Source organism: Miscanthus floridulus, chromosome 2, assembly GCF_019320115.1.
Source record: "Miscanthus floridulus cultivar M001 chromosome 2, ASM1932011v1, whole genome shotgun sequence".
NCBI lineage: Eukaryota > Viridiplantae > Streptophyta > Magnoliopsida > Poales > Poaceae > Miscanthus > Miscanthus floridulus.
Window position 1 is genome coordinate 57,378,902 of NC_089581.1, and position 71,458 is coordinate 57,450,359.

The 71,458-nt window shown below is 45.0% G+C and overlaps 4 protein-coding genes and 1 pseudogene across 4 annotated transcripts; 4 read left to right on the forward strand and 1 right to left on the reverse strand.

The window, feature by feature from the left end:
- The first annotated feature begins 2,457 nt into the window (after positions 1-2,457).
- Positions 2,458-5,631, forward strand: LOC136538898 (E3 ubiquitin-protein ligase AIRP2-like). The gene is made up of 5 exons (XM_066530828.1): positions 2,458-2,949; positions 3,504-3,654; positions 3,740-3,806; positions 3,901-4,135; positions 5,136-5,631. The coding sequence occupies exons 1-5, from the start codon at positions 2,885-2,887 to the stop codon at positions 5,344-5,346; spliced, it is 729 nt and encodes a 242-aa protein (XP_066386925.1). The 5' UTR covers positions 2,458-2,884; the 3' UTR covers positions 5,347-5,631.
- A 3,643-nt stretch (positions 5,632-9,274) lies between these two features.
- LOC136538899 (uncharacterized) lies at positions 9,275-10,469 on the reverse strand. Its single transcript, XM_066530829.1, has 2 exons — positions 10,132-10,469; positions 9,275-10,038 (listed from the first exon to the last, which is right to left on the reverse strand). The coding sequence occupies exons 1-2, from the start codon at positions 10,397-10,399 to the stop codon at positions 9,818-9,820; spliced, it is 489 nt and encodes a 162-aa protein (XP_066386926.1). The 5' UTR covers positions 10,400-10,469; the 3' UTR covers positions 9,275-9,817.
- Positions 10,470-14,441: 3,972 nt separating this feature from the next.
- Positions 14,442-17,631, forward strand: LOC136524492 (uncharacterized). Its single transcript, XM_066517847.1, has 5 exons — positions 14,442-14,694; positions 15,009-15,445; positions 15,793-15,888; positions 16,669-16,728; positions 17,148-17,631. Exons 1-5 carry the CDS (start codon positions 14,580-14,582, stop codon positions 17,370-17,372), a joined length of 933 nt encoding a protein of 310 aa, XP_066373944.1. The 5' UTR covers positions 14,442-14,579; the 3' UTR covers positions 17,373-17,631.
- A 1,496-nt stretch (positions 17,632-19,127) lies between these two features.
- Positions 19,128-29,621, forward strand: LOC136524501 (uncharacterized). The gene is made up of 7 exons (XM_066517855.1): positions 19,128-19,973; positions 20,120-21,514; positions 21,691-21,918; positions 22,034-22,153; positions 24,530-24,679; positions 26,264-26,338; positions 28,098-29,621. The coding sequence occupies exons 2-7, from the start codon at positions 20,351-20,353 to the stop codon at positions 29,343-29,345; spliced, it is 2,985 nt and encodes a 994-aa protein (XP_066373952.1). The 5' UTR covers positions 19,128-19,973; positions 20,120-20,350; the 3' UTR covers positions 29,346-29,621.
- A 4,193-nt stretch (positions 29,622-33,814) lies between these two features.
- On the forward strand, positions 33,815-43,754 carry LOC136538900 (phenylacetaldehyde reductase-like; annotated as a pseudogene).
- The last annotated feature ends 27,704 nt before the right edge of the window (positions 43,755-71,458 follow it).

The following is a 71,458-nucleotide window of genomic DNA, read 5'->3' on the forward strand; positions in this document are numbered from 1 at the left end:
ATTTCAAATTATAACTCTTCTTTGACTTTTTGGTATATCTATTTTACTATGCATCTATATATAATAATATGTCTAGATACATAGCCAAATGGATGAAAAAATATAAAACTTATAATTTGAAATTGAGGGAATAATTTGAAATGGAAGAAGTAGTAGCTTATATAGGGTGGTAATTGCATTTATGTTTTTGGTGCCGTTCGAGACTCCACGAGTTTTAGAACTATCATTATTATATGAGTTTTTGGTAAATTACCACGTTCCAAAAAGAGACCTGACAATTTATTTCAAGCCCTGCACTCGGTGTACAACAGCAATATTCAGCCCTGTTTAGATTTACGAGGCTAAAGTTTAGCCCACCACTTTTAGCCACATTCTTTCGTAGACTAGTAGGAGGTCTAAAAGTTAGAACTAAACTTTATCTCACCATTTTTTCATTAGCCCCTCCAAAGAGGGCTAAAGATGGCTAAACGTGGTCCTGTGAGGCAAAAGACGTATATTACCCCTATCTATCCCTATTTATGGTTGTGCATAGATATTAATTAGAGAGACAAATGAGTCATGGTAGGATACATTACTAATCTTTAGCTCTTGAATCCAAACAGCTCCATATCTAATGTGGATCCAAACAAGGCCTCATATCGACTCTCCGGTCTCCGTTCCGCCTTAGCCTGCCGCTTTTGGTGACTTCCGACGTCCGTGGCCGGTGCACGGCTGCTTTTCACGGAATACTCCTTCCGTCCCTAAATAAATCAATTCATAGAATCTGTGTCAGTCAAACTTTTTTAAATTTGACTAACTTTATAGAAAAAAGTAACAATATTTATCAGCCTATTCGGTAGCCTGTATTTGGCTTGGCTTATCAGCCAGCCAACAGTGTTTTCTTCTCACACCAAATCAGCCAGCAGTACTTCAGCCATGGGCTTATAAGCCAATCTAGTCGAAACAAACAGGCTGTATGTCATAAAATGAGCACCTTATGAAAATATATCCTATAATAAATCTAATAATACTAATTTAATATTATAAATCTTAATGTTTTTCGAGAAATTCGATCAAAGTTTAAAATTTTTAACTTAAATAACTCTACGAATTGATTCTTAGGGGAATTTCTTATGTGCCATTAAAAAGATCGCAATGTCCTGTGTGTCTCTGAAAAAGTTCAGCGGTCTTCAGCGCCACTGCTTCAACTTTTTTATGTCCTCCATGCCACTGCCGTCAGTTTGGACTCTAACGCCGTCAAACTGCTGGTGTGAAAAGTCGAAAGTACCCTTAAGTCTAAATATGTCATTAATTTTTTTTAGCATCTTAACGCCTTCAAATGAAAAAACTCAAATCTAGAAAGTTGTAAATCTCGTCGAAATCTATAATTTTCATATAAAAATTATCTTCATTTAATTCCGCAAAAAAAGATATGATTTTTCTAAGATATATTAATCATATCAAATCATATTTTTTATGGAATGAAATGAAGATAATTTTTATATGAAAATTATAGATCTCAACAAGATCTACAACTTTCTAGTTTTGACTTTTTTCATTTGAAGTTGTTAAGATGCTCAACAAAAATTAATGACATATTTAGACTTAAAGGTATTTTTGACTTTTCACACCTATAGTTTAACGCCGTTCCAAACTAGTAGCAGTGGTACGGAGGATAAAAAAAAATTAAAACAGTATAATTTTTTTTTAATGGCAGACAAGGACCTTATTCTTTCGTCGACCGAGCGAGTACTAGTTTTACCACCACCGGACACCGGTAAAACGAGGAGACTTTTCCCTGTGTGCCCTTATAAAAGATCGCAATCCCCTCTGTGCCCTTGGAAAAATTCAGCGGTCTTCAGCGCCACTACTCTAACTTTTTTGGGTCCTCCATGCCACTTCCGTCAGTTCAGGCTCTAACGCCGTCAAACTGCTGGTGTGAAAAGACGAAAATGCCCTTAAGTTCAAATATGTTATTAATTTTTTTTGAGCATCTTAACGACTTCAAATGAAAAAACTCAAAACTAGAAAGTTGTAGATCTCATCGAGATCTATAATTTTCATATAAAAATTATTTTCATTTAATTTCGCAAAAAAACTATGATGATTTTTCTAAGATATATTAATCATATCAAATCATATTTTTTTTGCGGAATTAAATGAAAATAATTTTTATATGAAAATTATAGATCTCGACGAGATCTACAACTTTCTAGTTTTGAGTTTTTTCATTTGAAGTCGTTAAAATGCTCAAAAAAAATTAATAACATATTTGAACTTAAGGGCATTTTCGTCTTTTCACACCTGTAGTTTGACGGCGTTAGAGCCTGAACTGACGGAAGTGGCATGGAGGACCCGAAAAAGTTGAAGTAGTGGCGCTGAAGACCGCTGAATTTTTCCAGGAGCACAAAGGGGATTACGATCTTTTATAAGGGCACACATGAAAAAGTCTCTAAAACGAGAGTTGGGCCGGCAGACGGGCAGGAGCAGCAGGGGCAGGCGCCCAGACCCACGGGGATCTCACGCATCCCGAACGCGGCCACGCCCGCCGGCCGCCGCGGCACACGCGGTGCGCTCTGCTCCCCCCTGTCTGCCTGCGCGCCCGGCACGCACGCGCACGCTCGCGTTCGGCCCTGCCCTGCGCCCTCATCGTCTCCTCCCCTCAAAGCCCACCACACCACCGCTGCCCCCACGCCACCCACCCCACCCCACCCCTACCGCGCGGCGCCCGAGACCCGAGACCCCTCTCCTCACCTTCCTTCCCATCGCAATCGCAAGCCCCCGGCTCCGGCGCTCGGCGGTCGGCCAGGTTCGGGAGATTACTTCGTCGCGGCGAGGAGGGAGGGTGGTTTGCCGTGACCGCGCGGCACTTGGATGAGAAGGGCGGCCGCGGCGGCTGTGGAGGATGCGGAAGGCGTACAGTGACTCCATCAAGGTGCTCGAAGCTGACATCCAGCACGCGAACACCCTGTAAGCCCAGCTCTTGCCCGCCTCCCTCTTCTCTGCCCGCCCTGATTCCGGCGCCGCCTCACATCCCCTGTCGATTCTGCTCCAGTTCACTAGTACGGGCCCGTGTCCTCCTCGTTTCTCTGTTTGGCCTCTGTGATCGAGCGGGTGCTTGGGGGTTTCGGCGGGGCCTCGGCCTGCTGCCGGGGTTGCGCAATGCGGCGGCCAGGGAGGGTGATGGGTTGATCAATCGAGCGTCCGGTTCGCGCCCCCTCCGTTGGGATCCGTCGTGGTGGTTGGTCCGGTGCCTGTTGTTGATTGCGCTATCCGTGCGCGCACGAGCGGCGAAGCAGCAGTAGATCAGGAGGGAATCGCATGTGTTTAGGAAGTTACTCCGTAAAAAAAAAATTCTGCTTCCCATGTGTTTCAGCGTTCTAAATTATATATCCGTTTCTGCTTTTATAAGAGGAAAAAGGGGACGAGATGAGTGCACTAGTGTGGTCTTTAGGTGAGGCTTGCCTCATCTCGGAGTGCATGTGATCTGCCAAGTGATGCTAGTTGTTTATCTGGATGAGCAGGGCCTCCGAGTTTCCCCGGGACTATGATGGTGCGTGCCTGCAGATGCGGCTGTCGTACAGTCCCGCAGCTCATATATTCCTCTTCCTGGTGCAGTGGACAGACTGCAGCCTCGCCGGGGCGCTTGGTCTGCTGAGAATCCTCATATACAAGGTCTGTGGCATGCTCTGCTGCAGGTTTGTTGGTTCAGTGCTCACATTATCGATGTGCCCTCCTGAATTTGTAGCTCATTGTTCAGGTTTATGTGGATGGCACGACAACCATGTCGACTCATGAGAGGAAAGCCAGTATCAAAGAATTCTATGGTAAGAGTGTGTGATGTTCTTACATCTTTGCCTAACCATGTTATCTTTTGTGCTGCATTGCTGATCAGAGTTGTTATATGTTTGGCATGAGCAGCTGTGATATTTCCTTCTTTGCTGCAACTGCAAAGGGGGATCACTGATGTGGAGGACAAGAAGCAGAAGGCCGTGTGCATGGAGAGGTACAGAAAGAAAGATGAGGACGAACGGGGCTCCTTATCTGATATTGATGTTGAGAGGGAAGAGGAATGTGGGATTTGCATGGAGATGAACAGCAAAGTTGTGCTGCCTAACTGCACCCATGCTATGTGCCTCAGATGTTACCAGGACTGGTATGCGCGCAATCCAGTTTCTACCCCCGTGTTTTCTGTGACTGCATTGAGTGTTATATTCTCAAATTTCAATTGCCCTACTTTTACTGCTATGCAAGTGCAAACATCTTGGATGGGCTCTTGTTATCATTATCGATTACAAGCCTTCTAGCTAGATGATTCATCTATATCATTCCTCCACCTATCTGTATCATGTTAAGGTAGATCCTGCTAAACATGAACTGCTGAGAACAATGGCTATAGATAAGCTTAAACTTATCTTCCTTGTTCTTTCCACCAACTTATATGCTTGTAAACAAGATGGAACCCCTCCATGTATATGGGCTTATACTTCTTCTAATGAAACCTTTTGGTATGAATGGCCGGTAGCTCAGCAGAACATAGTGCTCTGTGAAACAGATCTGTATTCATTTATATGCTTTCCCATTGTCTACTTGAGTCTGAAAATGAAGTGATCATTGGAAGGTGGCATTGTGATATTCATGTGAACTACAGTAGGTAGGCTTATTGTGGTGATTCGCCACCTGATTTTTTTAACTATGTTCTGCCATTCCTTAGTGCAAAGAGGAACCTGAGTGTGGTGCCCTATCAAGTATTTATTTTTATTTTTACTGTGCTCTCTGTTTACAGCCCATTGGTTCTAGGCTATGAAGACAGTACTCATTTGTTCACTTCAGCTAACAATTTAGCTCATTAAACTACTTGTGGTCCCGCTGATCATAGTAGCTTTATATGTTAGCAAACTCTGATGGTGGGTGTTTGAGATTTATTGTTCCTGTGTATTAGGTGTTCCTATGATATTTGTGGTTTGTCTGTATTCTTTTGGCCAATGTAACTTTTTCAATCAGCATAACTTGGATTGAATCTCTGAATGTGCTGTTTCAGTGTTCATTGTATTATATATCACCATTAAGATTGAGTGTTGTTTTTTTGATGGAGAGATTGAGTGTTGTTTATGTTCCAGATACCATAGTTTGACAATAACATTGCCTTTTTATAGGAGTTCAAGATCGCAGTCCTGCCCATTCTGCCGTGACAACCTGAAGAAGACCTGTCCTGGTGACTTGTGGATCTACGTCGAGGACCAAGATGTGGTTGACATGGAGACAGTGTCAAGCGAGAACCTCAGACGGCTGTTCATGTACATAAGCAAGCTGCCTCTGATTGTCCCAGACGTCATCTTCAGTGTTTATGATTCCCACATAAAATGACTGCGACGCCTCCTCTCTGAAGACCTCCAGCCAGTTCTCAGTGCCCAGTTCCAGTTAATCTTATGCCCCATGCCCCCATGTTCTTCCATTTTCATGCTTTACTCAAGCTTTTGGAAGTGCCTGAACTGATTTGGAACCGCAAGCCTTCCGTTGGTGCTTTAGAAACTTATTTAGTGCCTGCATGCATCCTTGATCATATGCAGCCACTCTGTACATATCTGACTTGGCTCAGTTAATAGAGAACTCTGTGCTTGCCCCAAATGGAGGCAGGGCTGTTTGTGTCTATCTCATGTTTCCATTAGTGTTTAAGCAACGCATAGTTCTGGGCATTGGAAGGTTTCTGCTGCAAAGTTAGGATGCTAATTGGTAACTAGTTTAAGTAATAAATCTAGCCTAGTAGTACTTGGCTAGTACTTTATACTTGATTAACAAGGATCTATTAGTAATAAGGTATAAAAGGATCAGAATTATCCAAAAATGTCCAACAAGCTAAACTACTCGACTCGAGCTCCTTATACTCTTTTGTTATTAAGCCTGTCCTTGCAGGAGAAATTGTACGAGTCAAACTTAGAACTGACTTATTAACACATAATAAAGCATCTACCTAAGCAATTTAAGCTAATAGACATCTGGTAGGCAAGCTGCCCGAGTCGTCGTGTTGGAAAAGGGAGCGAGGTACGTTTTGTCGTCTGCGCCCCGCTCTTGTTTCTTTTTGATTGAGCATCTAAGCAGTGATGAGATGAAAATCTTGATCAGTTTTGGACTACCTGCCACAGAGGGTATGGACTATGGACATACTCGTACTTGTCGTCTTTTCCACGCTGTCCATATCATCAATTTATTATTATGTATTTCTCACCCTCTCCAATCTTATCCATATATACACATTGGATAATGATTAGCCTAACAGAAGAGCTTTGCTTTGAGCTAAACTATTACTCTATTAGTTTCTATTACTACTTTGCGCTAGGTGTGCTACTCTACATACATGGTGTGGCTAGATTTATGTAAAATTGACTAAAATTTATTCGAGGTGACTTAGTATGGCAGTAACCTACTTTATGCAAAGTAGTGTGGCTAGATTTACATGTAGGCACCTCAAAAGCTGGGGCCTAAAAACTTCGTATTCACACATTAGAATTTTAGCAAAATTGATTGGAATTAGTTAGAGATGACTTTTATAACATGTGACTAATTCGTGCAGATTAGAGTGGCTAGATGTATATGGGATCATATCAGAAGTTAGGACTTAGGATTAAAAATCTCGTGTTCATATCATAGCGAAATTAACTAAATGTGTTGTAGAGATGATTCAATATGGAAGTCGATACGTTGTGCAGATTAGTGTAGTCAGAGCAATAGTGAGTACCACATTAGAAACTTGAAGCTAAAATGGACTTCAGTGAGTCCCACATTAGAAACTTGAATCTAAAATGGACTTTACGTTATCTAGATCTACGTATTTCTAGTAATATGTGTGAATTGAGCTAAAGATTCACCCATGGATAATCCACTCCGGTATTCTATTCTACCCTATTCATTTCTAATTGATAGGAAAAAATATATCTATACCCTATCTAAATGAGGTGGATAAGAGTCCTTAAAAAAAAGAGAGGTGGATAAGAGTTTGAATATGGCCACTGGGTAATGGGTACCACCACCAACTGTATCTGTAGACTGTAGTCATCCAGTACTCTGATTTTCTTTAACTAGTGCAACAAGAGCCAACGGTGGATGGTATTTCTTCTTCCTTAGCCAAAGCCTCCTGCTCCGTTGAGGCGGCCTGACATTGGATCGAGATCCGGCCCCAACCCCACTCCAATTCTAAGGTGATTAAGCACTGCACCCAGTCCAATCCTAACACCTATTGATTTGTTTCAGCTCAATCCAATCCAATCCTACACGTAGCACCATCCTAATCCAACCCCAACCCTTTTTGAATCCTCGGGCCCGGATCCTAGAATGCAATCCGAGGGCTCTCACGAGCAAGCACATAGACAGTAAATGCAATGAGTTATGAGTACAAGGCCCTGATCAACCAAGTCACGAGCACGGACACCAGCACTGATATGTTGATTTAATTTAAGAAAATGAGAAATAAAAAAATAAATAACATGTAGCCGGATCCATGTTCCTCCATCCATCTGTTGCATCTGTCCGTACAAATTGACTTAATTCAAGAAAATAAGAAATAATCTCATGCAAATGTGTATTGTCCTTCTCTGAGTGACATAAGTTATAATTTCTCAGTAACAATGTTATTGTAAGACTGCCAGCTGCATCTTGCAGAAGTACTAGTTTCCTCCAAAACAATTTTATCCTTGTAACCTGCAAAACTGCAAGAAAATCTTATTTCAAAATCTAAACTGCAAGAAACGTGTAAAGCATGAACAGAAGTACTCATGCCTATCTTTGTACTGACACCACCCAGAATTCTGTAAACTTGTCAATGTATATGCAGTGATGTACCACTGACACCACTCAGAATCTAAGGACCACTCAGCAGCTGAAGTATTCAGTGGATGACTAATCAATCAATACAATCAAGCAGTAAAACAAACATCAGACTGACATAGTTCTAATACCTACTGCAGTAACAGTCAAGGATGAAGCAAAGAGAAGCAAACAGTCATGGACGAACACTAAGATAGTTCTTTGCAGTGAAATACATGTTAATCGGCCAATGAACACTAAGATAGTTCGGCTGGCAGAATTTTGGCTAAAAAACACTGCTCCGGCCGAATTGTTGTGAGAGAAAAACACTGTTCCCGCTGAAAAAAGAAGCCGAATAAGCCGAATATGAGGTAAGCCGAACAGGGCCAACTGGCTGCCATCCAATTTTAGTAACAGGTGAACAGTACACTTCATGTTACAAAGGAGGCTGCAGTAATATCCGTGGGAACAGAAGTTAGTGACCTTGATTTAAACATCATAGACCTATGTGCGCCCTGTTCGTTTGGGCTTGTTTGGCTTGTTTTCGGCCAACGAACAATATTTTTCTCTCACACCAAATCAGCCAACAGTACTTTCAGTCATGGCTTATAAGCCAAACACGCCAAACGAACAGGCGGGTGATCAAGTGTTGGCCCTTTCTGAGCAAGAGCCCAGCTGTATGACTATTTAGGAAGCAGGATGAGATGTAGCAGCTTAGCAGTTCAGCTTGTGAACAAAATTTTACCATTTTGAATATGTAAAAACTTGTGAAATACGTACAGAGTTGGAATTGAAACTGAAACAATACGTTTCTCAGTACTAGCATATTTGGATGACATGTTTTCACCTGAGAAAGGTATGGGAATATATAATTATTTAACCCTCTGATGGAACCTGATTCATCAAGACTAACTACAAACTAATTAACGCTGGGTGTTCTCCAAGACTCCAACCGTCCAACGCATCGGCCTTCCGTTGGGCCAGCCACTAGGGGGAATTGGTGAGTTTTCAGTTTTGCCAATTGCCATCACTGAGGCCATATCGGCCAGTTGGGCACTAGCTGAGCAACAAAGAGGTAGTGCATATGAGTTTATTTTATGATTTTGGTATAGTGACTATTCTCATACACTAATTATATACTTCCCCTATCCCAAATTGTAAGTCATTCCAAGAATCTTGGAGAGTCAAAGCATCTCAAGTTTGACCAAGTTTATATAATAAGATAATAACATTTATGATACCAACTAAGTACCAATAGATTCTTTGTTAATTATATTTTTATAGCATACCTATTTGATGTCATAAATCTTTGTAATTTTTTTTATAATTTTGGTCAAACTTGAGAAGCTTTGACTCTCCAAGATTCTTGGAATGACTTACAATTTGGGATGGAGGGAGTATTTGCTTGTAAGGGATGAGAGTCTGATGGATTTACCTATTATATTCTACAAATCAAGCAAAAAGTTAGAAGTCAGAAGATAAGTTGATCACTCTATTTCTCAAACAAACATCCATTTGATTACTTATAATGGTCGCATATCAACAGGTGCCCATTTACACTGTTGGTTTGCTCTCTTGTATTGTAAATCAGCTTTGCCTAAGGGGTACTTGAATGTTGAATCAAATTGGGCTTTCGCTTTTCTATGTGTGTCAGTGAGACTAGCCAGCTACTATTCAGTAAACATCTCTTATATAGTTACAAAGAAGGTCAAAATTATCCACGAATTTCTTGCTGAGTTATCTTGACCTTGGAGGAGAAACTGATATGACAGCATCTCTGAGTTATCTTGTCATACAGCCTGGGCGATATCCACAGTTGTAATTGTTGAAACCAAATGCTCATTTAATATGGTTATATGGCAGTAGTTTCAGAATCCTGCGGGAATTAACATGATCCTTGCTACAGTTTGGAATCATCGACAAAAACTCTCACAGAAGCAGTGTGCGTCAAGAGAATTTATCAATTTTGAGAAGCATTAGTGGCTCCACGCTAATGGAGTACTGGCCGATCAAGCACTGGTTCTCGTCCTCAACCATTCTACAGATCCAAGTACATCCGGTAGGCGTCCCTGTGCGGTGCGTAGTAGCCCTCGACGGTAGTGTCGACCTGGAACCCGGCCTTCCGGTACAGCGCCACAGCCGCCGTCCTCGTCGGGTCGACGTGGAGGGAGAGCCGCTGGATCTTCCTCCGCCGGCACCGCTCCACTGCGGCCGCCAGTAACGCCTCGCCGTGGCCCTGCCGCCTGCAATTCTCCTTCACTGCAACCAAAAGTTTACAGTTTTGGGCACACGATTCAGTCATTCAGCATAACCTTATCCCAGGGAGAGACGGGATCCCAACATATGTCTCACCGGCGAGCTTGGTGATGGTGGCGCAGAGGGAGGTGTTGCAGGTGTACATAGCATACCCGATGACCTCCTCGCCGTCGGCGCCGGACGTCGTGTAGATCAGGCCGGAGTTCCGCCGCTTGAGCTCGTCGTGCAGGGACCGCGCCAGCGACTCGTGCTTCGGGAAGATCCTCCGCTCTAGCCGCACGATGTCCTCGATAACGCGGCCGGCTCGATCGTGCGACGGGTCCAGCTCGAGTATCGGCGGCGGCGGCGCCGCCACCACCGCCATAGCAGACGAGGGTCTGGATTTAGTCCCTCGTCATCTTTGGTACTCGTCTTTTGTACCGGAAGACATCTGTAATAACGAGGAAAAAGTTGGCTCAACGAGGCTGCAGTTTTATTCTAGCTCCCTAGCTCGAAAATCAGACACGTATAGTTCCTTAACTCTCAAAACTAGTTAAAATTAATCATCGCGCCCATTTGACCGCGGTTTCCACACCGTAAACCTGCCACGACCCCGCCTGTCAGGCCTTTCCCTCTCACCGCCAGATTGGGACCACCTGTCATCTCCCTCCCTTTCTTCACGGCGGCGCTTAGCGTGTGAGAGAGCGAGAGCGGAGCAGGGAAACAGGCGAGGGCGCGGCGGATGGCATCTTCCGTCCTTCCCTGTTGTCCGCACACAGCAGCAGGGGAGAAAAGGGCAGGGCAGAGCTAAGGGAGAAAGGGATAGCAGAGCAGAGATGCGGAGCGGAGGAAGAAGGGGGAAGCAGGGGAGCAGCATGGTTCGGCTCATCGGAGGCAAAGGCGTGGCGGCCTTGACTGTGCCCGTCCATGGCGCGGGGAGCAGAGCAGAGAATAGAGGGGGATGAGGAAGCAGGAAGCAGGGCGGAGGATGGGGCGAGGTTGGCGAGCTCGGCAGCCATGGCCGGCTTTTATGGCAGGGCAGAGCAGAGGAGAGGAGAGGATGAGGAAGAAGAGGGAGCAAGGAGGCGGTGAAAGATCCTTATGTGGTTTTGGTAATTGAGTGATAATCTAGGTGGACTAATGGTATTTATGTGAGATACACAGGTGATTAGTCCACAGATACATGTGTGTGAGCAACATATGTCATGAAGGTGAAAATGGCTTAGAGATGTTGCAAAGCTCACACATGTGATGATAAAAGGAGCTCATTGCAAATGAGACAAGACATTGAGTCATATGATCAAGGTGGAGAAGATCAAAACATAACTTGGCTTGATGGACCGGTTGCAAGCGTGAAGGGCAAGTTGGAGGCTTTAGAGCAATAGACCACGTGGCGGTGAAGCTTAAGCAAGACTTGACGCCGATGGACGAAGGCAACGGTGAAAAGCAAGTGAAATCAAGATCGATGAACCAATATGATCACGTGATGATATGAAGTGGATCATATCATTGTTTATCATGTTGGTGCATGTGTTGCATCAACATTAGAGGAGATGGAATAGAATGCGCAAGACAAAGATATAACCTAGGGTATTTTATTTCACCGATCATAGATGTGTAGAGAAGTTTATGACCGGATTTAGGATAGATGGCAATATTATCAAGAGGGGAAAACTTGTTTGCATATCGGTCATCTAGTGCCACTCGAGTCATCTAACTTTGCATCGTCGATAGGATTGAGTGGCGTGGCAAATTGAGTGGCTAATCCTTTGAAAATGATTGTGAAAATGCTAACACACATACACATGATGGTGTACACTTGGTGGTGTTGGCACATTTATAAAGGAGATGAAGTTAGAGTTGATGTGGATCAACTCGGCGATGTAACAGAGGTGAGAAGGGTTCGGAACTCCACCGGCGGAGTATTGAAAGCTCTAGTTTGATTTTGGTGAATTAATGAAACCCTAAGTACTTAGTTGGCTTTGTGCTTTTGCTTACTAACATGTGTAGGAGCTCCCTCATTGCTTAAAGTACTAGTGGCATAGGTTTGTGTGACCTTGCTCCTAGAATTAATTAGGTGAGTTTTAGCTAGTCCGACACCTTAATTGCTTAATTAGGATATTCGCAAGGTGCTAGAGAATATAGATAGTGGGGTGCAGTCTTGGCTAGACCAATAGTTTTAATTCCGCATTTATTTCGGTAAGCCGACACGATTAATTTTAGAAACGACTATTCATCCCCCCTCTAGTCGCCATCTCGACCTTACAGGCAGTGGAGGCACGGGGCTCCGACGAGCGGACGGACAGCGGCGGCCTCGGCGTAGAAGAGCTCGGTAGCGACTCCGACTCCATCGGCATCTCCATTGCATGCTCGAGATGGACGGCGGCCACGCGGTGTCAACGCAGTGTTGACGCGGCGCGGACGCGGCGCACGTGAAGGCGACGTGGCTCTGGGCGTTGACAGGACATCGTGGTGCGCGCGCGGCGCGGGCAAATGGTCGGTTGTCAATGTCGGTGGCTGCCTGCCCGTGAGCAGCACGGCTCGCGCGACACTCGTGTTGAGAGCCGACGAGCTATGCTTGGCCTCAGCGTCCCCGAGGCTAGCCTCTTCTCGGCCGGAGGGAGCCCGGAGCAGGCCGGGAGGAGCAGCATGACCGTCGCGTCGCGCCCGTGTCCTCTCTCTCACCCGCATTGCCTTGCCCTGCCCGCGTTCGCGCTCGTCGCGGAGAAATCGAGCTGCAGCGACGCCGAGGAGCTCTGCCGAGCTCGTGCGCCACCGCAGCCGTGCCATTGCCTAAGCCAGCACGCCAGTAGCTCTGCCTTGCTTCGCGCCACCATCTCCACCCACTCGTAGCATCGATCGAGCCTAGGTGAGGGCCTATTGGCCACTTCCACCGTCGCCCGCCATGACCGGGGCTCGCCGGACTTCGAGCTTCGCGTGGCCGGCTATCACCGGAGCTCTCTCACTCCCTTCTCTTCCTTCCCTCGTCTTCCCCGCGAACCCTAGAAGCTCGTACTGAGCTTAGCCGCGCCCGCCATGGTCGGATTTCGCTGGAGCGTCGTCGGGCCCTCGTCGTTGTCCGCCATGCACACCGTCGCCCTAGTTAGAGCTCGGTAGGGGTTAAACCCTAGACACCTTTAGGTGCGGCTCGTCGCGAGGAGCATGCCGGTGCCCTCGGTTTCGCCGGATTCCTCGCCGACGGCGAAAAATCACCGTCCATCTCCCTCCCCTGCCTCTATTTCGCTGCTAGGTTGGGGAAAGGCATGACAGGGGGCCCGCGAAGAGAGGGAGGGGGATGACAGGTGGTCCCAACCTGGCGGTGAGAGGGAAAGGCCTGACAGGTGGGGTCGTGGCGGGTTTATTGTGCGGAAACCGATGGTCGAATGGGCGCGAGGGCTAATTTTAACTGGTTTTGAGAGTTAAGGGACTGCGCGTATCTGGTTTTTGAGCTAGAGGGCTAGAACAAAAGTGCAGCCATAATTGGAGGGCCAAAAATGGACTTTTTCCTAATAACAAATGGCTTCGCATATTTGGCACTTAAAAACGTTTGCTTCACAAAAGTGACTCTCAAAATATATTTGCTTGAGTTTATTTTATATTATAATATATTCATTTTTATATCATAATAGCCGAAGCTTCATACAGGATCAAATCGCGGTATGAGCTCGTGACTTGTTTGGCTAACATATGAGCGACCTTGATCTACTAGCGTAAACAAAAACAAACTCCGAAAAGGCAAGCTTCAAATCATCTATCTCTGAAAAGATTGGAGCAAAGATGGACCTTTGCATCTCCCGTTTCTCCCGTAACTGAATGAGTTCTAGGCAATCCGTTTCCATGTGTACTCACTGCATCTCTGCAAGGCCACGTGCCCAAGTTGAAGTTGAACTGCCAAGCTCACTGCATCTCTGCAAGCCAAAGGCCCTAAGTCATACTATTTTAGCGAATGAGCAAAATGAATAGTACTTTCAGTTATAACTTTTCAGCGAAGCGAAGAGACCAATGCCTCCCAAAGTAGCGTCCAGGAGATTATTATACAATTGCGCCTGTGGCCCTGTGCCACTGCTACAAAGTTCCCCCGATGATCTCGAACAACACAAGTTGTTGCGCCATTACCCGTTTGAGCACAGAAAGCGGCGTCAGTGTTCATTTTCAGAAAACCGGGGCCCGTCCATGAGAGCGAGGCGAGGCCACCTGTGACACGCGCGCGCCACGAGCTTCCTAATGAAAAAGTAAAACAAACTTATTTATATTTTGTAAAATTTGAAAAATCAGAGTGCTACAAACATCTGAATTAATTAACATTAACATCCGGACTTTATCAGAAAAAAACTAAATGGCCCTAGAATTCTAGATATACCTACCAAAAGTACTCTAAATTAGCACTGTACAACAAGGAGTGATATGTAATATATTAACATCTAACAATAAGGTTCACCGACGGGGTCCGAATCGCAAAAAGGAGGAAACCCCTACCCCGGCTCCTAAATCCTAATCACCCGCTCCTTCCCCTCTCCTGCTGGTGTTGGGGTTGCGGCGGCGCCGACGATCCACCACCGAGTGCAATGGCGAGCTCGGCGCTGAGGCGGTCTCTCCCGCGGCGTACCTCGCTCCGCCACTCCATTCCCCCCCACTTGCCGCCCACAGCTGCCGGCGCCTTTCGTCGTTCGTTCCAGTCTGGTGAGCACTGAGCACCCACACACACCCTCCGATCCCCGCGTCTCCCTGGCCGCACGCGTCCTCGTGCGGTGTGGTGGTCGTGATTCTAACACTCGCGTACGGCGTACCTTTCCCCCAAAGTCGGCTGTCACAGTAAACTGAATCGAATGGCCTTGGAGATCTAGTTCTGACGCGAATCCATAGTTTTCTCTTGACAAAAACCATCATTTCCTTACACTTGTGTTGTCATGTTTTAAGAATGAAGAATTGACGCTAGAATGGTCTCGGCCAGGATGATGTTGATATGCTTATCTTGTTTAACTGTTGCTGTGCAGGGGATGGCGAGACCTTGGAGGAATTCGATGAACGGCTGTTTGGGAGCAAGGACACAGAGGAAGGGTCTCTCTATGAGAAGCTTGACAGGGCTGAGAACGCCAGTAGGAGATACGGCATGGGCTCTGGGATGGGTGGTTTCGCTGGGTTTGGTGATAGGAGGAGCTCTGGGTCATCCATGGGTGGTTTCCCTGGGTTCAGTGACAGGAGCAGCTCTGGGTCAGCCATGGGTGGTTTAGGTGTGTTTGGCGACAAGAGCAGCTCTGGGTCCATGGGTTTCTTTGATTCTTCGAATGATAGCATAAGTGAGATGCTGGATAATGCGGCACGCAACTCCCAAATGGATGACAACGATGACGACGATGATGAGTGGGAAGAGGATGATTTTGAGTTCAGGCCTGATGTGACGTATAGGCGAGGATCGACTTATTCTGTTCGGGTAAGCAGGAGCTTTGTTTGTCAATGTGTAGCCATAATTATTGGATTCATCTAATATCTTTTGCGACCTTGATGTTTTTGTTATCCTGTGTAAGTGTTCAGGAACTACTGAGTAAGTGTGTGGGTTAGAAATGTCTGTGCTATCCTGAAATCACAATAAAATCGTGTACTTTACTAGCTGATGGTTGTTAACAAAATGAGAATTTCATTTCTGATATGCGGAACTCCTCTTTATAATACCATGTGTAGTTTACAACTTTCTTTCTTCAATTATTAGTTTATTCAGTGACCTGCCCTTGTGTGATTGCTATTCTAATGCCCTATTTCATTCAATTGTAATACATGTAGGACCTTGACATTAGAAGACCTGCAGCCGCAAAGAATCCTCCTAGACCACAGTTTGAAACAACTACAGCGGAGGTTTTGAGGAAGGCTGATTTTAGGGTGAGTATTTCTTCCTGACAACACAAGGAAATTGCCTATAGTTTCTATTTTTTACTGAAATGTATCATGTCCTCTACCGCTTTGTAAATTCTAGGACTGCTAGGTAACACAAAGTTCAGGAACACAAGGAGTCTATGCTGATCTCAAAATGCTTCCTCTTTCCTGTTTCAAATAGAGGAAGTCATACCCTTTATAGTGTTAACATGCAATGTATTGCCACCTGAAAATCCGTTATTTGTTTGTTGTGTTAATATGAGTTTTCCCACATATGTATCTGTAGAACATGACTAACAATCACTATTAGCAGTAAATTTATCTTACTCTGGCATTTTCTTCTGATTTTGCTACTTGTCTTATTTGATTTTAGCAAATATAAGATAGTTCTTTGCAGTGAAATACATGTTAATCACTATGATACTAGTTTAATTACTAGTGCACACAAGAAGCTTATATACATATTGGGATGGTTTTGGTTGCAAATACTTCACTGTGACAAGTATCAAAGCACATATTTGAATACGAGCCATGTGTTTCATGTTCCAAATTCCAAAGTGTATGAAATGCATATATTTTGATTGATCGGGTCTACCTGCAAAGAAAGTCAGTTGTGTATAAAACTGTGTCAATGAATATTTACTGTTAGTTGCCTCTTTGCAATGAAGAGACATGTAACATTTCTCCCAAGATTATATCTTTGATCTGATTGATGAATTCCTATGGTTTGGCTACAAGTACTTTCCAGTTTCATTTTTTAAACATATTTGGAACTGCTCCTTGCAGAACGTTAGATTCCTCTCCCACTTCCTTACAGAAGCTGGAATTATCATCAAGAGAAGCCAGGTAATCACTACTCCTCAAGTACTCAGCTAATTATTGTATATGATGACGAACTTTTTGGGAAGATATTCTTGCTTTTTAGTTGAGCTGTCAGATCCTTTTGTGTTAGATAGTTGCTTATCATGCATATTGGGAGCAGTTGTCCTCACTCCTCAATGCATTACCCCATCCTGGTATGCTTTTATCCTTTTGGAAAGACATCCTGATGGCACTGTTGTGCCAGGATCATCTTGCTGGATGTTGATCTTTTCAGTGACTTGATTCTAAACACGATTCATGTAATTGAAAAAGAAGAGCCGCACATACCATCATATATTCACATACGCATATCCCACATTTAGCTTTTACCTTACTTTTGCACTTGTAATTCAGTATCAATACACATGTTTGCCATGGTTTTTACCTACTCATTTTCTTCACAGACCCGTATAAGTGCAAAAGCTCAGCGTAAGATTGCAAGAGAGATCAAAACGGCGCGTGCATTTGGGCTAATGCCTTTTACAACAATGGGTAGAAGACCATTCATCTTTGGAAGAAGTGCGGAGGAGCACTATTCAGAAGAGGAATATTTCGGCTTTGGGAGGCAGAGGGATGGTGAGCCTGCTGAGGATAATGGGGACGAGGAGCCAAATGTGAAGGCTGCATAACATTCTGGAGTATCCTTTTCCATGTGCTCGTGTTTTTCTCCCGGCCTCATTCAACATAATGCTCTCGTTTTGCTTCTTCAGAGCATAGCGTAGCTCAGCTTAAATAAAACTGTAACATCGCATGTATTTTGTACACTTATGTCTTACTCACCTGTGCCATTATAGCGAAATATCACCAGCTTGATATCCTCCTGGTTGGAGACAATAGGCAATATGAAATGGAACATGGGATCAGCGCTTTCCTGTGCGCTGGGAAACTTGAGGTAGTTGTACTGATTTCAATTTTCTGTTGGATATTGGTTGTTTGGCTTATGCCACCGACAGATCATGAATTCATGTGCTGGTTGTTGACGGCTTCATTTTTCTATTGCTTTCGGAGGATTTTGTCTGGCTATCTCTGAAAGAATGTATAGGGCTCGGTTAAGAACTCAAGATATCCTCTAGCATCTTTGTGGCCTAAAAAAAGGATTATGCTCTGGAGATGCTCATGGGCTCATGGGTCTAGTTTCTGTGGTCTGATGTTGACAGCCACATTGTTTTTTTAGAAAAAAAAACTAACTGCCATTTATGAAATATAAATTAGGAAATGCATCACGTTATAGTGTTTCATTTTGTGTGGTTGCGTGTCACGTCGGTGTTGGTGCACAGGCGAAGTGTCAATTCGGAAACCGGTACCATAATATAACGTGTAGCATATCCGCAGGCACGGAAACAATTTACATTGTGGACCTAACACTTGTCGATATTGGCAAAATTGCATCAAAAAATTCAACCAGGCCATAAAAACGAACGGCGGGCATGAAAAAGAGATGAATGTCACTGTCATATTCTATCGATTCCTTTCAAGAAGACAAGGCGTGTGATGCAGCTTTTTTATCTGCCTGATAGAATCATGCACCCCGCGGCAGTCATGTGGTTTACCACTTCACGAATCGACGACGCAAGGACTTCACAAAAGGTGCATGTCTTGTTTGGATTTTAATTTTAAATTGGTTGTTGATGCCGGGCTTCTCATGCAAATTGAATCCAAACTAAAATATTTTGCCTCTAAAACAACTTAAAAAGAATAAACTTATTGAGTTCTTGTGGCTAACAAATACATATTAGAGTGCCGGGACCCACTGTATCTACCTCTGCCGATTGGATAACTCTTGATAAACACGATGGCCCCGTTCGCTTCGCTGGAAAAACAAGCCGAAACACTGTTCCGACTGATTTGTTGCGAGAGAAAAACACTGTTCCGATTAAAAAAAACAAGCTAAAAAGTACGGATATTAAGACAAGCGAACATGACCGATATGAGCGATGGTCCTCTGTCATTCAACAAATGCTACAATTCTAGTTTTGTCTAAGTTAAATTTGATCAAATTTATGAAAAAGTATCAGACTGTGCAAATATATTTCATAGTAAATGTAATAACGATACTTATTTGTTAGCATAGATCAAGTAAACTAAGCCCTTGTTTAGTTGGATCCCAAAATTCAAAAAGTTGCTACAGTATCTGTCACATCGAATGTTTACGGCCCGTGCATGGAGCATTAAATGTAGACGAAAAGAAAAACTAATTGCACAGTTTGGTGGGAAATTGCGAGACGAACGTTTTAAGCCTAATTAGTCAATGTTTGGACACTATTTGCCAAATAAAAACGAAGGTGCTACAGTAGTCCCAAAATCCAAATTTCGCGAACTAAACAAGGGCTAATGATACTTATTTGGTAACATAGACACAATTTTTTTTAATTATAATTTTAATCAAACTTAAAATTAATTTAGGCCAAAGTTAGAATTACATTTCTTTTGGGATAGCGGAGGTAAGAGATCTTATTGAAATCCACATTGTTGGATGCTTTTCTTGCTCATATTTCCATTAGGGTTCTTTTTAACCTTCATTGGCCCGCCATTAGGCACAACTTAAAATTGTTTTCTAAGAAAAATAAGGTAAATGTTAAATTTTAAAATTTCTCACCTTCTCAATGTGTTTCTCAGCCGTCTTAGATGTGCTTATATGTGATGTAGTTAACTTTGTCAAATAAGCCACGAGCCATTAAAAAAAACTGCAGTTTAAGAGTCTCCTGAAACACGCAATGCCCCATATTTTTTCCCAACACATGTTCTATAGCTATCTACCAACCTTCTTCTCAAATTTCATCCTCTGCTCGAGTCTTGCCTTCTCGCCCCCAAATTTTCCTCGCCGGCGACAACCACCTTGCCGGCGATCTCCACCCTCCCTTCCATCGAACCATCGAACTGCGTTTGATCGAAATATTCTTCGTCATTCTCCCGTTTATCCGTGCGGCCCTGCCTTTCTTCTCCCGTTCCCCACGGCCTGCGCGCGCGTTCTCTCTCTCTCCTCTCCCCCTTTCTCAGGGTCTCTCCGCCTCTCCGGGCGACGGCTGGGCGACCGCGCCGCTTCTCCCGTTTATCCGTGCGGTCCTGCCTTTTCTTCTCCCGTTCCCCCCCGGCGTGTTCTCTCTGTCTGTGTCTATCGGGGCGCGCCGGCTGGACTACCGCGCCGCCGCCGCGGTCTCCCTACGACAGGTGCAGTCTCCATCGGGCGCCATGTCTTCTTCGTGCCCTTCATTGGCGACGAGCACTACCAGGTACGCCCCCTTCTCCCCCCCTTCTCTTCAGCTTCCTGTGCGAAACCGAGCATCCAAACCCTAAGTTAAGCTATTTGTTTGCGGATCTGATCTAATTACACATGTATTATGTCTACTAACCTCGATTTTTTTTTTTGAATTTTCAGCTGTGCATGTTTACACCCATGTCCTTTACTGGGTCCGCCACCGCCCCTCTGTACTCCTATACGCTTAGCCTGTTTTTAAGTTTGTAATTCTTGGGTCTGGAGGGAAGCATAGATCTCAAGAGGGGTGAAATTTGGTTGTAATTTCTGAGAATTTAAAGAAGACAAGGGTACGGAGGTAGTTTTGGGGGGATTTGTGAGCAAAGCAGCAGAAATTTGAGGTTGGAGGTAACCATGGTGGGGAAGGAGCTGGTGGTGAAAAGGAATGGCCCTGTTGACATACGTGAGATTGTTGCGAAGGCCACGCTCCGGGAGGTGCGGCAGCGCGGGCACACCTACGTTGAACTACGGCGTGTCGGGAAGCGTGTCATCTTCTTCTGCACCATCTGCCTCACTGAGTGCTTCAGCGACAACGTGCTGTTCGACCACCTCAAGGGAAACCTGCACTCCCGGCGGTATGCTGAGGCCAAGGTCACACTGTTTGGGCCCATGCCGTGGCCATTCAATGATGGCGTGCTCTTCTTCAACAACTCGCGCGAGAAGGATCCGCTCCTGCTGGACTCAAGCTCGCAGAGCACCAGAGAGCTTGCTCTGGTTACACGTCCACAGCCTGAGGTTTCAAGGAATGATACTGAGGTGACGTCAAAGTTGAGAGATGGTTCAAGCTTCTGTAATGGTGTGAAAGGTGCACGCAATGGTGGAAAAGGCCGTGCTAATGGTACAGTTGCTGCTGTATCTGAAGATCATGTGCTTTCAAACAGTGGAACTGATGGTCCTCTTGTTATTCCCGGTGTATTGCTAAAGGACGTTGTTTCAGACTTGCCTGTGCATCTTTTGGGCTATGGAAATATTTCATACAGGATCTGTGAAGCTAGCAAGAACTGCAAGAAGATAAGCAAGATCTGGTGTGCTTGGGTAGGACAAGAAGGCTCCCATGGTTCTGAGAGTTGTAACACTTATGAGCAATCTGGCTTTGCCATAGTCAACTTCTCTTATACTTATGATTTGGGCAGGAAGTGGTCTTCTGATGAACAGGACCTTTCTATCTCTGCTGGATCTTTCTTTGTAATTGATGATGCTGGACATCGTGGAAAGCGAATGAAAAAATCATTCTCTGATCATGAAGCATCTTCAGAAGAGTCAAACGGTCAGAACAGCTCTCCACAGGGTAGTAGCCAAGCTATTGTGACTGGTTTCCCAGCACGTACCTCACACAATCTTCAAGTTGGCCTCTTATCAAGTAAGTCAGCGAGAAGAGAGTTGAGGAAGCAGAAGCGCATAGCAGCTGAGAAAGTGTGTGATATTTGCGGCAGACCAATGCTCCCTGGAAAGGATGTTGCCACCTTGCTGAACTGCAATACAGGAAACCTAGCTTGCAGCAGTAGAAATTCAAATGGGGTGAGTAACTTCGAGCAATCTTTGCTATCTCTGTTTCATAATAATGTTTCTTGAAGATTAGAGAGCATGGACCTGTTTGTCTTTTTGTACCTTTTTCACCCGAAAATATAGCAATTATATTTCCCCTCTAAATCCCAAATGTTCTGTAATGACTTCTCTACACTTGATTTATGCAGGCTTATCATCTCTTTCACACTTCCTGCCTTTTACACTGGACTATATTGTGCCAATACGAGATGCTGAATGACCAAATAGCTCGCAAGGGGAAGAGCAATCGAGGAAGGAAGGCAAAGAATGCACCGAAGAAAAGCAAAATAACATCCATAGTTTGCCCAGAATGTCAGGGTACTGGAATTCATGTCAACAGAGATGAACTTGAGAAGCCAAGCATTTCTTTATCCGAGGTTTGGAGCACATTCAGTCTTCTCCTGCTCATTTTTCATTCAGGGTACTTTTTGCAAATTAACCTTAGTGTAAAGCAACTGTGCACCTGAATTGGTTGGATATTGGCACTTGCAGATGTTTCGCTTTAAGCTGAAAGCCATTGAAGCTCACAAAGCATGGCTGAAGAGTCCTGAAGTGCTTGAAAACTGTTCCACTGGTCTTCATTTCCCCTCAGAACATGTGGAGAACTCTGAGGTAGCTTCAGAGGCACACTGTTCATAGCGTTCTGTTAACACAGGTATAATTCACTCACCGTCCCCATTTCCCTTTGCAGGAGAAGGTGATGCCGCTGAAGTCCCTTCCTTTCTATGCCGCTGATGGGTAAGCTCATCGCTGGCAGCTACCAGAGGATGCTGCAGGTGCTGATGTAAATAAGGTCGCTTAACAGTTCTGGAAACAGTGATGTTAGATGCTTACCTGTTTGTCTGTAATGTAAACGTGTCTTATCTCAGTTAACCTGTGTCTGCCTGATGATACCTTAGACGTTCATTAAACTGGCAACTGGCTGAACTACTGTATTATTAGGCTGGCAACTGGCTGAACTCTTGTATTATTAGGCTGGGTTCACTAAACATGTACGCAGTCCATTTCGTTGGGCTCTGTTTCAGATGCACTGATGCCAGGCTTCTGGTTGTGCCCATCGCCCAGACGCCATGTGCTACACATTTGATTTGTTATTATCTGGAAAGCCTAATTGTGCTAAGTGCTTAGTGTAGTATGTTAAAACGAAGAGATTCCGTCATGTGGTCATGTGCCTTTCTTGTGTGGTTTGTTATCTGGCAAGCGTCAAACAGGAGTACGATTCAGCTAAAATACTGGTATACATATCACATTGTTTTGTATGACACCGTGATTGCACTGTTGCCTGGTCATATTTACTAGTACCCAACAACATCAGCATGAATCCAAATCAAATCTTGTTTTGTATAATACAGCGATAGATTTGTTTTGTATAATACAGCGATAGATTCCACTATTGCCTGGTCTAGCGTTCCCAACAGCATGAATCCAAGCTCTTCAGCCCGTTCGTTTGGCTGTGGCTTTTGTTGGCTGTGGCGTATCGTAAACGATCGTAAATTTTCAGTCGGAACAGTATTTTTCTCACACAAATCAGTCCGCGATACTTTTTCACGAACCAGCCAGCCGAAGAGGCTGCTTAGCTGCAGCCTACGGTTGACGGAATAATCTCCTCCGCGTTCACTTCGTGGATGAAACAATCCTGCCCTTTACGATATCTGACAGTGCATTTGATCAAAACCAAACTGTACGCAAAAATAAATCCAGAGGAGAAAAAGCAGACGGGGAGAAATACAGAAAGAAAAAAAAAAGACTAGTTGGGCACGTACTGGGATCTCAGCAAGATAGTTGTGTCATCAGGAAACCTTCGAAACGACGGCCTCACACTTGCATCAGGAAGATAACGCAGTATTTCTTGAACAGCATCATCGATCCGTGTGATCCGGCAAAGACGCACGCATGGCGAAAGAAAAGTCAAAACCGCGTCGAAATATACAGCACGCAGAAACACAAATCGGAAAATATTGACAGCACGCAGAAACACAAATCGGAATATCTTCCGAGGCGGTATCAGGCTATCAGCTGATAGCACCACACACATAGAAGGAGCAAGAGAGACCCCTCAGTCAGGGGAGGAATGGGACTGCCAGAATAGGTCGAATGGTCGATGGTGTGAGGCGGCCGTGGTGTGGCGACTAGGGTTTCTGCCCGACGAGGGCGCTCACCAGCTTGCGCGACCCCTCCATTATATAGGTCCCTCGACCCGGCAGCGGAGCGCCCAGACGGCGGCTAGACCCCACCGCCGCCCAGCGCATGACGTACTTTCTTTGCCAGGCCGGCGCCGTCACCAGACTAGGCATAAAAACGGATCGGGTATGGACGGATATCATCGATATTATATTTGTTTTTATATTTCTGTCCGAATTCGGATTCGAATACGGATAATGTTAACTATGTCGGATATGATACGATTAGATATGATATTATAAATATGCGATTTGAGTATTCGGATATGGATACAGTATCGAATATTGGATATCTGAACTCGGATACGAACAGATCTGTTTCGAAAATAGTCGAAAAATATCCATACTACACGTCCCCCAAAAATGCGTCCGGCAGAGCGGGCCAAAACCATCATAGCATCAAGGGCGGTTCGGCCCGCACAGCCCAGCAACAAATAGGCCCAGCTTGTTGTGCCGATCCCGCGGCCCACCCGGTCTCCGACCGCACGCGCCCCCTTCTGGAATGTTCAGTCGGCGTCACGCCGAACGGGAACCCCCCAGAAAAGCCGAGGAGGCAGCGGACACACTTTCGGCCTCGCTGCTCCGGCCTCCCGATCGATCGCGGCGGCGCAGAGCAGAGGAAAACCCCAAGCCGCAAGCCCGCAATCTCCGCACAGCACCCGAGTCCTCCTCGCCTCTTACACGCATCCTCCTCTTCAACTCCAGTCGCCTTCACCGCAATCAGGTCCATCACCACATCTCTTCTCATCCAACCGCCCCGGAGGATCACAGAGAAGAGGGGATGGCGAGCGGCGGGGCGGTGAGGGAGGTGCGTTCGTCGGCGGAGCTGGAGGCGGCGGTGGCCGGGGCGCGGGCGGCGGCCGTGCACTTCTGGGCGTCCTGGTGCGAGGCCTCCAAGCAGATGGACGAGGTCTTCGCGCACCTTGCCGTCGATTTCCCCCACGCGGCCTTCCTCCGGGTACGTGTTTCCGCTGCCCCCTTTCGCCTCGCGCTTTCCCGATCGCGGTAGATTCGGTTCTGTTCGGTCCGGTCGCCGATGGATGGTTTCGTTGAGGCGTCTTGTGGATTGGATTTGTAGCACGACTTTAGGGTTTTTAGTGTCGATATGGCGGAGGTAGTTAGGTTTCTACTGCTGCTTGTTGGGCTGCTTTGTTGTACTGTGAGACTTTTCTCCCTCTTTGTTAGGCAACGTTGCGCGTTTGTCCAAGAGTGCAAAATGAGAGCTCGGTATTCTAAATTGATAAACTCAATTGTTCTGTCTGTCAATGAAATAATTCGTGAAAGAACTTCTGTGCCTGAACTATCTGTTTATAATATAGTTTGAAACATATCGTAACCTAGTCCTTAGTTAACGGTGAAGTTGTGGTAGCCTTACTTTTTAGCTCACAGAGTACTCAAAATTTTGGGATTATGTTTAACATTCTGCATTTCTGATGCTTATGGCCTGGTTTCAATTATATTTTTCACGACTGATTTACTACCCCAATCCAAAAAGAATGCAATTCTAGGTGCATTCTCGGTTAAAGTGTCTAAAGTTTGACCAAGTATATAAGGTTTCTTTCCACAATGGACGAATCCGAATTTCATTACTTTGGAGCAACGAAATTACAGCAGTTTTTAGTAACGAAATAAAACGACCACCTCCTAAATCCTTGCCTAGTTGGAAGGAACAGAGAGGTTCCCCCAACCGGCAGCAACAGTCCAAAACACGCAGCGAACTACTCAACGACACCGTGACCAAAACAAAAGACCAAGTATATAGGTAAAATATTAATATTTATGACACCAAATAATTATACTATGAAAATATATCTCATGGCAAATCCAATGATACTTATTTAATATCATAAATATTGATATTTATAGTTAGTCAAACTTAAGGTGCTTTAACTTGGTACTGTGCTAGAGTTAGAGTTACATTCTTTTCTTGACAGAGGGGGTACCAATCTGTTAATGTATTGTATGGGTCAAAGGGAGGATTCCCCCCCCCCCCCCCCCTGGGTATCCTGTTATTGTTATGCGTCCAATGTGAATTTTGATTGTTCATTAGTGATTTTAAAATCTGTTAATGTATTTGGTATGCCTTTCTCTGGCGCTGTATATTTGGTACTGCCTAAACAAATGGTATCCTCAGTAGCCTGCTTGTATGTTTGATGCTAAACAATTCTGGTGTGGCGTTTATATAGTGCCATGCTGAGATGAGGTAGTAACACTCTGTTGAATCCAGCCAAGTTGAGCCTGTGATATTTCACTGTTTCCATTGAGCTATGCACTAATTTAAGAGGGATAAACACAAATATAATTAATTTAATCTAGTATCCATCTGTTTTTTCATTGGTCTAGTCACTGAATCACTGAATAATAAGACTGATCTTTTAACCATTTATCATTTTTTTCATTTATATGCCCATTATGTTCAGGGGTTACTTCTATGTCCCTTGTTGTGTCCAGTTATTGCTTGTTTACTGTCAACATAATTAGGAGGGTGCTACATTGTTTGCTTATTTGTTTCTTGCACTGATGAGTGATGACTTTTGTTCAGGTTGAAGCTGAAGAACAACCTGAAATATCAGAGGCACATGGAGTTTCAGCGGTGCCATATTTTGTTTTCTACAAGGTATTCACAATTACCGAATTAATTCGGCCTTGCTTCTTGTCGATAAACATTTTCCCCCTTTTTTATGCACAATACTTCTGATGGAATCATGATACTTGTCATCTTCATGGTAGTTGAATAACCGCATATATTTTTACTGCCAATCATGACATCATGAGTACAATGTTTAATTAATGAGATCCACTCTTTTATTATGGCAAGTGGTTAAGATGATTTGGATCCATGTCTTCAATTTTCTCATTATACTCATGTTGAAACCCTCATTATACTCATGTTGAAACCCTCCTAATTGGCACTACAGTATTACTGTGGCAGACTATTCACTTTTATGTGCAGCGTAGTATCCAAGCACTGTTGATGAGGAACTGTGTGATGCATCATTATTTGGAAGATAGATTAGTTCATACTTAGGATACAATGATTAGTTATCCTGTCATTTTATTTTGTTTCAAATGGATTCCATGCATTAGAAAACTTTTCTTGGTCTTGATAGAACCATGTCAACTGGTCAATCCATCCTATAAAGGGGATCCATTGAAATCAGGCACTGATAGTCTCTAGTCTCTCCTTGCTTGTTTGAGCCTTGACTCGTGGCATGGGAGAAGAGTACCCAGCTAGCTGCCCTATGATGAGTGCTGGCCCTGGTTCTCAGAGCCATACGCATCTGTGTCCACAACAGAGAGATTCTCTTTTGTATAATGTATACTAAATAATAACTTTGTAGGTGTTAAACCATTTTCACCTGAGCCCTTGTTAGGTTTCCATTATTGGCAAGTTTAGTGCTCTTCTAGGTTTTCTGCTTGAGTTTGGCATGGGGATGATCCACCTCTTCTTTCCTTCTTAATTGAATGCTAGAGCTCCTGCTTTTTCATTAAAAAAAACTGGAGTCTGCATACATTGAATTTTTGTACAAGTTTATTCTCACTAATTTTCTGTACTCTATGCCAAAGAGTCCATTTGGATGCACAGATTGTGGTTAGGCTTAGGCGTGTAGTATGATTTTGTAGGCTATATAGGCTTTCAGTGATTAAAGGCTTCATAGTGCCAAATGAAGTGTTCTCTGCGATCTCAGTGGCTCAACCTGTGGAATGCTTGCGAGTACATTTCACAAAGGATGCTTGTATAGTTTCTTTTTTTTCTTAGTTACAGCGTCATGGCATGTGGACTCTGGACTTCGGTAGGACTTATATATCTCCAATAATTGTGATATCTGCGTACATTGTTAATTTGTTTGCTACAAATAATAAATTAGTTGATTTCATCTGTGGTCACTGCCTCTTAGATTTGGTTGTCTTGTGTCCTAATTCTGCATGATGGTATGATACAATTAAATTTTGCATGGAAAACCTTCTAATATATTACTTTTCTATAGTGCTTGTATTATGTACTCCCTCCGTTCCAAATTATAAGTCGTTTTGACTTTTTTGGTACATCCATTTTGCTATGCATCTAGATAAATAATATGTCTAGATACAGAGCAAAATGGATGAACCAAAAAATTCAAAGCGACTTATAATTTGGAACGGAGGGAGTATGTAGATATTTCTTGTGTGTGGCAAACCCTGTAATTTCGTCACTTTGGTAATGATTAATGAAATTCGGGCGTGCCCTGGTGTGCCAAAGAACCACTCTTTTGGTTGTTTAACTTCAGGAGTTCCTTGCAATGCTTAATGTTTGTTACTGGCTGCTTTGAACACTTGTATGCTGATCTTTTTGTGAGAGAAGTGCCCCTTTTCATGCATATGTCGTCTGCTTGCAGGAAGGTAAAACTGTCGATACTTTGGAGGGAGCAAACCCAGCCAGCCTAGCCAATAAGGTTGCAAAGGTAGCTGGGCCTGCTAGTGTTGCTGAGTCTGCTGTACCTGCTAGCCTCGGAGTTGCTGCTGGGCCTGCTGTACTTGAAAACATCCAAAAGATAGCACAACAAAATGGTTCTTCTGCTGCTGAAAGCACAAACTCTGGTAGCACGGAAGATGCATTGAATAAGCAATTGGAGCAGCTTGTCAATTCCCATCCTGTGTTTTTATTTATGAAGGGAACCCCAGAACAACCAAGGTGTGGTTTCAGCCGTAAAGTGGTTGACATTTTGAAGCAGGAAGGAGTCAAATTTGGGAGTTTTGACATTCTTACAGATAATGATGTTCGTGAAGGCATGAAGAAGTTCTCCAACTGGCCTACTTTCCCTCAACTCTACTGCAAAGGTGAGCTGCTTGGTGGATGTGATATCGTTATTGCTATGCATGACACTGGTGAATTGAAGGATGTTTTTGAGGAGCACAATATTCCCCTCAAACCACAGGGCAGCAAAAATGAAAAAGCAGGTGAACCTGGGTCTGCAACTGAGAAGGGTTTTGCAGTTGCTGAACCAATCGGGCTTACTGATGCTCAGAAAGCTCGTTTGGAAAGCCTTATTAATTCCAGCCCAGTGATGGTATTCATCAAAGGTACACCTGAGGAACCAAAGTGTGGGTTCAGTGGAAAGTTGCTTCACATACTTAAGCAAGAGAACATTCCTTTCTCCAGTTTTGACATTCTTTCAGATGATGAGGTTAGACAGGGACTGAAGGTGCTCTCAAACTGGCCCAGTTACCCTCAACTGTACATAAAAGGTGAACTCGTTGGCGGCTCAGACATAGTGATGGAGATGCATAAGAGTGGTGAGCTGAAGAAGGTCCTGTCTGAGAAAGGGGTTATTCCAAAAAAAAGTCTGGAGGACAGATTGAAGTCCCTGATTTCCTCTGCCCCGGTGATGCTTTTCATGAAGGGCACCTCAGATGCTCCTCGTTGCGGCTTCAGTTCGAAGGTTGTGAACGCCTTGAAGAAGGAAGGGATCAGCTTTGGGTCCTTTGACATCTTATCTGACGAGGAAGTTAGACAAGGTTTGAAGACATACTCCAACTGGCCTACCTTTCCCCAACTCTACTACAAATCAGAGCTGATTGGGGGTTGTGATATCATTCTTGAGATGGAGAAGAGCGGAGAGCTGAAGTCGACCCTGTCAGAGTAGACACCTAGCATTCCTGCCTCGCTGGCGTTTCTATCATATTGCCTGCATTGGATCACTCTACTATGAGATTTATGCCAATGTATTCATAGATCAACGTTTGGTACTTGTCTGCAGTGCCATATTGCTAGAATTGTGACATCTGCAGAAGGAATAACTTGAGACGCTTGTTCGGTACTGATTGCTCTTATATCACCAGTTCTATTTAGCAGATGGAAGCTTTTTTGTTCGGTTATTGTCACGATTTATAGATGGATGAAGTAAAATATTTATAGAGTAGTATCTGTGTATGTGTAATTGTGTATTTAAGTCATGCCATTGTTCTTGGGAAGTCACATGCGAAAAATTAAGGTTTTAATTTAAAATTAATTTTGAAAGCACTCAAATCAATCTCAAAACTTCTAGAGATACTTACGATGCACAAGCTTAACATGTAATTTAAAATTTGGTCGTTACAGCATTCATTCATAGAAAAGTTTTTATTTAGAGGCTTACCGGGTGATATTTATAGTTTTTAGAATGATATTTCCTCCATTTTAAATTGTAAATTGTTTTGGCTTTGAAAGTCGTTTCGACTTTGATATATTTTAAATTTAAATGTACATTATATCGGGATATCAGTAAAAACTATGCATATCACCTGGATGCATCTACCGATATCAGTAAAAACTAGTATGAAATTTTCTTCTGATAAGAAGTTAGTTATGTTTGCAAGCCGAATGGCATCTACCGATCTAGTTTTGTTTGTTTTAGATCTAGAAAATGCTTCTGTTAATAATAAAAAGTACTTACATTCGGCACATATTGAATTTGGCATATTATACAGTGGTTCATGTGTGTATTGTTTATAAGGCTGTGGGGTTTAGTCCTATCTTTTAGTTGTTAATTAAGAGTGGGTTAAATCAACATATAAGTCTTCTAAAGTCCATATATTTAATCCTGGGTTAATCCTTTTAAATTGGGACATGAAACAACCTTTTTCAATCCACAATTTCATAGACTAGTTGTAACATTAGTTATCACATGGTGTTGTGACTAAATGTGTCGTATGAATAATATAGCCACTTGCAATGCTATCTAAATCAAGTAGTAGCATAAAAAAATATTAAAAAAATAGTTTAGTTTAATCTATTTCAATATTATATGTAGAACAAATTACATATTACATATGCATATGATAAATATAGGAGGCGAGAATGCGAGCCAAAACACATGGGAAGGAAATGTGAACCATTAATGCAGATTTCGTTGACGCTTTATTCACTAGGAAACAGTGACAACTAAGTTTAGTAGGGATGAAACCCATCTTCTTTTTAATTTATATCTAACCTCATCATTTTTGCTAACATGACCCTCGTATAAATGAGTATGAAATCCGTCTGAAACTCTAATAAGACTCGGACAGTTCTTGGGGAAAAAAAATCAATGAAGTCTTTCTTTATAAAGAAAACAAGTACGGTCGGTGTCGCCTATACAGCCATGCGTGACCAAAACCGTGGGTGGTGCCCATGGTTTCATCAATCATCAATCATCAATATCGGTATCAGACGCGCCGTTTCTTCAGTAAAAAAAAATAAAAACTCCAGCGGCATGGTGCACGCAAAGTAAAAAAAAAAACTCACCTGCCGGTAAAACAGTCCCGGGCATTGTGTTTGAAGAAGACTTTCTCATGTAGGTCGAGAAAATTCCCGAACCTCTGCTTCAGTCATACACAGTGGCACAATAGCTCCCGTGAGAGTGGGCTAGCCTTAGACCCGTACTTTGGTGTGGGGCAGACGAGTGATTTTTTTCAACGCACAGATAAACTGCGCCTCCTCCGACCAACAAATCCGCCCCTGAGGGGGTTCGAACTCTGGACGGCAGAGTGCAAAATGCATAGCTAGACCAACTGGTTTAGGGTTCACTTACGGTGCACGCAAAGTAACAAATGATGATCCAAATAATAATGGCAACTTGCTTCTAGTTATCAAGTAGTCCATGTGTCGGTGTTTGATGACCGACAACTTGTCATGGGGTTACCCGGGACGATGGTTGGTGGGCTTCAGCGTCAACGGTGAACGCAGAGACAACAATCTATAATGGTTCGGTCCGCCGGAATAGCATCACTACGTCTAATCTAGGTGGAAAATATATTGCGCCCTTGCGCTTGGGGTTTAGACTGTGAAGTCTGTTCCTCTTTCTATGCCGATCTAGGGAGCTCTGCCCTCCTTTATATAGCACAGGAGGCAGGTGAAAGGTCCTAAGATGGCTAGAGGGGGGGTGAATAGCCTATTTAAAAATCTACAAATCAACTAGAGCAATTTGATTAGTATGACAAATAGCGTAATGCAAACTTGCTCTAGCTCTACAAGGGTTGCAAGCCACCTATCCAACAATTCTAGTTGCAATGAATACTTAGGCACACAAACTAGCTATGTAATTACTCACTAAGAGCTCTCAACCTTGCTACTCTAAAGAGCTCAACTAGATGAATATAAATAATAAAGCAAGCTCTCAAATCTAATTACACTAAAGAGCTTGTATCAACTAGTTTGCAAGAATGTAAATGAGTGAGTAGAGTGATTATACCGACGTGTAGGGGATGAACCAATCACAAGATGAATATATAGCCAGTCACCGGGAGAATGACAAAGAAGAGAGACAATCGATTTTCTCCCGAGATTCACGTGCTTGCCAACACGCTACGTCCCCGTTGTGTCGACCAACACTTGGTGGTTCGGCGGCTAAGAGGTGTTTCACAAACCTCGTCCACACGATTGGACACCGCAAGAACCGACCCACAAGTGAGGTAACTCAATGACACGAGCAATTTACTAGAGTTACCTTTCGGCGCTCCGCCGGGGAAGGTACAACTCCCCTCACAATCACCGAAGGCGGCCACGAACAATCACCAACTCGTGCCGATCCTTCACCGCTGCTCCAACCGTCTAGGTGGTGGCAACCACCAAGAGAAACAAGCGAAATCCGCAGCGCAACACGAATACCAAGTGCCACTAGATGCAATCACTCAAGCAATGCACTTGGATTCTCTCCCAATCTCACAATGATGATGGATCAATGATGGAGATGAGTGGGAGGGCTTTGGCTAAGCTCACAAGGATGCTATATCAATGAAAATGTGCAAGAGTTTTCCCATGAGCCGGTCATGGGGCTATAAATAGAGCCCCCATCAAATAGAGCCGTTGTACCCCTTCACTGGGCAAAACACGCTCTGACCGGACGCTCCGGTCAAACCGACCGAACGCTGGCCCTCAGCGTCCGGTCGCCCGATGGACGCCACGCGTCACCAGCTTCAAACGCTGTTCGTCAGATTTCAACGGCTACGAAGCTGACCGGACGCTGAAGCCCCAGCGTCCGGTCGTTTCCAGTAAGCTCCCCGAGGCATATTTTTCCGACCGGACGCGTCCGGTCCACCTTGACCGGACGCAGCCAGTGTCCGGTGCTCAACTTTTAGCCACTGTGCAGACTCGTCAGTTTGACCGGACGCAGAAACCAGCGTCCAGTGCATCTCAGGTCCAGCGTCCGGTTCAACACCGAAACTAGCGACCTCTCTGTCAGCTCGACCGGACGCAGCCTTTCAGCGTCCGGTCGCTAAGTGACCCAGCGTCCGGTCAGTAGACCGACACCAGCATCATTTCGACCAACTCTATTTCAACTCTAACTTCTTCACCCTTGCTCAAGTGTGCCGATCACCAAGAATTTTGCATCTGGCGCAATAGAAAATAGACATTTCATTTTCCCGAAAGCGCCGAATCCCAAACCCATCTCAACCCTGCAAACACCTTGTGCACATGTGTTAGCATATTTTCACAAATATTATCAAGGGTGTTAGCACTCCACTAGATCCTAAATGCATATGCAATGAGTTAGAGCATCTAGTGGCACTTTGATAACCACATTTCGATACGAGTTTCACTCCTCTTAATAGTACGGCTATCTATCCTAAATGTGATCACACTCACTAAGTGTCTTGATCACTAAAACAAAATGGCTCCTACATTTTATACCTTTGCCTTGAGCCTTTTGTTTTTCTCTTTCTTCTTTTCCAAGTTGCATTTGACCATCACCATGCCATCACTATTGTCATGATCTTCACCATTGCATCATCACTTGGAGTAGTGCTACCTATCTCATAATCATCTTGATAAACTAGGTTAGCACTTAGGGTTTCATCAATTAACCAAAACCAAACTAGAGCTTTCAGCAGGTCTCCTAGTCGGTTACAATGTAAGAGTGGTAGTAGAATTTTAGGATAGCAATGTTACTACAATTACATATGGAGAATTCTAGATCTTCTCCTTTCCTTGCGCCTAGGGCCCTGCACCGACACCATGTTTATATACCGTGGATACTGGGTTGATGAGAGTGCCGTGGACTTCGTCTATGGACAAACAAAGCTACTGCGTGGGTGAGTCTACGAACCTAAGCAAGCTAAGGCACAACTGATACGCCGGCCGCCGTCGAGATCAGAGATGGCGTCGCCGCTGCGCGTATGTGTGACCGAAGGCGGCGGGTTCGTCGCGTCGTGGCTCGTCAAGCTGCGTTATATAGCCACGGCGGGCTCGTCGCGGCCGGCTCCCTTGCAGCGTACACCCAACTCTTTTGTGTCTTCCTTTCCAAGTGCACACCAGCCAGCCGCTAGGGAGTGGGGATTTGCCTGTATTTATGTAGTCGTAGAATGGGACCAGTGTGACGCTTGGTCACGATGGCAACGGTGGTGTGTGTGGGGTGTGGTGGTGGTGGTGGTGTGGGGGGGTGGTGTGTGTGTGGGGGGGGGGCGAGAGGCGAGGACAGTGTGCTGCGTTATATAGCCAAAATTTTCAGCATTGTGTGACAATACAAACTTACGGCAGAGAAGAGATTGGAGCGAGAGGCGAGGGTAGTGTGCTGCGTTATATAGCCATGTGTGACAATACAAACTTACGGCTGAGAAGAGAACCTTAACAGCTGCCAAACTGCAGTTCAATATCTCGGCGCACCAGAATATCTTGGGTGAGGTAGTGCGCTCGTTCTTGTCAGGGCCGTGCACATGGTGGCGGAAGTGGAAATATGGCTGGAGGAGGAGAAAACAGGCAGGGAGAAAACCTTCGCGCCAGAATATAGTCGTCGGGAGGAGGGGGGCACCGGCCCACCCTTGGTTCCGCCACTCCTGCTGGTTCCTCCTGGGCGTCCTCCGCGACAACAACGCCTGCAGCTCGATGTCTGCTCGGTGACTCCTCCTCCTCTTCTTTTTGTATCGGGGGTAACAAAACCAACAAATAGCCACAAGCGCCAGGACTACTAACACGCATAGCAGTATCACAATGACTTTGAGCAGGGTATTGCTGCTTACATTCCAGTGTGGTGGGGGAGGTGGAGGTGGAACTATAGAAGGAGGAGGAGGAAACATGAGAGGTGGGGGAGGGGGGAGGTGGAAATATAGGAGGAGGAGGAAACAGGCGAGGAGGAGGGCGGTGGGGTACCATCTCGCGCCGAGCAGCCAAGCGGGTGAAGCTGCAGCAATGGGCAGCCAGTAGACAGTTTAGTCCCTGTCAAGCTGTCACATCGAATATCTGGATATAGATTAGAAGTATTAAATATGAAAAAGCAGCATGATTAATATTGTAGGCTTGCTAAGTGTAATCAGAAAATCAATAGTAGCATAATTAATTTAGCCGGCAGGAAACAAACACCCCCTAACACTGTTGTCATCCATTTAATTCAATCTTGGGAATTAATATATATTATTATAACAGTGACTTATATATTGTATTCTTTTTCTAAGCTAGTTTCACATTTATATGTTTCACACCAAGGAAAACAGTCGCGAGAACTGAGAGCACGTTTAGTTCCCGGATTTGGGGTGGCCAAATAATTAATGCGTTACTGTAGCATTTCGTTTGTATTTGTGAATTATTGTCCAAACTAATTAGGCTCAAAAGATTCGACTCGTAAAGTACAATCAAACTGTGCAATTAGTTTTTGATTTCGTCTATATTTAGTACTCCATGCATGTACCGCAAGTTTGATGTGACGGGGAATCTTCTTTTTGCATAGTGCATTTTTCATGAGTCTGGTGGAAACTAAACATGGCCTGAGCTGATTTTTGTTTGGCCAAGCCTGAACTTGCTGTAGCAGAGGTTGACAATCGTAACAGCGGATGCAAACACGCAACAACAAAGAGCAGAACAGGCAGGAATAGGTTCATTTCTTCATTTCCTTGCCAGATTGCTGAGCACACCTGTCGATCGAGTTGCTACCAAAATAAAAGGACGCTCATGTCTGGTTTTCTAAGGAGTCATACTTTTTTAAGTTCAGTTAAATATATAAAAATACTAATGTTCATGACGTGTGGTAAAATTTTTTAGAATAATAATAAAATATATTAGGAGATACAAACGTTGATAAGTTTTTGTACAAATCTAATTAAGTTTTAAAAAATTTCTGCAATCATGTTACTCACCGTCACCGGTCTCCTTCTGTTGCTGCCTGAAGTTGTGGACTTGTTTGCGTCAGCCACAGCAGGTGGGTGCAGCTGCAGCACTCGTGGCTACGCGCCGTCCACGCCACCGTCCGCGATCCATGTACGTCCAAGCTGATGCTCTGTTTTTGTCAAGCGTGCTGCGTGTGAGTGTGATGGAGATCTCTGCATTTGTATCAGGTGATCCGAAGAACGAGTTCCTGATACAGCTGGACAAGGCCTCGGAGAATCTGCGGCTATTCAAGGCCGACGTGCTCGACTCCGGCACAGTGGCTGCCGCGTTCGCGGGGTGCGAGGGGGTGTTCCATATGGCTTCTCCGGTGCCTGGAGACAAGATCGTTGACCCTGAGGTTCGATGGCTACATCCATTAATCACAATCATTTGTGCTAGCAGCAGTTTACGTCGATGCAAATTAAATCGAAACCCAGATTAGTGGCTCCCACCAAGATAAACTTTACGTCAATGTACGTACGAAACTACAGGACAAATAGACCAAGCATTCCTTGTACAGCTTTTTTTATATAAAAAAGGATCCAGGATGATTACCGGTTTATATATTAATAAGATAGGAGAAGAGTTTACATGCGCAATACGCGCCTACAAGTACCAAAACCAGCAGACTGCTGGATCTGGTTCAGGACTGAAGTGGATTATTCATTTGTGTACATTGCAAATAACTAGGAAATCAAATGCTTCTGCTCTTGCCGATTTCCCCAAGTAAGCCTCATTGTGGATTTCATAGATAAAAATGTCAACCAGAGACTTATTGTTTCTCTAGTTTCCTTGCTTCCAAATGGACCACACCTTCAAGATCGCAAGGGGGTGTCCTGTAATAGCACCTTCTTCTGATATTTTCAGCGGACATTCCTGAAGATCAGCACTTGCAGACCAGTTTTGAGGGTTCGGACACCTGCTCCAGGTGCTGACCCTGTTCCACACTCTTCTTGAGTAGGGGCAATCCATCGCGCAGGTGGCACCCAGAGTAAACTCCCATCTTGCTACACTTCCTCATCCTGCTACTCTTCCTCATGCCCTTACACAACAATACGATACCAAATTTGCTTTCATCTCTGCCACCGAGCCTGAGCGACTCCATTGCGATTTAGGATTCACAAAGTTTGTTTCTTGTTTTATACTCAAGACGCAGGTCCAATTAGCATCGACATCATTTCAAATTAGTTTTGTTAAATCCATTACCAAATATGTCTTAGACTGTGTATTTATTTGGTACTGCAGATGCCAATATATTTTCTATAAACTTATTCAAAGTTAGAGGAATATGAATTAGAACAAAAATAGGAAAAAAAATAGAAGCCCATAAATAAAACTAAGAAAATAAACTTTGAATAGCAGTGTTAGCAGTGTGCAAAGGTTTTTGTTCGTTACAAAGTGAGCTTCTGTTTGTGTTAGCAGTGTTTACTCAACGTATATGAGCAACTGAAACATTAACCCTCTATTATTCTTTAGTTACTGTCCTTTTGCTAACCTCGTCTGTAGTATACAGAAGAGATGATGGCTCCAACAGTGAAATGTACCATGAACGTACTGGAAGCTTGCTCAGCTAGGAAAGTGCGGAAAAATATGTTGACCCCTTATCTACACTATGACTAGAGGCAGAAAAAGTTAGAAAGAACAGAGCGCACACACTCACAACATAAGCACCAGCGTTGGCCAGAGCTCTGCAGATGAGATAGCAAACCTGAACTCGCTCACTTTACTGAGTTGCAGTGGAAAACTATATATACAACTCTACCCATCTAAGCCTAGTACACAGATATGTCAAGCTGCCATGCTGTTACAGTGACTAGATGTGACAGCAGGGCTGTCTTTAGCGCCTGCCCCTGCTGTGGCTACAGTGCGGTAGGAGAGCCTTTCGGCGCCTACCCTGCAGCGACTACAGTGCAGCAGCAGAGAGCCTTTCGGCGCCTGTCCCTGCCGGGCGTTCATAAAGGGGAGCAGCAAATTACTTAACAATTCTTTCCCTAATCCTGCTGCTAACCCTAGAACCCCTCCATGCCGATCATTTTCTTCAACTCCGTAAACCAAAGACGTCCGAGCGGCTTGGTGAGGACGTCCGCGAGTTGCCGACCAGTTTCGACGAACTCGATGACGATATGCTCCCCATCGACACAGTCTCTGAGGAGGTGGAACTTGACGTCGATGTGCTTGCTCCGGTCGTGGAGAACTGGATTCTTCGCAAGGACGATGACGGGATGGTTATCCACCATCAGTGCTGGTGGGTGAGCTTCCACACCGGTCAGCTCGCCCAACAGCCGATGTAGCCACACAGCTTGGCACGCCGCTGTGGCCGCCGCCATGTACTCTGCCTCGTACGTGGACAACGCCACCACCTTATGTTTCAGCGACAGCCATGAGATTGGAGCCAACCCGAGGAAAACGAGCACGCTAGAGGTGCTCCGCCGTCCGTCGATGTCCCCCGCCATGTTTGCATCGCTGAACACAGTGAGCTGCAGCCCACTTACGCAAGTCTTGGGGAAGACGATCCCCTGATCCACCACCCCCTTGACGTAGCGCAGCAGCCACTTCACCGTAGCCCAGTGATCCTCTCGGAGATCCTCCATGAAACAGCTGATGTAGCCCACGACGAACGCAATATTCAGCCTCGTGTGGACTAGGTAGCGCAGACCGCCGATGATGCTCCGGTAGAGTGTTGCATCTACCTTCGCCGTGGTACTAGCCTTTGTCAGCTTCAGCCGCTCCTCCATCGGAGTCATGCACAGCTTGCACTCAGCCATACTGCTCCGCTCCAACAGCTTCGAGGCATACGCGCTCTGACCGAGCGTGAGCACCTCCTTCCCCTGTCTCACCTCTATATCGAGGTAGTAGGAGAGCGCGCCGAGATCGCTCATTCAAAAATGAGCCGCCATCTCGTGCTTGAAGCTATCAATGTCCTCCGCACGTGCGCCGATGATGATCAAGTCGTCCACATACACGCTGACGACGAGTTCCTCCTTCCCCCGTCGCTGCGTGTAGAGCGTGTGCTCGGTTGCGCACCGTGTGAATCCAAGCTCGTCCAGCGTGGCGTCAAGCTTGGCATTCCACGCTCCTGGGGCCTGCCACAGCCCGTAGAGCACCTTGCGTAGTCGGAGCACCCTATGCTCCACTCCCTTGACGGCGAAATTCGGAGGTTGCCTGACGAAGACCGTCTCCATCAGCTCGCCGTTGAGGAAGGCCGATTTTATGTCTAGGTGATGGACGCATCAATCCTTCACTGCTGCTAAAGCCAACAACAGTCAGATAGACTCCATGCGCGCTACCGGCGCAAAGACTTCCTCGAAGTCGATGTCCTCGCGCTGGAAAAAGCCTCGGGCGACGAGACGCGCCTTATGCTTGACAATGACGTCGCGCTCATCCTGCTTGACCTTGTACACCCACTTCAGGCCGATCGAACGGCATCCTGGAGGTGGATCGACGAGCTCCCAAGTCTCGTTTTCCTCGATCGCCTTCATGTCCTCCAGCATCGCCTATCGCTAATTTGCATCGCTCTCGGTCAGCACAAACATAGGTAGTTCCTCTGCACTGACGAGAAGCAGCTCTGGGTCATTGAGTAGCTGAGCCGCCAGGTCTGAGGACCCCGTGCCATCGACGATGTTGTCTAGCCTACGGAACCGCACCTCCTCACCGTCATGGAAGGCATCCACGAACTCGGTGATGTCGCTTGGAGGTGAGGTGAACTCGATCGGCGTCGATGAAGTCCCCTGTTCTGCCGGATAGGTCGGCATAGCTCCGAGAGTGCTCGGCACCCTGGCTGCAGTGCTCGGCACTACTCCTAGACCGCTCGTCACCACTCCTAGAGTGGTCGACACCCCTCTCGGAGTGCTCGGCACCAGTCTTGGAGTGGTCGGTGCCATTGCAAGACCTCTCGGCTCCGCTACGGGAGTGTTCGGTACCCGTCCTGGAGTGGTCGGCACCACTGCAGGACCGCTTGGCACCACTCTTGGAGTGCTTGGCACCTCTCCCGAAGTGCTCGGCACCGCCCCAGGAGTGCTTGGCTCTGTTGCTGGAGTGGTCGGCACCTCCTCTCCAGCGTCTCTACCACCGTGGATGACCAAATGCTCGACAACAAAGATGCTGGTGAAGCCGCCAGCTTCCCCCATGCCCGGACTGTCCCAGTCCTAGGCTACCTTCTCGTCAAACATGACGTCGTGCGAGACAACCACCTTGCCTCCACGTGGGTCGTAGAGCCGGTACGCCTTGGTACCTTCCGCGTAGCCCAGGAGCACCATCGATGTACTCCTGTCCACCAGCTTGGTGAGGACCGACTTCGTCTTCCTGACGTGGCTGATGCAGTCGAATGTCTAGAGGAAGGACATGCTCAGCTTGCGTCCATACCAAGCTTCGAACGGCGTCACGCCCTTTAGGGCCTTGGTGGGCGCGCGGTTGAGGATGAACACCGCCTTGGTCATTGCCTCACCCAGAACCTTGCCGGCATGCTCTTGGCCTTCATCATGGATCAAGCCATGTCGGCCACCATCTGGCTCTACCGCTCCACCATGCCATTCTATTGTGGCGAGTACGACGCGGTGTGGTGTCGTATCATACCCTGATCCACGTAGTACGCAATGAACTCCACCGAAGTGAATTCGCCACCGCGATCAGTCTGCAACACGCGCAACTTCTTACCGCTCTCCACCTCCGCACGCGCCTTGAACTTCTTGATCGCCTCCACCGCCTCGTCCTTGCTCGTTAGGAGTTGCAACCACATATAGCAACATCAATCACCCATGAGCAGGAGGAAGTACCACCGACCATCGTTTGTGGCTAACGTGATTGGTTCGCAGAGATCGCTGTGGACGAGCTCAAGAGCGTCCGACGTGTGATACTTGGCCGCCTTTGGGAATGACAGCCTTCTCTGCTTCCTGGCCAGGCAGCTGTCACATAGCTCACCTACATGCTTAATGTGGGACAGCCCTCGAACTATCTTCTCCAGCCGACCGAGTGCGTCGAAGCTGAGATGGCCAAATCGGGCATGCCACAGCCACGGCTCCTCGATGTACCATGCTGCTAGGCACACCAGCTGCTTCACCTTTAAGTCGAGCAGGTACAACCGGTTCCAGGACCTTGTCACCTTAGCAAGAAGGAGCTTCTCTCGGTCCATGATCCTGAGGACTCCGTCCTTGATCAGTACCTTATTTCTACGCTCATCCAGCTGGCCAATGCTGATGATGCTTGAACACAGCTATGGGATATAATATACATCCATCAGCGTGCGGTGCTCGCCGTTCTGGCACCTGAAGATGATGGTGTCGTGCCCTCGGATCGTCACCCTTGAGCCGTCACCGAACTTCACCGTGCCGGTCACGTTGCCGTCGAGCTCAGAGAAGGCTTCCTTGGAGCCCATCATGCGGTTGCTGGCGCCGAAGTCCAGGTACCACTGTTGCTCCTGTCCGTCGCCCACGCGTTCGAGGTGGACTTGGGCGCATGGTTCGTTGAGGTTGACAGCCTTCAGAGCTTACCCAGGCCCTTCCACCGCCATTACCTCTCCCTTATCCTTGGCCTCAATGCCATGTAGTACACAGAACGTCGCCATCAGGAGAGTGGCCTCATCATCATCATCAGCCTATGCCAGATGAGCCTCAGCCTTCTTCTGCTTGCGATTTGGGCACTCCTTTGCCTAATGGCCCGTCTTCTCGCAGTGTCTACAGGCATTGGGGTCGACCTTCTTCTTCTTCTTCTTCTTCTTCTTCTTCTTCTTCTCCGAAGCCTTGCCGCGGCGCTTGCCATCGCCACCACCGCTGGAGGAGGCTTCCCTGGAGTTCCTCTGAGCAGCCCACTCCTCCTCTATCAGCAGCAGCTTATCGCCGTCCGTCGTTGCTGTGGCCTGCTCCATGCACTCGTCCACCGTCCATAGATGGCCTGCCACATCATCAATGGTGAGGGTGGACAGATCCAGCATTGTCTCTATGGAGAGAGCGATCTGGATGTACTTCACCGGCACGGAGTTGAGGTACTTGGAGACCGCCTCCTCTTCGTCGATGGTGGCACCGTGGCTCCTCAGCTTGCTGATGAGCGACTGCAGGCGAAGGGAGAAGTCCTCCACCGATTCGCCATCCTTGAACTTGAGGGTGGCGTACTCCTACCTCAGCAGCTAGGCCGTCGCCTTCTTTGCGCGGTCGAAACCGACGCGCATCGCTGCAATGGCCTCCCACGCCTCCTTAGCAGAGTTCTTCGCCCCTAACGGCTCCCTTTACTCTGCTAGTACAGCAGCGAGGATAGCCTTCAACGCTGACATGTCGTCTTCTTCGTTGTCGGTGCCCTTGTCAATAGCATTCCAGAGCCGTCGGGCTCTGAGCTTGACCTTCATGGTCACCACCGACTTGACATAGTTGGTGCGAGTCAGCGTCGGCCAACTGGTACCGTTAACCTCCCGCACCGTACGCACGACGACCTCCTATCGTGGTTGGGCAGCCACAACAGTGCCATTGCTGTCGCCCATCTCCAAGCCATCTGTCATCACCAGCGGTTAGTCCAGCGACGGCGCTTGTACGGCTCCGATACCACTTGTTGGCCCCTGGATCTCTGGCAAGGGTGAGCCGACCGCTCACCTGTGTTGCCGACCACACACTATGGATAGAGGTAGAAGAAGAGAGGGAGAACATAGCGCACACACTCACAGTACAAGCACCAGCGTTTGCCGGAGCTCTGCAGAGGAGATAGCAAAACTGAACTCGCTCACTTTACTGAGTTGCAGTGGAAAACTATATATACAACTCTATCCATATAAGCCTACACTGACCAGATGTGACAGCAGGGCTGACTTTGGCGATGCCTGTACTGTGGCTACAGTGCGACAAGGGAGCCTTTCGATGCCTGCCCCTGCAGCGGCTACAGTGCAGCAGCAGGGAGCCTTTCGACGCTTGTCCCTACCGCGCGTTCATAAAGGGGAACAAAATCATCCTGGTCTCGTCCCTGGCTTCTGTCAGTTTTGATCCGAACTGGCCTGAAGATAAACTTATAGATGAGAGTTGCTGGTGAGATAAAGACTTCTGAAAGCAGAATAAGGTCAGAACTCAGAAATGCCATCATGTTTACTACCTAGTTTATTTACACACCAGAAGCTGCCATTCTACCAAAATCTTCATGTGCATTATTAAAAGGTCTAGCATTCAAGCATAATTTACTTTTTACTTCTTCTCTATCCTAAAATAAATAGATTTCTAGGTATGTATATGGACATAGACTTATCCAGTTGCATACTCAGAAATGCACTTATTTTACTTGTTATATCAGATTTGGTATGCTCTTGCAAAGACCGAATCAGAAGAGATAGCTCTGGAATACGGCAAAAGGAACGGACTGCATGTTGTGACACTTTTGCCTGGTCTCGTCTTTGGCCCTCTGTTGCAGACTGTGGTACTCAACACTAGCAGCAAAGTTCTCGTATATATAATAAAAGGTTATGTATACTACTAATACTATTTAACTCTTCTGTTACCTTGGTACTCGTCTCTGACAAACTTCCTTGTATTTTTATTCCATTGCAGGAGGTCATGACACAATGAACAACAAATTCTGGCCCATAGTGGATGTTCGCGATGTTGCTGATGCCTTTCTTCTAGCATATGAGAATGCTGAACCATCTTCGAGATACATATGCTCATTAGACCAAATGGACATAAAAGACTTGTTGGCTGTTATGAAGAGCATGTACTATATCCATGTCCATGTCCATGTCCATGTCCAGGATGGTAGATGTTGGATGTAAGGTTGCAGTTACTTCATGTCCATGTCCATGTCCAGGATGGTAGATGTTGGATGTAAGGTTGCAGTTACTTCACGTAAACTGCTTGATCTGGGATGGGAACCAAGGAAACTGGAAGAGACACTAGCGGATAGTGTTGAATGCTACAAAAAGGCTAGCCTTCTTCAGGATGTGGATGGCGAACCTTGCCGGCTACCTTATTTTTACCGCATGAATGCTGAGGAATGAACTGATGATCTCCATCACTATTTTCTAGTGTTTGGAAGCCATCAAATGTAGTGATAGATGTGACCCAGTGTTCATCAGACAAGGATGCAGCTTGTTATTTTGTGCTTCTTCCTGCTGAATTGTAGTATGCATGAACAATCACAAATAAGGTCATTTCAAATTATGTTGACTGAATAAAAATTGGCAATCTAGAAAAACTGGCTTGCACTATTATGGAAAGGATTTTCTGAGGCAGCAGCACGACCGTCTCTGACAAATAATGGTCACTGTTAATCGGCCAGACCGTTTTTGTAAATCATTTTCAGAAAACCTAAAATGCCAAAAATTTTGTGTCTGGCAATTTGAGCACACACATAACACTTCCCTGCAACTAGACCGTACACTCTTCTGTGAGTATATATAAATAGCTATCTTTTATATTAATATTTCGTAATCTTGTATAATTGAATATTTCAGCCCCTAATGATTTTAAATGAAAAATTTAACTATAAAGTTTTAGGTCTCGTAGAGCTCTGCAATTTCGATAAAGGGTGTGTCTTCATCCGAGATTGTTTCAAAATTTGTTAAAAATGGAATATCAAAATATGCAAATTTAAAATAAATATTTGAGACTCTAAACAACTTCAAATTAAAAATATATCAACAAAAAACTTGTGGATCAGATTTTCCACTACAACTTTGGCATTAACCATGTGAACATTCAAGATCATTTAAAAACTCTAAATTTTGAAATTCTAAATCTAAGAACTCGAAACACATTTTTAGGACTCTAAACAATTTCAAATCAAAAAAATTTCAACTACAAAGTTGTAGATGATATCTAGAACTGTAACTTTGGTATAGACTATGTCGACATTGAAGATTGTTTGGAAATTTTAAATTTTAAATTTCAAAATCCATGAACTTAAAATAATATTTTGAGACTCTAAACAGTTTTAGATAAAAATTTCAACTACAAAGTTGTAGATCGTGTCGAGAGATACAATTTTGCTATAAAGTTCATCTTTATTCGACTTCATATGAAAAAGTTATGGATTATTTTTTGATTTAACTATTTTATAGTTGGGCCTTTTATGATGCCTGCCTCTGTCGATTTTTAAAGATGGATCCTTAGAATGACCACCTCTGGTAATAGTGATTTTTGGAGATGAGTATCTTAAAATGCCTATCTCTAAAATCAATTTACAGAGACGGATGTCCTAAGGCGATAACACTTGTGTAAATCGAAAAAACCGCAAGGTGATCAAATAAGTTTATTGTATCGTATCGAGAAAGATGGGAATTTGACACTAGATATAGAAGCCAACCATTAATCAAATTAACCATAATGGCGAGCATGCCTTAAAAAATATAGATAAACAATAGTCATTTTTTTTGTGGACAGGGGGTGGGGCCAAGAGAAAAGAAAGAACACCGGTTCTGTGGGAACCGGCTTAGCAGTGGCCCTTGCCCTGTATCTTAGACCCTTACATCTATATCCAAGAGGCCCCATTCGCTTTGTCAGGAATGACTGCCGGGAAGAGTTCCCGGCCGGAATTGCTATTTAATTTGTATAAGTTTTTAGTAGCCAAAATAATTCCTGGCGTGATTTTTTTTCTAACCGAATGAGCCCTAAAAGAACAATTAGACCCCTTTTAGAAACTCAAATCCCCTGGGTCCCTGACTTTTTTCAGGGTGGAAAATCCATGAAAAAAAAATAATTTGAATAATTATTTAGTTTTCTTCGTGGAGGGTTTTCTATCCCTAGGTGTGCCTCCCCTTGCTTCCAAATTAGCCCTAATCTTTGTGAATATCACAGTTGTTGCTGGAAATATATAAATTGGCAGAGTCCACATGGTAGATGCTACTGACACACCCTACCGGCGCACAATATGCATGCTCATCCGCGTCTGATTAAAGTTTTCAATGTGTATCATATTTAACCTTTCCTTTCGGACTTCAGGCTCTTCCGTACGGTGACATAATCCGCTATGTCACGCTCGGCGCACCAGCATATCTTGGGTGAGGTAGTGCGCTCACTTCGTTGGGGGGGGGGGGGGGGGGGGGCACCGGCCCTGCTAGCCCTTGGTTCCGCCACTGATTGCTCATGAATTTGTGATGCAATTATATTTTCTGATGCTATATCGTACAAAAGGACAAGCTTACAACCCTACTAAAACAATTTTATTCTGTAAGTTAGTAATTTAAGGTCCTGGATGTGAATCCTGCCATTTCTGGATTTGCCTAATATAGGCACCTGCATCATTTGCGAGTTCCAAAATTGTCGGCGAACTGGACGGGATCGTTGGAGCCGTAGGAGGTAAGGCCCTGTTTGTTCCGCTGAAACTTAGCTTATGCTGATGTTTATGCTAGAATATTGTAAGAGCAAAATACTGTTCATTCGCTGAAAAGTACTATTGAAGTAGTTCAAGAGAACAGGGCCTGACGTAATCCGCTGTGTCACGCTGGGCTCAGGTGCTAATAGCTTCCTTTTCCTAAAAAAAAATGTGCTAATAGCATCCCGCCTTTCCCCTACAGCCTACGTGATCGCCACGGCATGGACCGATGGCTTCACAACCAGTGCCTCAGCGTGAGCAGAACGCCAGAACCTGCAGTGGATCCGATCGTAGGCGGTGCCGACGTACCATGCTTGTGATGACAGATTGGCAGTTGCGTATCCGACTTCGACTTCTCGATCGCCTGCACAACACAGGTGCTCTGACCGCCGCAGTTTGGTTTAGTACCATACCGGAGCATTTCGCTGGACGCGACCAGCTTAACGACGTGCCCGGCCTGCTACTCCTCGCCGGGCCTCGTAGCGGTGGCCCACGTCATCCCAAGCTTGGGGCAAATTAAGGTGCTGGCTACGATCGTAAATCTGTACGCGGAGGGTGGCTCGCTCCGTCCCTTCTCTGCCCTCCATGGAACCACCACCTTTTGTGGAGGGTGTCTGAAAGGTGACCGTGACCTCTAAGAGGAGTGTGAATTAGACAGCTTAAAAACTCTAAAAATATATTTTTTTCTATTTTTAGTAAAATATATGCAAAAGATAAACTATCTAAATGTGCAGCTACGGTTTTATTAGTGTGTTGCTATCTCTATCGCAAAAAGGAGTTATGCAAACAATGTAAACTATCTAAATGTCCTGACCATTGAAGCGCGCGCATTGATCGGACTTAGCCCAGAGTCCGGTCATCATCGATCGGACGCGTCCGGTCGCGCTGGCGCCGCTCTAGAACCTCTCTGGACTTGATCGGACGCTGCACTTCGTGCGTCCGGTTGTCTAGTCTGTTGCGTCCGGTCACGCTAAAAACACTGCAGTGACAGTGTCACCGGTGCGTCCGGTCACTTCTTCGCTCAGCGTCCGGTCAGCCAGTCTGCTGCGTCCGGTCACACTGAAAACACTGCCGTGACAATGAACAGTATCACCGGTGTGTCCAGTCACTTCTTCGCTCAGCGTCCGGTCACAGCTGCCGACGCCTACCGTTGCCTGATACTTGATCGGAGCGTCCGGTCACTCATAGGGCAGCGTCCGGTCACTTCTGTCGGGCTCGTTTCTTCACGATCTTGCGTCCAGCTTGGTTTCAATCTTTGTGCTTGGACTTTGCTTGACCTTGTCTTCTATGCATCTTCACATGTCTTGCTTGATGTGTTGATCATCGGATCATCACGTCGTCTTTGTCCAAGTCACGTCTTGCACCCTATTGAACTACAAAACAATCACTTGCAAATTCATTAGTCTAATTTAGTTATGTTGGTCATCAAACATCAAAATCCAAAGTACATGAGCCTAGGTCCATTTTCCTTACGGTGGCTCCCTCCATCCCTTACTCGAACCACCATTTTTTTTTGCTTCTCTCCAATGTGCTCTGTTAATTTTTTCCTGTATTTTCTGCACATGCATGCAAACATACGCCAATACTGTTGATGTCATCGCTTCCTGCCTGCCAATTACTCACTCATTTCAAATTATAAATCATTCTGCCTTCTCTAGATAGATTATGTTTAATATATATCTGGACATAATATATATATCTATGTGCATTAAAAAACAACTTACCTAAAAAGGACAAGGACTTCCAGTTTAGAGTGGAGGAAGTATACCAGTTATGACAGCCGTCTATGGTTCACCTAAGCCAACAATTAAGCGACACATGTTAATCTGCCCTTCTATCTGACCTAGCCCATTCAATCTATCTTATAACATCTTTCTTTGAAACATGTTGTCACCGCTCAACTCGATCATTACTAGTGAGGCACATCCTCATGGGTTTTAGCCATTACTTAGGCCTCATTTGGAAGGGCTCTTAGCTACTCCGACTCCTGCACTATACCCATGGTCCTCTTCATTAAAACCATTTTTGTCTCTTTTCTCTAAATATTTTTAGCTCCTTTGACTCCAGCTCCTCGGATACTATAGCACATAGCCGGAGCCGGGAGGAGCTCAGCTAAACACACACTTAGTCTGCAACATCTCATTTAAAAATATCGGCAACCATCTCCACCACACCCACCCTGACATCCACCATCTTACTCATCTCTGGCAGTGGGGATGTCAAGAACAAAACAAATTTGCTAATTTCATCATCTGAGACTAACAAACCCTAGCTTGAGCAATAACCAAAAAACAATCGACTAAAATCCTAAACCCTAGCTTCAGCATTATCCAAGAATCCAAAAAAATCTACAATCATGATCTAAACCTATTGGACAAGATTGAAAACCAAAATAGTTCTAGGATAGTAGTCCAATGGTGGTTCTCCTTCCTTCCGCCTACGCGGGTCCATGGGAAAGCTAAAGCAGAGTCCTGGCATTGACCCTGACCCTCTCCTTAGGTCGATAGTCTTCAACTCCGGCCAAGGCGTCACCTTGTCATCGCAATGCCCCCTCCTCGGTGAAGGCAAACAATTATGTGGGGTGTGCAATGAGAGGACTGATAAGCAAGGTTTCTGGATATTTTACCCCACCTGACATGTGACTCAAATCTCACGTGGCTAGAAACACACACATTGGCACTCCACATCAGCGGCCTAGATGAGGTGGGATGGGGTTTGCTTGTTAGGACCAGGTTGATACAGTAAACATAGTTTAGGACCCCTAATATGCAATTTTGGAATTCCGGGAGCCAGTGAGAATTCGATACAAGTTTAAGGATCACCGGTGGAATTCACTCTCTATAGATTATACTTTGGGTATTTTATTGCCTAGCTCACGAACTAAGCTAACCGGCTTGAGCTCGCAAACAAGCTGGTCTTCTAGCTCATTAAGATAACAAGCCGAGGTGAGCTAGCTCACTATCTTAACAATCCATATCAAGTTGAGCCAGCTTGATATCCAACCCTATATATAAAACCATGTGTTATGGGGATGGGGGCCTTCACATATGCACGGTCATGCTCTTGCTCTAGAGCACGACGCCTCATCTTCCTCCCGCCCTACAGCGCGACGCCTCGTCTTGCTATTGCCCTAGAGCGCGACACCTATATCTCTTAGAGTTCGCAAAAAGATACTTGTGGCTCAATACACATCAAAAAGTATGTAAAGCTAAATATAAAAGTATTTTTGATAGAAGCTAAATCAACAAGTTTTTTTTTTGTTTTGATTAAATTTATAGAAAAAATCCAATATTTACGACAATATGCCACTCTCCGTCCGAGCCCTGTGGCTTGATGTAGTAGCCCATGTAGCATTATATAGGAGATCACCTACATAGACCTTTTGGAAGATGTGGGATAAATTATCTGTTGGAGACGGTGTTATCCTAAATGCTAATCGATAAAAAGTAGATCACACTATGTTTAAGATAGTGTTTAAACGGAGTTAAACAATATAAACAACTTTGTATAGTAATACTAAAATATAAATATTTATGTATGTAAAAGTCCAATATACTAGAAAACACACATATTTACGCATGTAAAAAATAAGTATTCTATTAAATAATTTGGAGGCTTTTACCTGTGTGGCATTAAAAAAGTTGGTAATTACCCACAAGCCATTAAAAAGTTGAGCTCCCACAAGTGCCACTGCTCTCAACTCTTTTGTCTCCCATGCCATTCCGTCGACCTTCCGTTCGTTTTTTAACGTTTGCTCGCCCTGACATGTGGGCCTGGCCAGCAAAGATGTCCAAACTACCCCTATCTCCCAATCCTCTTCCCTCGGGCCGCTTCTGCCTTCGTTTTGTGCACGCCTCCATGCTCGCTGCGTCACCACTCTCGCTGCCGCCCTCCCTCGTGCTGAGCTCGCCCACGTCGCTCGCGATGGCCTGGCCAGAGCTCGTGCACGCGCCATTCGTGGTGGCTAGGGCGTGGCTGGGACGGAGCTCGCCTCCTCGCATCGTGTCTGCTGGCCACCGAGGACTATCTATGGTAGCTAGGGTAGTAGCGCCAAAGGCCAAGGCAGCTGCGCCCGCGATCAGGGTAGGCGCGCCCCCAGCCAGGCCACCAGCAGCCGCGGCCAGGGGGCTGCGCCCCGAGACACGAGGCCGGCCATGGCAGCTGCACCTTCCCTAATTTGCTCATTAAACATGATTTGTTCACGTACCGTACCTGTACCCTCAATCCCCAATCTCATTTTGAGAGTCAATAACAGCCAAGATTGATTCCAAGCCAAATTACGTTTAGCTAGCGGCAGAGCGCGTCCTTTCTCCAGCTCGCGTCCCTTTTCCAACTCCTTCATCTGCCGTCTCGAGGGGTTCTGGAAGCAGATTAGGGCGAGTGGCCGGCGACGGTGCTGCCCATGGATGCTGTACCACGCAGGGCGAGCAGCCGATGCGACGCGGCGCTGGCCCTGGGCACGCAGTACCGTGGGGTGAGTGGCTGGCGGCAGCGCTACCCCCTGGACACCGTATCGAGCAGGAAGAGTAGCCGGCGGCAGCAGCGGAACGAGAGTCGAGAGAGACTTGGAGTTGGAGAAGCAAATTCGTGCGCTCGAGCGACCCTTCAAGGACCACAACGTAATCCTCGACACCTGCGGCCGCGACTTCCTCGTCATCGGTTGTGGGCGGCATTCGGCGTGGGATTCACGGTTGGGTGGCGTCTGGCGGACTGCTCGTTGGCGGCGACGCGGGATTCACGGTGGCCTGCTAGTTGGCGGCGTGTCGAGGTGCTGGAGCCCCTACTCACGGTGGCCAGCGTGTTGCGTGTTGATTCGGCCACCGGGATGGCATCCCCCACGCAGGGGCGATAGACGGTGTCCGCGCCTCCGCATATGATATCATGACATCTTGACAAGTTTCATGATTTTCGGACTTCGTTTGCTTTTTATAGAATTTAAAAACAACTCGACCGCAAGTTCGTGGTCATGTTTCGTGAACAAGATGTTCAAAATTGGTGGTCTGTTCCCGGATACGGCCTCACATTATACTAAATAATATGAATATCATTTTCCATTCATTTTTTTCATTATTCGAATGACTAGCGGTTATAATTTGAATTATCCAAGAAAATTCAATTAAATGAAATAAATTAAAGAAATATAGAAAAAGTTCGAGAAATGTGCCACATTAGAACATGGAGTACCAGGTATTGTACGAGGACTGTAGAAAAAGTTTAGAGGTCAGAAGTAAAAAAATATGGTTTGCCGAGTGTCAAAAAATGACACTCGGTAAATCACCACTTTGCCGAGTGCCAGGACGTATGGCACTCGGCAAAGAATTTTAATTTTTTTTTTAAAAAACCCTCTTTGCCGAGTGCCGGCCGGGTGGCACTCGGCAAAGAATTTTAAAAAAATTTAAAAATAGTTTGCCGAGTGCTAGGCCGGGTGGCACTCGGCAAAGAATTTAAAAAAAATTTAAAAATAGTTTGCCGAGTGCCAGATCGGGGGCACTCGGCAAAGGGGGGATTTAACCCCGCCGGCCCACACACACCGCACACACGCACACACACACACGCAGGCAGACCACGCCAGCGCCGCTGTCGCCACCCGCGCCAGCGCCGCCCGCACCCGCTTGCGCCAGTGCCGCCGCCGTCCCCCGCGCCGCGCCGCCAGAGGAGGAGAAAGAGAGGAGGAAAGGAGGAAGAAGGAGGAAGGAGGAAGAAGGAGGAGGAGGAGGCGCCCCAGCCACTATCAGCAGCTCGTCATGGACATCGCGCGGATCGAGTCCGGCGGGGTGCCCTTCCATTGGTAGGCCGTCACCCCGCCGCCATCGACGCTGCATTGAGGTATGCATGTAGTAACTGAAAACTCTTGAACACTGCCTGTGTCCTCCCGCCGTTAATTTAATTTCTTGCCCTTACTCGGCTATTTATTACTCTTAGTTTGGAGCATGCAACATGGCATAATGAAATTAATCATTCGTGACGTCAAGTAGATGGACGCAGAGCAGTAGCTGCTGTGCCGCTACCCACATGAGATCTGATCCTTGGACAGGACAGATAGTTCGTGAGTGCATGCTTGAAACGGCAAAGTACCATGAGATTAGTCATAATTAATTGGCGTTATGCCTGCTTAAAAGACTGCATTGTGTCTGTCATGATGCATGCCACTGGCGTTGCTGCGATAATGTTTAATACTGTTTAGATAACTGTCCATGCTGTTAATTCCGATGGTATGGATTGGTACATGTCAAGTTGGCAACTTTGGTTTTGGCTGCTGCTAATTGACTGACTAGCTAGTACTCCTGTACATGTATGATTACGCGTAAGTAGATCTGCCTCGATCGACAGACACATTTATTCGTGGTTTATTTAGTACTTTGTCACATAATATACAATGTTATCATCACCAGTCATCATGCTGGAAAATATGCATACTAGATTCAGTCGCGTTGAGTACTAGATTCGGTACGTTGTTGTTCAGTACAGAGACGACGCAAAATATGCATAAAGTTCCCTAAAAAAATATGAATATAATTCATGTGTTCATGAAAAGTAAAAAGTTATGCATTGATGAAGGTCTGCTTTTTATGTACCGGTGAAGTTATGCATTGAATGAAGCTTCAATGAAGGGAAGGGTTAAACAGTGGCTAGCTGTGCTCTTTGAAGAAGATCTATAAATCATGCATGCATGTAAACGTGCATGTGTATGCTGAATGGCAAATGACAGAGTTATACCAAGAATCCAAGATTAATGCAGCTTGCTGGTCTTTGATCTTGTGTATGTGTGTACCAAGTAGTTAGATTTCAATCTATGGAGTGATACGAATGCTACATATATAAGTTCTAGTCAAAACTGTTATCTATCGAAATATTGTGGATCAACTCAGGAATTATTCCCATGAATCTCAGCATTTACACACTACAATAAGAATGCCATATATAAACAGTTTCGAACATTTCCCATTCTGATACTGTTTCGAATATATACACCATGTTCGCTTGATCGTATCAGCCATGCTTATTAATCATGATATAGTGTTTTTCTCTCACAATAAAACAGCATCAACCGACTTGTAAGCCACAGAAAAGATGGTGGGCGGTGGGAGGAGGAGGAGCCGCCGCAGGAGGGAGCCATCGCCTGCCGCCCCGTCGCGTGAGGAGGAGGAGGTGCCCCAGGAGGACGCCGAGGAGGCACAGGAGGACGCGTAGGAGGACGAGGAGGAGGAGGCGACAGCAGGGGGTTTTGCTTCCTCTAGTTCGTCGAGCGTCTACTTGCGAGGTCCTGCGAGCCTCCCTCAGCGACCGATACCTCGTGAGAGACACCCGCTGATTCGACCCGAGGGGGAAAAGTAAGTAACTTTAGATGTTATCACTACTTTATATGATATGTTGAAAATCAAAATAGAAACTAATATTTTTTTCTTAATCACTTGGGCAGGAACTGGACGATTGTGGCGAGTGGAGGTGCTCACACACGCTAAGTCAATGGCATCCTCGATCTTCTGTGCAAGGAGCACTTCCCTGGCCTGGTTGAGTACGCCGGAGTGACGGGGCCGGCCTACTCGTTTGACCACTACGCCACCGCCCCCGACGCTGCAGATCAGGCCCACAAGGTATTCAACAACAAGGCGGAGCGGGTGAAGCAAGAACTGTGGGTAAGTCTTCATCGCACTACATTGCTCAATCATCGCATTCATTGGACATTCTTGAAATAATGAATGGATACATCGTGTTTGTATGCAGGATTTCTTTAGATGCCAGGACGGACATGAGGCCAGGACGGATGCGGTGGCTACCAAATGCTGCAAAAAACTCGTCGTGGACATGCATTACGAGGCGCGCATCCAGGCCACCGTAACTTACCACGGGACCGTCCTTGGAACGAAGGTCATCAAAAGGGACGCAAGAACCATGACGCTGACCCGGGACCAGTACCTATAGGTAAATACAGAACATTAATACTGATTCCTTTTGAGATTAAGTAGGCTTAATTTCATCTTCTGATATGTCATGTACTTGATGGCCTGTAGATGATTCCTTATTGGTGCGCCGCGCATCCCCAGTGCTGGGAACAGATGGTGGACAAGTGGTGCTCATGCGAGTGGGAGGAGACGCACAACTTGTGCCGGGAGCGGCGTTTGATGATGCCAGGTGTAGCACACCATCAAGGCAGCCGCAACCTCAGCGGATACACAGAAACATGGGTACGCGATTTTATTTATTTATTCTAACGCTCAATTCTGCATGATTTCTAATCATCTTGCTGTTTTTCTCGCAGTCGGCGTCACATGGTGGCCAGCCTTGCTCCATCTTCAAGGCATTTGCTATGGCCCACAAGGGCAAGGCGACATCCGACGTCGACTACTACCCGGAGGACGGGCCCGATGTAGGGTCGAGATGGCGGACTAGAGGGGGGGGGGGGTAAATAGTCTTTTCTAAAATTAATCACGTCGGCTAGCCGAAACAAGTGCGGAATTAAAACTATCGGTCTAGCCACAACTACACCCCTCTATCTATGTTCTCTAGCACCTTGCAAAGATACTAATCAAGCAACAAAGGTGCCAGGCTAGCTAAAGCTCACCTAACCAATTCTAGGAGCAAGGTCACACAAACCTATGCCACTAGTACTTTAAGCAACAAGGGAGCTCCTATATATGCTAGTAAGCAAAAGCACAAAGCTAACTAAGCTCACTAGCAATGCTCAATAACAAGGCAACCAATGCCAAATTAGAGAGCGCAAATACTTAGCTACACAAACTAAGCAAAGTGACTAACAAGGTTACACAAACCTAATTAGCCACGCAAGGGAGCTACTTCTATGCTACACAAGCAAGAAGGTAACTAGTAAGCTACTCAAGCTAACTAGTTACAAGAGCAACTACACAAGAACAATGTATATGAAAGTAATTACAAGCTTGTGTAATGAGGATGCAAACCAACGGGAGGAACAAGGTTAACACGATAATTTTTCTCCCGAGGTTCACGTGCTTGCCAACACGCTATATCTCCGTTGTGTCGACCGCTCACTTGGTGGTTCGGCGGCTAATTGGCATCACCTGCCAAGCTCACACGTCGGGCACCGCAAGAACCTACCCCGAAAGTGAGGGTAGCTCAAAGACACGCTCAACTAGAGTTGCTCTTCACGGCTCCCGCGGGGCGAGCACAATGCCTCTCACAAAGCTCTTCTCTAGAGCACCGCACAAGATTCTTGCGGGCTTCGACGGAGACCACCACCAAGCCGTCTAGGAGGTGGCAACCTCCAAGAGTAACAAGCACCACTGGCTTGCAACTCAATCCCCTAGTGCCACTCGATGCAATCTCACGATGCAATCGCACTAGAATCGCTCTCTTACACAATCGAATGATCACTATCAAGTATATGTGAGATGGAGGGCTCCCAAGCACTACTACACAAGCCACCAAGGCTCTAGTGTGCTCAACTACCGGCCCAAGGCCAACCATGGCTTCTATTTATAACCCCACGAACAAATAGAGCCGTTACCCCTTCACTGGGCAAAAGTCGGGACGACCGGACGCTTCGGTCCAATCGACCGGATGCTGGACCTCAGCGTCCTATCGTACGATGCACGCCACGTGTCCCCTTCTTCAAACGCTGTTCACTCAATCCCAACGGTCATCTGTTGACCGGATGCAGCAGCTTGAACTGACCAGACGTAGCAACCCCAGTGTCCGATTATTTCTAGTAAGGTACCAGACATGACCGGACGCGTCCGGTCAGTCGCGATCGGACGCAGCACCAGCGTTCGGTCACCTCCAGTAACACTACTCTACCTACATCATCATACATCACCTTGACCGGATGCACCCTGTCAGCGTTCGGTCACTTCCAGCGCTAGCGTCCGGTCGATGACCGACGTCTGCCCGCTGACTGCCACTACTGACCGGACGCTGGGTGTCCGGTCCACTCTATGAGACCCTATCTTTTTGGAATAGGGCGCCGGTGGAGTTTCAAACCCTTCTCACCTCTGTTCCATCGCCGAGTTGATCCACATCAACTCCAACTTCATCTCCTTTGTAAATGTGCCAACACCACCAAGTGTACACCACCATGTGTATGTGTGTTAGCATTTTCACAATCATTTTTCAAAGGATTAGCCACTCAACTTGCCACGTCACTCAATCCTAGCGACGATGCAAAGTTAGATCACTCGAGTGGCACTAGATGACCGATATGCAAACAAGTTTGCCCCTCTTGATAGTACGACCATCTATCCTAAACCCGGTCATAAACTTCTCTACACACCTAAGACCGGTGAAATGAAATGCCCTAGGTTATACCTTTGCCTTGCGCATTACATTCTATCTCCTCCAATGTCGATGCAACACATGCACCAACATGATCAACAATGATATGATCCACTTCATATCATCACGTGATCATATTAGTTCATCGATCTTGACTTCACTTGATTTTCACCGTTGCCTTCGTCCATCGGTGCCAAGTCTTGCTTAACCTTCACCGCCACGCGGTCCATCGCTCCAAAGCCTCCGACTTGCCCTTCACGCTTGCAACCGATCCATCAAGCCAAGTCATATCTTGATCTTCTCCACCTTCATCACATGACTCAATGTCATGTCTCATGTGCAATGAGCTCCTTCATCATCACATGTGTGAGCTTTGCAACATCTCCAAGCCATTTTCACCTTCATGGCATATGTTGCTCACACATATATACCTTTGGACTAATCACCTGTGTATCTCACATAAACACAATTAGTCCACCTAGGTTGTCACTCAATTACCAAAACTACACAAGGACCTTTCAATCTCCCCCTTTTTGGTAATTGATGACAACTCTACAAAGATATGAAAATTAAGCTCTTTTGGATTCATGTTGCTTGCCCAAGCAATTTTACCATGTGAAAATGATTTTGGACAAGTACCACAAACCCAAGATAGTAGTATTAGCTCAACTACATATGTGCTAGAGTGTTTGTATTGAAGCTTGCACATATACATAGATTGAAAAAGTGGGAGAGTAATTACTACCAAATGATGCTAAGGTGTATAGAATAAACCTTTGAAGCATATACCAATCGGAGTTGCACATTTGAGTTCATCCTTAGCACCATGGTTAGCTAGATATCACTTAGAAATAAAAGCACTAGATACCTCATGAGATCAACATTAAAAGCAAGGTACTAGCTTTACTAGAAAAGCAAATCAAGTGTCTAGCTATCATCCTATGCATGCTAGTTATCAAATCATTATTCAAGTTCTACAACTAGCATACACCACATAAGCATGCATATTGAATTTAAAAGCTTATGCAATGCAAGCAAGCACATGACTATGCACATATCAAATGCAATCAATCAAAGTTCATGAGCTTGCTCCCCCTACTTGTGTGCTTCTCTTGTCCAAGAATTTTGATCCATCTCTTTTCTTCAATGTTGCTCCCTCTTTGTCCATGTCCATGTCCAACCTATACTTCTTTGAACTTTTATATCTTATCTCTCCCCCTTGTACAATCTCAATCTCAAAGCTTTTATATCTTTGTACAATCTCTCCCCCTTTGTCATCAATTTCCATAAAAGGTGTGCTTCTCATTGATGCAAAGATATACGTTTGGGGTAGATGGTTGAGGCTTGAATCTTGCATTTTTATGGACATCACTTGATTGTTGGAATGACACCACTTGTAACTTGTACCACTTGTATCTTGTGTAGGGCTTCTTGAGATACCACACATAAGATTTTTTATCTTGACATCAATTTGTGGGACACCTCCCCCTATGTGCAATGAGCTCCTTCATCATCACATGTGTGAGCTTTGCAATATCTCCAAGCCATTTTCACCTTCATGGCATATGTTGCTCACACATATGTACCTATGGACTAATCACCTGTGTATCTCACATAAACACAATTAGTCCATCTAGGTTGTCACTCAATTACCAAAACCACACAAGGACCTTTCACCCGAGGCGTATAGCAATGTGACCGTCCACAATCGCCTTAGTGAGTACACATCGATGGCAAGGGAGGTCCATGGGCCAGAGTATGATCCAAGCACCGAGGACCTTGATGGAGAAGTCATCATGAGGGTGGGAGGAGGCAAGAAGCATGGGCGGTACTAGATTGGCGACAATGCAATCGACTCGGCCGCTACTCCCAGTCTCTCCCAGATTCGACCAAGCAGCACGAGCAGGAGCTCGGCCATACGACCTCGGCAGGACACTTCACACCACCGGGTGGAGGCACTCGAGGTTATTCCTAGTTTATTCATCGTTCATTGGTTTTTTCATACCATTCCTTTGCATTATTGTAACATTGGGGTGAATATATTGTAGGTCCAGCTGGAACAAGAGAGGAGGATACGGGAGCAGATGTAGGTGAAGATGGAGAGGGTGGAGGCTGAGCGGGAGGCCGAGCAGCGGAGGATGGTGGAGATTCTTTAGTATATGCAAAGTCTTAGCGCCGCTATGGGCGTAGTTCCGTCACCTTCGCTATTCGCTCCACCTCCCACTCCACCTCCTCACTATTCTACTCCTATGAGTATAAATGTTTTAGTTTGTATGTTCATGCTTACGGTCAAACCTAGTGAAGTATGAAAGTTTTATTTATGTATGGTATATATTTATCTTGTCTCACACATGCAATCTCTTCTCCTTTGTGCAGAATCAATCGATGGCATCGTATGATCCTCATGCTTCAGCGAATCCTTCACCAAATTAGTCTCATTGGCCATCTTGGTGATGATACTTGTGGTTGTTAATGGTACTTCTATTTGCAATTGTGGTTGTAGATGATGGAGCACTTGGATTACTTGTGAACTTATTTGTGATATATTGTGAGACATGTGACGTTTGTGATATATATGTGACGTTTGTGATATATATGTGGTGTTGGTGATATATATGTGATGTTGATGATATATATGTAATGTTGGTGATGTTTGTTATATATATCTTCTGTTTGTTTGGATGGGATGTAAAAAACAAATAAAAAAGGTTGTTTTCAGTCACTTTGCCGAGTGCAATGGCCATGACACTCGGCAAAGTGACTACTTGGGAACATGCTTTGCCGAGTGCAAAGGCCATTGCACATGGCAAACATCACAGATTTGCTGAGTGCCACGGGCCAGGAACTCAGTAAAGGGCGCCTGTTTGTCGAGTGTCTTGACAGGACACTCAACAAACAGGCGCCCTTTGCCGAGTTCCTGGCCCGTGGCACTCGGCACAGTGGTCACCTTTGCCGAGTGTCTGAGCCAACGACGCTCGGCAAAGCAGAGACCTTTGCAGAGTGCTTGACCTTGACACTCGGCAAAGCAACCGTCACGGTGTTGCTTGCCGTCACGACAACTTTTCTTTGCCGAGTGTCAGATTAGCACTTGGCAAAGGCTTTGCCGAGTGCCCGACAAAGTGCACTCGACAAAGAGTTTTTTGCCGATAAACTATTTACCGAGCGCCCTTTTGAAAGGTCCTAATGGCTAGAGGGGGGTGAATAGCCTAATAAAAATTTCTACAACAACACTTAACAAAATGATTAGACAAATATGAGGCGAAGCAAGTGTTGCGCTAGCCTATTCAAAATGCAAGCCAGCTACCACAATTCTAGTTTAGATAGTATCTATTCACACAATAGCTTTGACACTACCCTATGTTAATGTGCTCTTAAAGGCTAACTAAAGAGCCACACCAACCAAGCAAGCAAGCTCTCACAACTAGCTACACTAAAGAGCTTGTCAACTAGTTTGCGGTAAAGTAAAGAGAGTGATCAAGAAGGTTATACCGCCATGTAGATGAAGGAACCAATCAATCACAAGGATGAATATCAATGAAGACCAATCACCTCAGAATCAATGATGAACACAATGATTTTTTACCGAGGTTCACTTGCTTGCCAGCAAGCTAGTCCTCGTTGTGGCGATTCACTCACTTGGAGGTTCACACGCTAATTGGCTTCACACGCCAAACCCTCAATAGGGTGCCGCACAACCAACATAAGATGAGGATCACACAAGCCACAAGCAATCCACTAGAGTACCTTTTGGTGCTCCGCCGGGGAAAGGTCAAGAACCCCTCACAATCACCACGATCAGAGCCAGAGACAATCACCACCCTCCGCTCAACGATCCTCGCTGCTTCAAGCCGTCTAGGTGGCAGCAACCACCAAGAGTAACAAGCAAAATCCACAGCGAAACACGAACACCAAGTGCCTCTAGATGCAAACACTCAAGCAATGCACTTGGATTCACTCCCAATCTCACAAAGATGATGAATCAATGATGGAGATGAGTGGGAGGGCTTTGGCTAAGCTCATAAGGTTGCTATGTCAATGAAAATGGTAAAAAGTTGTGAGCTACAGCCGGCCATGGGGCTTAAATAGAATCCCCCACGAAATAGAGCCGTTATACCCCTTCACTGGGCATAACACGGGCTGACCAGATGCTCCTATCCAACTGATCGGACGCAGCACCGGACGCTCCGGTCGTGAATACCAAACGTGTCCGGTCGGCATACCGGACGTGTCTGGTAGCCCCAGACTGCCACATGTCCAGTTCAAATCAAACTTAGCTATTGCTGCCCCTTCTGTTGATGACCGAACGCAGAGTCACAAATGACCAGACGCTGAGCCACAGCGTCTGGTGGAGTACAGTAAGCATCCTAGCTCAACCGGACGCGTCCGGTGGTACCGGACCAGACACTGCCAGCGTCCGATCGACTGTCCTCCATATACTGTTGTTTCTGGTTCACATCGGACGCGTCCGATGTGGTGACCGGACGTGTCCGGTCGCTGAGTCTGTCGCCAAGATACCGGACGTGTCCGATCACATACCGGACGCGTCCAGTCACTCTGTAACCAGCGCGACTAACTCTTCTTCGACTCTATCTTCTTCATCCTTGCTCAAATGTGCCAACCACCAAGTGTATCACCTTGTGCATGTGTGTTAGCATATTTTCACAAACATTTTCAAGGGTGTTAGCACTCCACTAGATCCTAAATGCATATGCAATGAGTTAGAGCATCTAGTGGCACTTTGATAACCACATTCCGATATGAGTTTCACCCCTCTTAATAGTACGGCTATCAAACCTAAATGTGATCACACTCTCTAAGTGTTTTGATCACCAAAACAAAATAGCTTCTATGGTTTATACCTTTGCCTTGAGCTTTTTGTTTTTCTCTTTCTTCTTTCTAAGTCCAAGCACTTGATCATCATTATGATATCATCATCATCATACTATGATCTTCATTTGCTTCATCACTTGGAGTGTGCTACCTATCTCATGATCACTTGATAAACTAGGTTAGCACTTAGGGTTTTCATCAATTCACCAAAACTAAACTAGAGCTTTCAATCTCTCCCTTTTTGGTAATTGATGACAACCCTTATACAAAGATATGAAATGAAATTCAATTGAATCCATGTTGTTTGCCCAAACATATTTACCATGTGTAAAAGGATATGGACAAGTTTCATGAACCCCAAATGGTAGCAATTGCTCCCCCTACATATGTGCTAAGAGTTTGTATTGTAGCTTGCACATATGCTTAGATAGGAAATTTAGGAGTCAATGTCTACCACATGATGCTACGGTAGAAAAGATGGACCTTTGAAGCGTGATACCAATCGGAGTGCACCAATATACCATCCTTAGCACCATGGTTAGCTTAATACCACTTAGAAATATTTGGAAGTGAAATTACTGGATATCCTATACATGCTAGTTTTCATTTCATCATTCAAACCTACAACTAGCATACATCACACAAGCATGGATATTTTAAATTTAGAACTTATGCCATGCAAGCAAACATATGAAATGCACATTCAAATGCACCATACAAGTTTATGAGCTTGCTCCCCCTACTTGTATGCTCAAAATTTTAGTTGATCCCTTTCATTTGTCATATCTCTCCCCCTATGTCATATATCAAGATATCTTTATGTTTCTCTCCCTTTATGATATTTCTTCCCCTTTTTTACTATTTTTACTACTATCTTTGTTTCTCCCCCCTTTGTCATCAATGACCATAAAGGTTCTAAATATAGATAGTATTACTTGTAGGGTCGAGATTATCAATGTCAATCAATGGGGTGAGGATCATTTTCCTAAAATTGGTCCAATCTAGATTATTTGCCAAAGATATTTAACTCGGTTTGATCCAAGGACAAGCTTCTTCATGCCTCCAAATAAGGGTTATCTTGTACCATGTTGAGTTAAATACTTAAAGCTCATTTTCTAGATCGAACACTAGGTTTACAAGCCCATAAACATGTCATATGCTATCACTAGATCAAATCAAGCATAGAAGCAATAGTGATATCATATAAACATCAACATCATTTGATTTTCATGAATGAGCCTAATAAAATAGAACCACTAGAAAGGTCCTAATAAAATTGAAAATGTTACTAGATGCACTAATCATGTCCTTAGCAAGGATGTATGCCATGCCAATCAACTTTTACCTTGAATTGCTCGAAGGAGAGGCATGCCATATGAGTGGGGGGGTGCATCAACACATATTTGAGAAATCCAATATGTTTAACTCATTCCTTAGCTTGCAAAACCTTTTCTCATCCAATGGCTTGGTGAATATATCGGCAAGTTGATCTTCAGTGCCTACACTCTCAATGCAAATGTCCCCTTTTTGTTGGTGATCTCTTATGAAATGGTGGCGGACATCAATGTGCTTTGTTCTTGCATGTTGATCCAGATTGTTGGTCAACTTGATTTCACTCTCGTTGTCACATAGCAATGTCACTTTCTTGAACTTGATTCCAAAGTCACACAAAGTGGCCTTCATCCAAAGTATTTGTGCACAACTACCGGCGGATATGTATTCGGCTTCGGCGATTGATAATGCAACACAATTTTGCTTCTTTGATGACCATGAAACAAGTGATCTTCCCAACAATTGACATGTGCCCGAGGTGCTCTTCCTTTCAACCTTGCATCCTGCATAATCCGAGTCAGAGTAACCAACTAGCTCAAACTTTGCTCCTTTGGGATACCACAAACCAACATTTGGTGTATGCTTCAAGTACCTCAATATCCTCTTTGTAGCCTTCAAATGACTTTCTCTTGGTGAGGCTTGAAATCTTGCACACATGCATATACTAAACATGACATCCAGCCTTGATGCGGTCACATAGAGTAGGCTTCCAATCATAGATCGATATAACTTTTGATCCACCATATTTCCACTTGCATCACTATCCAAGTTGCCATTGGTTCCCATTGGTGTGCTATTGACTTTGCTATCAATCATGCTAAACTTCTTGATCATATCCTTGATATACTTGCCTTGACTCACAAATATACCATTCTTCAATTGCTTGATTTGAAGACCAAGGAAGTAACTTAACTCTCTAATCATGGACATTTCAAACTCATTAGCCATCATCTTTCCAAATTCATCACAAAAGTCTTGATAGGTTGAACCAAATATGATATCATCAACATAGATTTATAATACAAATAGATCTTTTCCAATCTTCTTGATGAAAAGAGTGGTGTCAACCTTACCCATGGTGAACCCTTTAGAGAGTAGGAAATCCCTCAATCTCTCATACCATGCTCTAGGTGCTTGCTTTAAGCCATACAATGCCTTCTTTAACTTGTACACATGGTTGGGCTTCTTATCATCTTCAAAACCGGGAGGTTGCTCAACATATACTTCTTCATTGATGTAGCCATTGAGAAATGCACTCTTAACATCTATTTGATAGAGCTTGATGTTGTGGGCACAAGCATAGGCTAGCAAGATTCTTATTGCTTCCAATCTAGCAACCGGGACATATGTTTCTCCAAAGTCAAGACCTTCAACTTGTGTATAGCCTTGTGCTACTAATCTTGCTTTGTTCCTTACTACTATCCCATCTTGATCTTGCTTGTTTCTAAAGACCCATTTGGTTCCAATCACATTGTGTCCCTTTGGTCTTTCTACCAACTCACATACTTGATTTCTTGTAAAGTTATTCAATTCTTCATGCATAGCATTCACCCAATCAACATCCTTCAAAGCTTCATCTATCTTCTTTGGTTCAATGGATGACACAAATGAGAAGTGTTCATAAAATGATGCCAATCTTGATCTTGTTTGTACACCTCTTGAAATATCACCAATGATAGTGTCCAAAGAATGATCTCTTGCAATATTGGTTGGTTGGAGCATTGGAACTTGATTGCTTGCACTTGCTTGATCATTGGGTTGAGATGATGTACTAGCCACTTGATCTTGTTCATTATCATGTGAGTCACTTGCATTAACTTGATTTATATCATCTTGCACATTTGAGTTAGAGAGCACTTGCACTTGATCATCTTCATCATCATTCACTTGCCTAGGCCTCAATTCACCAATATCCATGTTCTTCATGGTATTTGAAAGTTGAATACCTCTAACATCTTCTAAGTTCTCATTCTCTACTTGTGAACCCTTGGTTTCATCAAATTCAACATCATGAACTTCCTCAAGAGTACCACTATCCAAATTCCAAACTCTATATGCTTTGCTTGTAGTGGAATAACCAAGTAGGAATCCTTCATCACATTTCTTATCAAACTTGACCAATCTTGTGCCTTTCTTCAAGATATAGCATTTGCAACCAAAGACCCGAAAATATGCAATGTTGGGCTTTCTACCATTCAAGAGCTCATATGGTGTCTTCTCTTTCAATCGGTGACAATAGAGGCGATTGCTACAATAGCAAGCCGTGTTGATAGCTTCGGCCCAAAAAGATTGACTCACATTGTACTCACTAAGCATAGACCTTGCCATATCAATGAGTGTTCTATTCTTTCTCTCAATAAGGCCATTTGATTAAGGTGTGTACTTAGCCAAGAATTGATGTCTAATTCCAAATTTATCATATAACTCATCAATTCTAGTATTCTTGAACTCACTACCATTGTCACTTCTAACCCTCTTAATGGTTGTTTCAAATTCATTGTGAATGTCTTTGACAAATGATTTGAATATTACAAACACATCACTTTTGTCCACTAGAAAGAATACCCATGCGTATCTAATGTAGTCATCCACAATCACAAAGCCATATTTGTTACCATCAATGCTAGTGTATTGTGTTGGCCCAAACAAATCCATATGCAATAACTCAAATGCTTTACTAGTGCTCATCATGATTTTCTTAGGATGGGTGTTTCCAACTTATTTTCCGGCTTGACAAGAGCTATAAAGCTTATCCTTTTCAAACACAACATCTTTCAAGCCTCTAACTAAGTCATGGTTAATCAATCTATTCAACTGTTTCATTCCAACATGACCAAGCCTTCTATGCCATAACCAACCCATGCTAGACTTAGTGAACAAGCATGTAGATAATCTAGCTTCACTAGCATTGAAATCAACCAAGTATAGATTCTCATATCTAAAGCCTTGGAAGATCAAGTTAGAGCAATCTACACTTATGATCTCTACATCATCTACCCCAAATATGCATTTGAATCCAAGATCACACAATTGTGCCACAGATAGCAAATTGAAGTTCAAGCTCTCTACTAGCAACACATTGGATATGCTCATGTCATTGGATATTGAAATCTTACCAAGCCCTTTGACCTTGCCTTTGCCATTGTCACCAAATGTGATACTATCATAACCATCATTGTCATTGGTGTTGATTGAGTTGAACATTCTTGCATCACCGGTCATGTGTTGAGTGCACCCACTATCAAGAACCTAATGCCTTCCTCTGGCTTTATAATTGACCTACAAAAGAAGATCAATTCTTTTTAGGCACCCAAACTTGCTTGGGTCCTTAAAGATTAGTCACTAGGCTCTTTGGTATCCAAATGGCTTTCTTCTTTGAGCACATCCATGGTTTACCAATAAACTTAGCCTTTACACCATTTGTACCCCTAGTAAGCATATAGCATGAATCAAGCTTAATGGAGGATAGATTAGCATTTTTGCTCTTGTTTTTGCATTCTTGCTCTTTGTGACCCACTTGCTTACAACTAGTGCAATACCGACCATTGTTCTTCACAAAACTAGTCTTATGAGGAGCAAAGGCCGCTTTTCCTTTCTTGGGGTTATAGCCCAATCCCTCTTTGTAGAGAGAAGCTCTTTGACTACCCAAGCACATAAGCAAGCGGTCCTCACCACCATAAGCCTTAGCTAAGGTGTGAGTGAGTTTAGTGACCTCCTTCTTGAGGTTCTCATTCTCAACCACTAGTGAGGCATCACAAGTGAGACCATCACTACCAGATGAGGTAGAAGTGGAAGTGCTACAAGAAGGGTTAGTAGTAGCAACAATGATAGGCATAGATAGTGATGTATCAATTAAATCATAAGTTACACCTACATCATAAGTTTCAACATGCTTCTTTTTATCTTGTTCATTAAGCAAAGTGGAATGAGCTTTTTCAAGCTTTTTGTGAGCCTTGCCAAGCTTCTCATGGGCTTCCTCTAGCTTCTCATGAGTTGCTTTGAGCTCATCAAGGGCTTGCTTAAGGGCTTTTACCTCCTTATTCAAGCTCTTACATTCTCTTCTCTTAATGTCAAAATGTTCTTTAGCATCTTCTAGCATGTTAAATAATTCATCTTTAGTAGGTTCATCATTATCACTATTACTATCATTTTCATTTTCATCATCATGTTCTTCATCACTTTCATCACCACGAGATTGTACCTTAGTGGCCTTAGCCATGAAGCATGATGAAGATTCAAAGAGAGAAGGCTTCTCATTGATGTCAATGCTTGCAAGAACCTTCTTCTTGGTGGTCTTGTTATCATCACTATCATCATCATCATCACTTGAGAAAGCATCACTATCCCAAGTGACTACATATGAACCATCCTTCTTCTTCTTGAAGGCCATCTTGTCCTTCTTCTCTTTCTTTTCCTTCTTGTCCTTCTTCTTGTTCTTCTTGTTGTCATCATCATTGTCGCTATTGTATGGACATTGAGCAACAAGATGATCTTTGCTTCCACACTTGAAGCACCTTCTTGACTCTTCTTTGTTCTTGAATGAAGATTTCTTTCTTCTTGCATGGTAGCCTTTCTTCACCATGAACTTGCCAAATCTTTTGACAAAGAGAGCCATCTTCTCATCATCATCATCATCATCATCATCCCAAGATTCATCTTCTTCACTTAATGTTTCTTACTTTGCTTTGCCCTTGAATGTTGTGGCTTTGAATGCCACGCTCTTCTTCTTCTCATCTTTCTTCTCCTTCTTTTCTTCCTTCTCATCATCATCTCTATATGCATCATCGGTCATGATATCTCCTAAGATTTGGTTTGGTGTCATTGTGTTCAAACCGGTCCTCACTAGTAAGGTGACCAACATGCCAAATCTTGCGGGCAAACATCTCAAGAACTTATTGGAGAAGTCCTTGTCCTCTATCTTCTCACCAAGTGCTTTGAGATCATTGACAATCACTTCCATCCGATGGAACATGTCCGGCACACTCTCATCTTCATTCATCTTGAAGCTTGCAAACTTCTCTCTAAGAATATATGCCTTTGCACCCTTCATGGATTGAGTACCCTCAAATGATTCTTTCAATTTCTTCCAAGCTTCATGAGCCATCTTAATATTTTTGATTTGCTCAAATGTTCTCACATCAATTGCATCATGAATGGCACTTAGAGCAATGTCATTATTTTGGAGAAGCACTTCTTCGGCCATGGTGGGATTTTCTGGATCATCAATCTTAATTTTGGTTTCTACCACCTTCCACACCTTTCTATTGATTGACTTGATATGTGTGGTCATCTTTGACTTCCAATATGAATAATTTGAGCCATCAAATTGGGGTGGCTTCTTGGTGTTGTTGATTTGAGCCATTTTAACACCGAAGGTTGTTAAGCCTCAAATAACGGTGACCTTGGCTCTGATACCACTTGAAAGGTCCTAATGACTAGAGGGGGTGGTGAATAGCCTAATAAAAATTTCTACAACAACACTTAACAAAATGGTTAGACAAATATGAGGCGAAGTAAGTGTTGCGCTAGCCTACTCAAAATGCAAGCCACCTACCATAATTCTAGTTTAGATAATATATATTCACACAATAGCTATGACACTACCCTATGTTAATGTGCTCTCAAAGACTAACTAAAGAGCCACACCAACCAAGCAAGCAAGCTCTCATAACTAGCTACACTAAAGAGCTTGTCAACTAGTTTGCGGTAAAGTAAAGAGAGTGATCAAGAAGGTTATACCACCGTGTAGATGAAGGAACCAATCAATCACAAGGATGAATATCAATGAAGACCAATCACCTTAGAATCAATGATGAACACAATGATTTTTTACCGAGGTTCACTTGCTTGTCGGCAAGCTAGTCCTCATTTTGGCGATTCACTCACTTGCAGGTTCACGCGCTAATTGGCTTCACACGTCAAACCCTCAATAGGGTGCCACACAACCAACACAAGATGAGGATCACACAAGCCACGAGCAATCCACTAGAGTACCTTTTAGCGCTCCGCCGGGGAAAGGTCAAGAACCCCTCACAATCACCACGATCGGAGCCGGAGACAACCACCACCCTCCGCTCAACGATCCTCGCTGCTCCAAGCCGTCTAGGTGGCGGCAACCACCAAGAGTAACAAGTGAAATCCGCAGCGAAACACGAACACCAAGTGCCTCTAGATGCAAACACTCAAGCAATGCACTTGGATTCACTTTTAATCTCACAAAGATGATGAATCAATGATGGAGATGAGTGGGAGGGCTTTGGCTAAGCTCACAAGGTTGCTATGTCAATGAAAATGGCCAAAAGTTGTGAGCTACAGCCGGCCATGGGGCTTAAATAGAAGCCCCCACGAAATAGAGCCGTTATACCCCTTCACTGGGCATAACACGGGCTGACCGGATGCTCCTGTCCAACTGACCGGACGCAGCACCGGACACTCCGGTCGTGAATACCAGACGCGTCTGGTCGGCATACCGGGCGTGTCCGGTAGCCCCAGACTGCCACGTGTCCAGTTCAAATCAAACTTAGCCATTGCTGCCCCTTCTACTGACGACCGGACGCTCACACCAGACGCAGAGTCACAAATGACCGGATGCTGAGCCGCAGCGTTCGGTGGAGTACAGTAAGCACCCTAGCTCGGCCGGACGCGTCCGGTGGTACCGGACCAGATGCTGCCAGCGTCCGATTGGCTGTCCTCCGTATACTACTATTTCTGGTTCACACCGAATGCGTCCGGTGTGGCGACCGGACGTGTTCGGTCGCTGAGTCTGTCGCCAAGATACCGGACGTGTCCGGTCACATACCGGACGCGTCCGATCACTCTGTAACTAGCGCGACTAACTCCTCTTCGACTCTATCTTCTTCATCCTTGCTCAAATGTTCCAACCACCAAGTGTATCACCTTATGCACGTGTGTTAGCATATTTTCACAAACATTTTCAAGGGTGTTAGCACTCCACTAGATTGTAAATGCATATGCAATGAGTTAGAGCATCTAGTGGCACTTTGATAGCCGCATTCCGATACGAGTTTCACCCCTCTTAATAGTACGGCTATCAAACCTAAATGTGATCACACTCTCTAAGTGTCTTGATCACCAAAACAAAATAGCTCCTATGGTTTATACCTTTGCCTTGAGCTTTTTGTTTTTCTCTTTCTTCTTTCCAAGTCCAAGCACTTGATCATCATTATGATATCATCATCATCATGCTATGATCTTCATTTGCTTCATCACTTGGAGTGTGCTACCTATCTCATGATCACTTAATAAACTAGGTTAGCACTTAGGGTTTTATCAATTCACCAAAACCAAACTAGAGCTTTCACCTTTGCCAAGTGTATATCGGCCTTTGCCGAGTGCCTGAGGCACTCGACAAAGAAGCTGAATCTGGTAGTGTCCAACTCCTTCATCTTCCGTCTTGAGGGGTTCTGGAAGCAGATCAGGGTGAGTGGCTGGCGGCGGTGCTGCCCATGGATGTTGTACCATGCAGGGCGAGCAGCCGGTGTGACGCGGCGCTGGCCCTGGGCACGCAGTACCGCGGGGTGAGTGGCTGGCGGCAACGCTGCCCCCTGGACGCCGTATTGAGCAGGAAGAGTAGCTGGCGGCAGCGGCGCAACGAGAGTTGAGAGAGACTTGGAGTTGGAGAAGCAAATTCGTGCGCTCGAGCGACCCTTCAAGGACCACAACATAATCCTCGACACCTGTGGCCACGACTTCCTCGTCATCAGTTGTGGGTGGCACTCGGTGTGGGATTCATGGTTGGGTGGCGTCTGGCGGACTGCTCGTTGGCGGCGACGCGGGATTCACGGTGGCCTGCTAGTTGGCGGCGTGTTGAGGTGCTGGAGCCCCTACTTACGGTGGCCAGCGTGTTGATTCGGCCACCGGGATGGCATCCCCCATGCAGGGGCGATAAACGGTGGCCGCGCCGTCCGCGCCTCCGCAGGCGGTGCCCAGGGTGCCGACTGCGGGTCACTCGGTGGCTTCGCTTGGCTACATGGAAGAGAAGAGAGAGACGAAAGTTTGGGTGGCTGACAAACGGGCCCCACTGCAGGGCAAAGTGGTCATTTCATCTATCTGTTTGACACCGTTGGAGATAAAACTAAATGAAATGGCTTCGGGGACAAAAAAGAGTTCAGAGCAGTGGCATCTGTGAGAGCTCAACTTTTTAATGGCTTGTAGGTAATTAACAACTTTTTTAAAGGCACACAGGTAAAAGCCTCAATAATTTGTTTGGAAGAAATTAAATCCACTCCATCTCATATACTTACGATGTTAATTAGTTTGGTACCAAATGTCGTAGTTATAATCCTCTAGTTGACTAAATGGTGAATTAAGTGGCATTTTGGCTCATATAATCATGTTTAACTCGTTTTGTTTTGATCATTTAGACTGTTTTAACGGGCTTAAATGGTTGAACCGTATTAATCACCATTAGGGTCTAAACGACACGTGTGGCCTTCATTTACTATTTAAATGTTATTTAAACGGACTAAACGATTCGTTTAGACAAATAGTGGTTGGAGAAGCTCTTAGGTTTTGATGATACTTGTTAGAGTGTGTAGCGGTCTAGTTCACCTTACCTATGGGCCAAACCCCTCGCTATAGCCCGGCTTAGCTGAAGTCCAAAACTAACCAAGGCCTAGGGATAAAGTCAAAACAAATCCTAGGCTGATGAGTGAGGTTTGTCTCCCCTTTTTATGTTGTGCTCTCCGTGGTCATTTTCTGTGATGAAGTTAATCTAACACAACTAATGTTTATATACTGAAAGTTTGTATTTCTGGTCTCGATCTTCTATATCTATGCTACAAAATGACTTTTGCTGCTCGAATGCATCAAGGTCCTTCCATTCTCATGCACGGCGCTATGATATCCTTCGGATAGAAAGAAAGATGCAACGAAGTTTTCCTGCAGAAAAAGTCATGAAACGTATATCTTGTCCGTAATCATGCTTTGGTCTCTTTATCTTTATGCAAATATATATGG

Bases quoted from the DNA above. Each gene is read 5' to 3' on its own strand.
- LOC136538898 (XM_066530828.1), top strand. From the start codon at position 2,885: ATGCGGAAGGCGTACAGTGACTCCATCAAGGTGCTCGAAGCTGACATC. The intron at 2,950-3,503 runs GTAAGCCCAGCT...CTGGATGAGCAG, and splicing joins ATCCAGCACGCGAACACCCT to GGCCTCCGAGTTTCCCCGGG. The intron at 3,655-3,739 runs GTCTGTGGCATG...CTCATTGTTCAG, and splicing joins TGAGAATCCTCATATACAAG to GTTTATGTGGATGGCACGAC.
- LOC136524492 (XM_066517847.1), top strand. From the start codon at position 14,580: ATGGCGAGCTCGGCGCTGAGGCGGTCTCTCCCGCGGCGTACCTCGCTC. The intron at 14,695-15,008 runs GTGAGCACTGAG...GTTGCTGTGCAG, and splicing joins TCGTCGTTCGTTCCAGTCTG to GGGATGGCGAGACCTTGGAG. The intron at 15,889-16,668 runs GTGAGTATTTCT...TGCTCCTTGCAG, and splicing joins TGAGGAAGGCTGATTTTAGG to AACGTTAGATTCCTCTCCCA.
- LOC136538899 (XM_066530829.1), bottom strand. From the start codon at position 10,399: ATGGCGGTGGTGGCGGCGCCGCCGCCGCCGATACTCGAGCTGGACCCG. The intron at 10,039-10,131 runs GTGAGACATATG...TTTTGGTTGCAG, and splicing joins CACCATCACCAAGCTCGCCG to TGAAGGAGAATTGCAGGCGG.
- LOC136524501 (XM_066517855.1), top strand. From the start codon at position 20,351: ATGGTGGGGAAGGAGCTGGTGGTGAAAAGGAATGGCCCTGTTGACATA. The intron at 21,515-21,690 runs GTGAGTAACTTC...TGATTTATGCAG, and splicing joins GCAGTAGAAATTCAAATGGG to GCTTATCATCTCTTTCACAC. The intron at 24,680-26,263 runs GTACGTGTTTCC...ACTTTTGTTCAG, and splicing joins CCCACGCGGCCTTCCTCCGG to GTTGAAGCTGAAGAACAACC.